This window comes from Paramisgurnus dabryanus, chromosome 18, assembly GCF_030506205.2.
Source record: "Paramisgurnus dabryanus chromosome 18, PD_genome_1.1, whole genome shotgun sequence".
Taxonomy (NCBI): domain Eukaryota; kingdom Metazoa; phylum Chordata; class Actinopteri; order Cypriniformes; family Cobitidae; genus Paramisgurnus; species Paramisgurnus dabryanus.
In genome coordinates, this window is record NC_133354.1 from 12044164 (window position 1) to 12116252 (window position 72089).

At 38.1% G+C, this 72089-nt stretch overlaps 3 protein-coding genes across 5 annotated transcripts in view; 2 read left to right on the top strand and 1 right to left on the bottom strand.

Annotated features, from left to right (window-relative positions):
* Window positions 1–3045, top strand: part of bcr (BCR activator of RhoGEF and GTPase) — a 75931-nt gene extending 72886 nt beyond the window's left edge. Inside the window, exon 23 of the mRNA XM_065244182.1 lies at window positions 612–3045. Within this exon, the coding sequence (XP_065100254.1) occupies window positions 612–701 (90 nt within the window). The 3' untranslated portion in view covers window positions 702–3045. The remainder of the gene's footprint in view (window positions 1–611) is intronic.
* A 13336-nt stretch (window positions 3046–16381) lies between these two features.
* Window positions 16382–21033, bottom strand: gfi1b (growth factor independent 1B transcription repressor). Of its 2 annotated transcripts, none has more exons than XM_065244289.2 (7): window positions 20904–21033; window positions 20344–20465; window positions 19454–19621; window positions 19139–19368; window positions 18697–18834; window positions 18420–18585; window positions 16382–17956 (listed from the first exon to the last, which is right to left on the bottom strand). In XM_065244289.2, the coding sequence occupies exons 2-7, from the start codon at window positions 20456–20458 to the stop codon at window positions 17778–17780; spliced, it is 996 nt and encodes a 331-aa protein (XP_065100361.1). In that variant the 5' UTR covers window positions 20459–20465; window positions 20904–21033; the 3' UTR covers window positions 16382–17777. The 2 variants fall into 2 exon arrangements, with proteins under 2 accessions (XP_065100361.1, XP_065100360.1); XM_065244288.2 differs by having other exon boundaries at window positions 16384–17956; window positions 19454–19633.
* Window positions 21034–23673: 2640 nt separating this feature from the next.
* Window positions 23674–48025, top strand: tsc1b (TSC complex subunit 1b). 2 transcript variants are annotated; one of them, XM_073812508.1, is made up of 23 exons: window positions 23674–23756; window positions 25399–25677; window positions 25831–25934; window positions 26242–26394; window positions 26508–26652; window positions 26812–26966; window positions 27145–27218; window positions 27314–27492; window positions 28536–28654; window positions 33161–33326; window positions 34358–34476; window positions 34620–34701; window positions 34797–34892; window positions 35058–35664; window positions 36817–36860; window positions 38618–38784; window positions 39064–39246; window positions 42218–42328; window positions 42432–42554; window positions 42642–42829; window positions 45359–45532; window positions 45741–46798; window positions 46829–48025. In XM_073812508.1, exons 2-22 carry the CDS (start codon window positions 25569–25571, stop codon window positions 46315–46317), a joined length of 3675 nt encoding a protein of 1224 aa, XP_073668609.1. In that variant the 5' UTR covers window positions 23674–23756; window positions 25399–25568; the 3' UTR covers window positions 46318–46798; window positions 46829–48025. The 2 variants fall into 2 exon arrangements, with proteins under 2 accessions (XP_073668609.1, XP_073668610.1); XM_073812509.1 differs by having other exon boundaries at window positions 23685–23756; window positions 25432–25677.
* The last annotated feature ends 24064 nt before the right edge of the window (window positions 48026–72089 follow it).

Below are 72089 nucleotides of genomic sequence, written 5' to 3' on the forward strand. Positions count from 1 at the left end.
TAAAAATACAAATAGTGCCCATTGTCTTATTCAAAAGAATAAAGAATCATTATCTGTCAAAAACATAAAGGTCTTGGTTTTACCGCAGTGGTTTCCAAACTTTTTCCAAAAGGCCTCCCTTTTGTACAGAAATATATTTTTAAGCCTATCTCAGATATATCCTTTGCTGGCAAATTCCTTATAGGATGTATTTAAAATGATGTAATTAATACAGTACTGCAACTTTGTGTGTGATCTTAAAAAAATAAATAAGAAAAAAGCGGAATGCTTACCACGCAGACTTTTTATAACTCTGCAATCATTAAATAAAAAATCATTAAACAAGTTAACCGCTTGTGGACAGTAGGGGCCCCCCCAAGCCCGTGGGGCCCCAAGCAATTGCGTGGTTTGCGTGGTGGGTAAACACGCCACTGTTCCCACAACACCACCTGCTATATAGGAATCAGTTGGTTCTTTGAAATCGGTTGTACATATGAGTAGTTTGTTATTGATGATGTATACCTTCAATCAAATAAAACAAAACCTGGAAACAATAAATGGACGTACCCTTAAAATGATTTTTTTTTTTTTTAAACGTATTGTCTCCTGACTGTTTGTTTTTGGTGCTGCAGGTGCAAGTTTTGCTGTATTTCCTCCAGCTAGAGACCATCCCTACACCAGACAGTAAGAGACAGAGCATCCTGTTTTCCACAGAGGTGTAAAGATACATCCCCATTTTAAGTCTCACACTTGTGGGAAAGAAAAGAAGGATGCCCATAAATTGGGTATAATGCACACTGGAATGCACAACAGCGACCGCTTCTGGGTACACGCGGGAGCACGTCGTCTTTCGCTCATTTTCAGCTGTCGACACTAGAGGGCGCCACTGCCCTTTTAAATGACGAGGAACTTGAAATACTCTGAGCACATCTTGAATATTACCGAACCCTAAATGTACCTTAAAGCAGCTTGTTCTTCTTTTTTGTCAGCATCAGTGTCAGTTCAGCACCTTTACTCTTCATCGTGATCAGACTGTGATTGATTATGAATCCCTGAGCATGCATGTGTGTCCTGTCATATCAGCCGGTGACGGTGAATACTCTCAGATCTGTTCCACTGTCTCCTCTGGGTTTTGTTGTGTCATGTCATCAGTCCCCATTGGTCACTTATCAGACACATTTGCTTTTTCTGTGCTGCTACGATTCAGTATTCAGCTCCAAACTGTTTTACAGTTCGTGTCATGCTACAGGATATAATAATAGATAATTACAACAATGTTTGTTCAGAGATGAATGGATGTTTGTCAATCATTTAAAGGACTTGATTTAATAGGATTTGTGTGTAGAAGATGGTGTTTGGTTCAGTTATTGTCAGTGTTGATGTGATACTAATTTAAATAAGGTAACATTGAGAAACAATCCAGTAATAATTGAGTTAAATCTCATTTTTTTCATTATTTTTTTTTTACCTTTTTGCTCATACCTCTCTATCAAGCAATAGACATGTAAAACATTTTTTTTTTTTTGGAAAATTAGATTTTGTGTTTATATTATTTTTTATGTAATACATTTAAAATAATTATGGTTATTTATTTGGGGGCCGATATCAACATCAGTGTCTGCAATACGTCTGCATTTAACAATAATTGAACTCGATCACTGTTATGAAGTACTGTAGATTATACATATCCAATTTAGTTGTTTCATCCAAATCAGCACAGCTAAATGTGTGAAAATGTCATTAATAATTCATTGGTGCTAAATATAGCACACAAACATTACTGTTTTTCCTGCCGTATATCTAGCATTAAGAGACGACCAAATGGAGAGGTGTCGACTTGAAAAATCTTTCCTCTCCTTCATGTAACACACGTCATTAAGAAATGAAACGCCGATGTATATAGCACAAACCAAGCAGGCGGCACTAATGTTTCTGTAACACTTGAGTCCTGTCAGATATTTGGGAAGGATGAAGGATGGGTTATTTTTAGTAACCAGGCAGTACTACAATTTCCTGTTTGCAACAATACCAGCCCCTACTTAACTTATTAACACTTGTTAAAGTTAATGCTCTTAAGTTGTTACTATTTTATAGTTAAAGAGGTGCTTTACTTTTTGTTTTGTTTTAACATGCAGGCATGTTCTTTTTTTTAATCATTTTGATGTTTATTTTTGTTTTATAAGTATTGTTTGTGCGTTTAATGCAATGGTAACATGGAACCAAATTTAATCTAAAATTTGTGCTGAAAATTGTCAGAATATATCCCCCAGGTGTCACTGCGGCTGTACCCTTTCAAAAAATACAGCTCGTATTAGTATCTTAAATATATACATATTAGTACCAATGTATACATATTTGTACCTAATGATGGTACATATTAAAAGGTTACTGGCCAAGTGATAGCTTGGGTACATATTTTTAACAGTGTAAGGTGCGTTCCCATTATTGCCATAATGACTGTTTTGTCTGGCTGAGTTTGTCTTAAACCTTTATTGTCTGCACTAATGTAAATGTCCTGTATTTTGTACCCATCTCAACATTAATGTAAGATGTTAATTTTCATTTTATAGCATCTCAGAGTTTATTTCAAACATGTGATTTGCTGTTTAAAGTGACACTCCACTTTTTTGAACATATGCAAATTTTTCAGCTCCCCTAGAGTTAAACATTTGATTCTTACCGTTTTGGAATCCATTCAGCCGATCTCCGGTTCTGGCGCTAGCACTTTTATCATAGCTTAGCACAATCCATGGAAACTGATTAGACCATTAGCATCACGCTAAAAAATAACCAAAGAGTTTCAATATTTTTCCTATTTAAAACTTGACTCTTCTGTAGTTACATTGTGTACTAAGACCAACAGAAAATTAAAAGTTGGGATTTTCTAGGCAGATATGGCTAGGAACTATACTCTCATCCTGGCGTAATAATCAAGGACTTTGCTTCCGTAACATGGCTGCAGTAGGCGTAGTGATATTAAGCACTACCCGATAAAAGTCCCATGCCATTGAAAGTAACCAAGGGACTCTTTGGTTATTTTTAAGCGCGATGCTAATGGTCTAATCAGATTCAATGGATTGTGCTAAGCTATGCTAAAAGTGGTTGCGCCAGACCCGGAGATCAGCTGAATGGATTTCAAAACGGTAAAAATCAAATGTTTAACTCTAGGGGAGCTGGAAAATTAGCGTATTTTCAAAAAAAGTGGAGTGTCCCTTTAAGCACGTTAGGAAATTTGAAGGCCCCTGTTTTTCTCGTCCACTGTGGAACTGACAGAGCGCTTTTCTCTCTGCAGTATAAACTCATAAATCAAAGAAGGAAGAATAACTGTGATCCATTGCTTTTAGAAGGCAGGTAAGCGTAGACGATACAATTAAGCATTCCCATTGTGTTTGTTATATTATTTAATATGCCGATGTAGATTGTTGAATGTTACTTGGTTAAGAAAATATAACCATGTTCCAGTTATATGGGAGTGATACAGCGCATTATATTTCTTTGAACTACACAAAACTGTTTTATGAAAAGTGAAGATCTGTGAGAAAGCGAATGATCTCGCATGAACACATTTTTGAAGTGTTTTGGCTTACAGTAAATGATTTGAATGTTTCACTCTGTCCACCTAAACCTGAAGTGTTGGAATTGTATAGAGACATGATTTGCAAAGATCAGTGTGTTCTGGATTATCCACAAGTATAACTGGTTTAAAATGACTAGTATTAAAGACAGGACGAGTTCATCTGTATCATCTATTGTAGTGTTACAATTGTTTATGTTGAAATTTTGCCTTTAACACATTAAGATATGCTGGACAGCCACTGGGACAGGCTATGGATTCTCTCCTTTTTTCCTTCAATTTTTTTGTCACTATTTATTCTTGCTAATATCTTAATGTTCTGGTTATAGGACTGTACAAATAGATACTGATTTCTGCAGACTGAAACGTTTGGAAGGCATTTGCAGCCTCTGTTTATACACAAATGTTGAATAAAACCTGAATATGAATATTTGCTTTTTATGTTGTGTTTTTGCTAATGCCGATGTTATTGTATGATCATCCATACTGAGACTTATTATTTCTTAATTCACAGTTAAAAGATGTTTATAAGAGGTGTAGTTTATATATGTGTCCAGGTGGGGGCAGCAATGTGTTATTTTGCTCTCTACTATGAGCATTAAAGGGACACTCCACTTTTTTAAAAAATATGCTCATTTTCCAACTCCACTGGAGATAAACATTTGATTTTTACCGTTTTGAAATCCGTTCAGCCAATCTCCGGGTTTCGATATTTTTCCTATTTAAAACTTGACTCTTCTGTAGTTACATTGTATTCTAAGACCCACGCAATGATATTATGCAGTGCCCGAAAATAGTCACCTGCTACCTCTTAACAATGGCTGCGTCTGAAAGCTTAACTTGGTGCCTCGCTGCCTCATGAGTCAATGACTTGAATGGCATGAAGGCAGCTCTGGGAAAAACGCTTTCGGACAGCCTTCATAGGCAGCGTAATGAAATTCCGCTTAAAATATAAATAGCGAGTGTCTTTGTGATCATAGATATGTATAAAGGCTAGATGTCTCGCCCGCGCTGCTGGCCAATTGAGTGAAACATCCGCATTTGGCGGCTCACTCGTAGCATTGAGTTTTAATGTTGCGTGTACTTTTAACTCATTCACCGCCTGCCTTTTTGAGAAAAGTTGCCCAACTGCATTTTTGTGATTTTAACAAAAGTTTCACAAAATTCCTTGCAGGAAAAATTATCTTCTATAAATATATAAACATACAAATTATATCAAATTAAAGAACACACCTTCTGCTTTCAAACAAACAAAAAACAAACAAACAAACAAAACAAAATGGGGAAAAAACGTTTCATTATATATTTACTTTTTCCACTTAATTTAACCACTGAAATATGGATATTTCATTACATTTTGAGCAAAAAGCTTAAAAAAATGCGTTTTTGTAAAGGAATTTATGTTAGAGATCAGACTCAGAATGACTATCAAACATAAAGGCAGTTAAAATAAATCATTAAATCTTTTTAACTTCCGTTTTTGATAAATTCGGTTTGGCAGTGGATAAAAGCGGTATTACACTTTCACTTTGAAATTCGTCCAGAAAGGCATATTTATTAGTTAAATATTAACTAATAATTGACGAGATAACTCGTCAATGGCGGTGAATGAGTTAAATGACCATAACTTGCTTAATTTTTTACGGAGTTTCAAACCGTTTGATTTGTTGAAAATGTCAAAGATGTACCTATGACAATGCATACTTATACTAAAAAAACAAAAAACTAAATTTCATGAAACATGTTAAAGCATCCAGAATTATAGCCACATTAATAACGTTTGTAAGAAACCAAACCGTTTGAAAATTGGTAGAAAATTGAGAAAGTTATAGTCATCTAAAAGTACCTGCACCATTAAAACTCAATGCTACGAGTGATCGAGCTGCCTGTGGTAAGATTGCGGAAAGACTCCGCCGTAACACATCTAGCCTTTATTATACATATCTATGTGTGTGATAACTAATACTATATTTGAAAACTACAATCGTAATTTCTTGCAAAAAATGCATTTCAAAGATGTAAAAAGTGAAAATATAACTTAATTACACTAAATTTGTGCTCCAGCCGCTTGCTTGGTCGCCATTTAATTTTTTCAAACTCCACCAGGCTCAACCAATCACATTCTTTGCGCACACCCATGCATAATTGTGGAACAGGACAATGAAGATATCTCAGGAGATAGAAAGTAAACCTAACATTGCATTCGAACATGACTTGTTAACTTCCTGCCTTGGAATCCTGCCTCCGAAGGCAGCATTTAAGAACTTTTAGACGCAGCATAAATCTTTCGACATGCAAGTAACTACTTAAACAGAATCTGGCCAATAAAAACACAGGCAGTTACCAGTGTTAAATTTGAAGTGCAATCACATTTTGTAAATTAGACACAGTGATTTAAAAAAATCAAATAATCTTTTTTTAAATTAATCTTTTTACATGTTCATTATGGGAAGTTCTTTTTTTACTTTTTTTCAAGTGTTTTTGTGACCCCCTTGCATTTATTGTAAATTCTAGTAACATTTATTTTTAAAGACCCCATGAATGCCTTGAAATGTGCGGGACATATTAGGTGGCCCCTCCCTTTTTAAGATCGATAATAGTATTTCGTTTACCTCAGCCTGGAATCTGATGAAAATATAAAGATTTTGCAGATCGATGTCAAAAAATCATTGATCTTTATTAGCAGAAATAAGAGATTGTAAATTTTGAATGCCTTTATCTTCTAAATGCGAATTTTGTCGATGTTTTGGAGCACACTAAGGCTATATCCACACGAAGCCGGTGCATTCCCTATCCGATCATTTTTTTCCTTGCTCTAAAATAATAATCCGTAAACACGAAACCACTGAAACTGACTGAAAGTGGTGTAGTATATATGCTGGACCAGTATGGGGCGCTGTAATTCTGCCACAGATATACACTATACACGGAGAAGAAGACTTTGAGCATGCGCATAGCCAACGTATGGTGTTGTCCATTATCGCTTGTTGGCCACCACAATTGCATAGAAGCAATAGATTTTGCTGTAATAAAGCTAGTAGGCTTCTGTAGCACGAACACAATCACGTAGTCCGCCGTTATTGTTGTTGCTGTTACGTGTGACGCTTCCGACACGTGATGTGATGACGTTTTCGCTTCACAAAATATACGGATTGGCTGTACAGACGAAACCGCAAGGGTGTCGGTTTCAGATTTATCCACTTTAGGACCCGGTTTCAAAAAATAGCGGATTCAGTCTCCCAAAACGCCGGATCCGTGTGGATGAAACGCCAATACGATAACAAATTTATACGTATACAGTGATACGCGTCTCCGTGTGGACAGCCCCTAATTTATAGATATCCTTAAACCAACATGATCTCATGACAAGTCGTGTTATAGTCATGCAAAATTTCATAAATTTATTTGTGTCCATGGCACGAAGTTCAGCTTTTTTACGTGTCTTGAGTACGAATGTCTTTTTCATGACACTCGCACAAATTTCTTTAAATAGTTTTTCGTGTCCGTGGCACGACTTTCTTTTTCGTGTCATTTTATGTATTGTTTTCTCATTTTTTTCCCAATATTTTTAAATCATTGTCGCTTGAGGTTGGGGTAAGATTTGGGGTTTGGTTAGGATGTACTTTTATGTATTGGTTTCTACATGTTTTTCTTCTGCTTTAAAAACGATTCTTGCCTGGAGTTGGGGTTAGGATGTCTAAAAATATAACAGAAAGTGATTCTAACTCCAACCCCAAGGGACAATGGTAAGAAAATAGGAAAAAACTATAAGAAAATATTACATAAAATTAATCAAAAAATAAAGGTGTGCATTGCACACAAAAACTATTTATAGAAAAAGACATTTGTGCTCAAGGCACGAACAAAGCTGAATTCGTGCCATGGACACAAATAAATTGATCAAATTTTGTGTGACTATAATACGACTTTCCGTGAGATCAGTCTGCCTAAAAGTTAGCATATTCATCCAAATAACTCCAGTTACTAAAATTTTAGTATTTAAAGTTTTTGTGCATTATATTGTCATTTTTCTTATTTAGACATCATGATATCACATGTGTAACAATGACAAAGCTTGCAGATGACAACAGCTTGGATTTATTTTGGTGCATTCAGTGCATTTGCAGAGGCCACACATTTCTCTAGAAGTCAGATAAGATGCTCTGTTTATCGTTGATGTTAGGAGACAAAGTCTGTGTCAAAAATCGCATACAGTGGAACTACATACTGAATTAAATGAAGTTTGGACATACTGCATCCACCATGTTTTTAGTGTTGTTAAACAATTGCAATTTAATCACGGGGAATACATTTCTTGATACTAATATAATTTACAAAGACGATCTTGACTCAACTGTGTTGTTTTTACAGTACAATTTATTCACTTTTTTAAATATGCTCCAGTGGCATCATGGGATAGAAAAGTGTCCATCTGATGCACACATTCTCTGTCAAAGCAGTAAACCATCTAGTGCATGCTGTATTTTGCATACTAACATTTTGGTCATACTACTCATTTTGCATACAGATTTTTGCATAAAGTAGGTGATTTCGGATGCAGGGCTGAGCTTTGTGGAAGAGCAGTGCTGATGGACTGAGTTAAACTGTAGAGTGACACACTGTCATAGATCTGTTATGAAAGAAAGTCAAAATAAAGTGATGTGACTTCTGTTTCTCCCCGATTGCTCCCGCAACACTATTATCTCAGCTCTCCGGCTGTCACTCCTCCCGGCTCAGGGTTCGAAAGCTCTGACCGTTAAAGCATGGCTGTAGTCTGATAAGACCAACCCTCTGCCATCAAGACCTCTGCCTGCCCCGGGAGATCTGCTTCTTTCAGATTTCCAGTATACTTGTTTTATATCCTTTTCAATTCATTCTCACTTAAAGTATTTGCTTTTGTAACTTGTTCATAGGCAGATTTTAGCTGTGCTTGCTGTGCCTGAGCAGGTTTATCCATGATGTACGTGTTTCGGTTTGTCTTAAACACCACCCTACCAACACCCCTCATGTCTGGTATCTGTCAATCACTCAGTATCACTAGCAAACCATGGCAGTATGTGACCTGACATATGTTTCCTGTGTCCACAAATCAACTCCTTTTGATCTTGAAAAGCAACATTCAGTTTCAACTGTGCATTATAACACTAAACCTAACAGTTTTCAGATTTTAATGTACATGTGTAGTGATTTACACTATTTATATCTGTGGTATGGCTGGTTTAAAAGGTCACTTGTATTATGTTATTTATTTTTTTGTATTTAATGATATTTAAAAAATATTTCTTATGTTTCAATAAAAGCTGTTTTGTTTTAATACACTCTTAAAGAAATTGGTTGTTTTAAAGGTGCAGCCTGTAAAATTTAAAGAAGTATTTTTTGACTGCAATGCAATATAAAATAGATAACTATGTTTTCAGTTGTGTATAAAGACCTTACAAAATGAACTGTATTGTTTTATTTACCTCAGAATGAGCGGTTTTATCTACATACACCACGGGTCCCCTTACATGGAAGCCGCCATTTTGCAGCATCATGTTTCTACAGTAAACCTAAACGGACAAACTGCTACAGAGGCGTTTGTCACTACGATGAGCTTCGAAAGAGAGGGTTCAAAACACAACCTTACTACTAGATGCCGCCAAAATCTACACACTGCACCTTTAACCTATGTATAGGTAAAATATGGACAAACACAACAGTTGGGCTATTTCTAACCTAAACGCTACACTGTAAAAAAGTTGGTTTAACTTAAAAAAGTAAGTTGGTGATTGTCTTAAAATATTAGTAGACACAACATATTTTACATAAAATAATTTTATAAAAATATTAAAAAATAAAACTATTTTATTTTTTACATAAAATATTTTAAAAACATAAAACACATTTTTTAAAAGTTAATTTAACTCAAAATTTTAAGGCAACTGTAGTTTGGACATACTGCATCCATCATGTTTTTACTGCCATGTGACCAGTATGTTTGTCCACCTATGACGCGTTAACAACAGCCAAGAAAATAAATCACTTAAGTGTTGTTAAACAATTACAATACATTTTTTAATACTTATATAATTTACACTTATAAACATCCTCCAGACTCCAGTGTCTGGTATTTACAAAAAACAACTTACTTTTTTAAGTAAATATTTTTTTACAGGGATGTTTTTCAACCAATTGTTGTTGAAAGTAACCCAGCATTTTTTAGATTGTACATATCTTATATATTGTATTTTTTGCTAAAATTTACAAATAATAAGGTTGTATTTGTTAACATTAAATAAAAGCTAAATGCATTAGCCTACATAAAACAACGGGTAATATAGTTTTACACACTCTAAAAGTGTTAAAAGGGTTATTTTTGACCCATTTTGGGTAAATATTGGACAAAACACATGCTGGGTTAAAAATGACCCAATGTTGGGTTGTTGTTATGCAACATAATATAATAACCCAGCAGTTGGGTTAAAAGAACCCAGCATTTGGTCAATTTTAACCCAGCGGTGTGTTCTGTCCAATTTTTACTCAAAATGGATCGAAAATAACCAATTTCATCTTTGTTAAATGGATAGTTTGCCCAAAAATGAAAATTCTGTAATCATTTACTCATCCTCATGTTGTTCTAAACCTGTATGAATTTATTTTTTCTGAAGATATTTTGAGAAATGATGGTAAACACACAGCATATAGTGTCCGTCGACTTCCATAGTAGGAAAAAATATTCTGGAAGTATTGTGATAAATGATGGAAAGCACACAGTTGACGGAACCCATTAAATTCATATTTTTAAATTCCTACTATTAAAAAAAGTATGGTCACTATCTGCTGTTTGTTGATCATAATTTCTCAAAATATCTTCTTTTGTGTTCATCAGAAGAAAAAAAATTTCATACAGGTTTAAAACAACATGAGGATGATGAGTAAATGATGACAGAATTTTCATTTTTGGGTGAACTATCCCTTTTTTCATTTTTAGTGTAACCAAATTTTTTTACTTTATGGACACATGCATAATTCTTATAGTGGATTTAAATAATGATTGCCTGTTATCTGGTCTGTGTGTTCGGGCCTTGCTGTGTCATTCAGTGACGCTTCACTTGTCTATCTAATGGGCTCTGTTCATCTCCAAACCCATAAAACTCTCTGACAGGCACTTTGTTTAACACACATTTAAATATGTGAGTCAGATCTCATAAGGCTTAAACTGTTCACGTTCATACACATCAGCAAACCAACAGGTCTATGTGCATGAGTGCATGTGTAAGCAAAAAATGTGACATGTAAATACACTCTTATACATGTGATTTCCATATAAGACTCAGTCAAGCATGTTTTAAAGTAAATATGTTTCTTCTTTTGTTTGTTGATGGTCTTTTCCAGTTTTCAAATCATTCACAGTTAAACTTGTTTTTTTTTACATATATTTGATAGTATATATATATATATATATATATATATATATATATATATATATATATATATATTTGTATAATATAATAATTTATTTAAAAAAATAGAAATTGGTTACAAAGTTACAAACCTAAAAAGTCAAGTAAAAATGTATTGCTTTTCCTAAAATCTGTGTTTCTTTAGTGCCATTTTTTCCCATTACAGTATGTAAGATTATTAGAAAGTTCAAGTCTTTATTATCCAAGGTGATCATTTCCATTTTTAATAGTCCCCTCTGTGATAAGGTCTTGCTTTTGCTCTCGTCGTCGCATGCTACTTTGCCTCAGGCAAGCACTGAGTGTTTTGCATAAGACTTATTTGCTAACCAAATCTCCCTCCCTTTATCTTTTTCCCTCCCTTCTTTCTCCCGTTCTCTCTACCGCTCTGTCTGTATAATCTTTAAAGATGTTTTGACCTCTCAAGAACGTTCATACTTGACCAAGTAAATGAACTGGAGCGGTTTGGTGTCATTTTGTGGTGCTTGTGTGTTGATTCAGTGAGCGTGTGTTAATGTTGTTTAGATATGCAGACCGATGAACAACAGGTCGAATTTCTCTTCTTGCCTGCAGGCATTAACAGTTTTTGGCACCAGATCCGTTTAGGGGGTTTTATGATGTTGGCCTTGTCCAGAATATCTGAAATTTCACCTGTGCATGATTCTCTAGTGTTATTTCCAGATAAACTGTGCCGACAAGTTGAGATCAAATGCATATCCCACTGAAATACTGCAGGGCAGATTTGTTTAATAAATTAAATGCATGCTAATAATCACACATTTAGACACACTTAAAGGGATAGTTCACCCAAAAATGAAAATTCTGCTCACTCTCATGTTGTTACAAACCTGTATACATTTCTTTCTTCTGATGAACACAAAGGAAGATATTTTGAGAAATGTTTCTAACCAAACTGTTCGTGGACACCATTGACTTCCATAGTAGGAAAAAGAATACTAAGGAAGAAAATAATGTCCACAAACGGTTCTCAAAATATCTTTCTTTTTGTTAATCAGTTTAACGAAATGTATACAGGTTTTTAACAACATGAGAGTGAGTAAATGATGACAGATTTTTCATTTTTGGGTGAACTATCCCATAATTTAAACTGAATGTGTGTGTGTGTGTGTCTGTGTGTGTGTGTATACAGGACTGGGTCAACCCCTTTGTAATTTAACCTACTGGGTTGTTTAAACCCATTTTTGGGTCAAATATAACCTTTTTGGGTTAATTTAACCCAATAGATGCCTTCGTCTCTTTTCTTCCAGTGCTGGGTTGAAAGTAACCCAGCGTATATAAAGTGTAAATATAGGCCTACATCCATTTGTGTTATTTACATTTCCAATGCAACTTTCAGTGCATTCAAGGTATACATTTTTATCAGTAAACACTATCAGAAATAAAGGTACAAAAGTTGTCATTGGGACACCTTTGTACCCAAAAAGTGCATATTAGTACTTCAAAGGTACATATTAGCAGTTCAAAGATACATATTTGTTCCTAAATCGTACATATTAGGACCTTTTTAAAGGGCACTGCCCCAATGACAGCTTTGTACCTTTATTTTTGTTTTGACAGTGCAGGTATGTGTTCCCTGAGACTGAAACCCACAACGTTTGCTTTGCTAACACAATGCTCTACCAATTGACCTACAGGATCATATATTTTTCTGTGTGTTATTTCATACTTTCATATAAACTAATGTAAGGTTACATTGGTAAAAAATAAAGGATTATGTATAGGCAGCCAGTTTTATCGCAGAAATAAGTTATTAGGTGACTGTGATCAGGGCACAATGCGGAGGGTCTTGATCACACTGAACCGGCTGCCTGTACATTTTCTCACTTATTACACGACTATTTACCTCATAATTAAGGTAAGGAACATTAAATATTCATTTGAGATATTTTATTAGCTAATTTTTTAATGAATGCAAACCTTCCGCCAGGAAAACCCGTTAGTTTTCGGTTTTATGATAAGACAAGACGTTAAAATGTCACAAACACATTATTTGGTTGACTCAATTGTGAATATAAAGTCATATATGTTATTAAAAGACATATTTATATTTCACAAGTTCGCATTAACATGTAATCGATAAGTACAATGAGATGAGCATATTTGGCGTGCTGTCCGAGGAGAGGGCTCCGAGCTCGGATTTTAGCCCGAACCCAGAATACTCCCCCCTCTTTAACTGGGATAAATGCAACTAGGTGAGAGTGAGGAGATGGGGTGGAGGAGGGATGCTGTGAAACTGTTACGGGACATACGAGAGGGACTGCTATTTATAGGCACCTCTTCCCGCTAATTGGATGACCATGCTCCTCCCGAATTTTGTTAAATAAACTTCATTAAATTTTTGTGTAATATTAAACTTCAGCACCTAAAACTACCTTTTTTTAGCTACACATCTGAAACTTTTAGGCAAAGTACCCACATTTGTCTACAACAAATGGCTACAATTTAAATTTCTCCTATAACTATATCACAGACTTTTTGAGATGATGACAAATACAAGGTGGTCCTTTGTTATAACCTACCTCACTACTGGGGTAGGTTGTAACACATACTGGGGTAAGTTGTAACAGGTAGACAAAATGCACAGAAACTGTTATGTCACAACAACAGTTTTATTTTAAATAAATAGCTGCAACAATAAAATATGTGTGTATATGGGGAGTGTATGTGCATATTGTGTGTGTTTGTGCATGAATTGTCTTGAATTTCTAAATAGTTCCATGCAGACAACACAGAAATCTTCCTCTTCTAAAGAGGAGTCATCAGCCTTCACCCTTTTCCCAGCATTTTTTTTTACCTTCTTGTTTTGGCTTTTCACACGATGTTAAATCACAAAATGTTTTTATTTGTATGTAAGGGGATGGTTTCCAAACACGTGTTACAACCTACCCCATCACTGTCACCCTTTGTTTAGCTAGCTGGATTAGCATGGAACTTTAAAATTAGCAGGAGGTTGATTCACCATTCTTTACTAGAGAAACTGAACATTATCTACAACAGTAGAAGTACTAAACAAAATATTATCTTGTTATTTTTTTACTTTCTTAAGTAATTAGATTTTCTGCTGTAACTTTAGGAGAGATGGCAACACAGACGGCAACACCTCCATGCAGGATCTTAAAGGAAGTCTGAAAAAACTGTAACCGTCACTTGACTTTATTTTTATTCCTGATTCGTGGAATAAGTAGTGTTACGACTCTCCCCGTGTTACAACTATACCCGGTCTCCCCTACCTGTCAAAATGATTTGCAGCATCCGAGTTACCGTGTGTTATTAGTTTTGAGCAGTTGATATCTGTGAATAATAAACCTGCAAATGTTGTGACTGGTCAGTCAGAATCAAGCAATTCAATGAGCTGTGTAATAATAAGTAAGGAATAATTGACGTTGGGCCGTTGAATTATAAGAAAATAATGCACACCAAGGTGGTAATGCGGCATGATGTGAAGCGGAGTACTATTACACCGTGGGTGTGCAATATTTTCGAATAATTCAAAGGGCCAGAGCCAATTATTCCCCTTAAACCACGGTTACCAAAAACATTGCTCTGATGTCTATTTTGAAGACATTTAAAATTTGCTGTAATTATGCAGCTGGTTGACAGTAACTTACTGTAGAAGATAAAGACTGAAAATGTTTCATGTTCATTTAACTTTGAACAAACTGTCACCAGTAAATAACATAAATGTAAAATCTACAGTAAGTTACTGGCAGCTAGTCGCCAGATACCCAGTAATACTGTAATTTCTACAGAATTTTTTTTTACAGTAAGCTTATGTGTGCGCTTTACAGAAAAATAATCAACACCCATTGAACATTTCTCAGCCAATCAGACTAAAACTATTCAAAAGCCCTTTGGTATAACAATAATAATAAAAAAAAATGAGTAGGTGTGTCCAAATATTTGATTTGTATATGTACTTGCATTAGATAATTATGCAGTGAAACCCCTGGGGGTTATTTAATTTTCCTATTTTTTCTTTTTCAGAAATGATCATTAATGCACAGCTGCATAAGTGGTGAACAAACCACTTTCAGATTTACAAAATCATGTGTGACTGCAGTGATCTATAAACACACACGCATTCAGTAAAAAGAGGAAGTTGAAGTCAATGTTTTTTACCTGCCCTTGTCCCTCCATTTCCCCTTTTTTCCATTTGTGACTCAATTGACCCCACCTACTCATCTTAATCCTGAAATCCTGTTTGCTCAGACAATGCCAGTCATCTAAACCTAATGCCAATTGGCTCAGGGAGCAAGATTGTGATTCTAACTGTCCTGATTCAGACACTGTTGCCCAGGTAATAAATACAGTATACACATTCATTTGCATGGATGCCACAGATTTGTTTACCAGCTGTACCCAAAATGCACCGTCTGTTTCCACCACCTTGATGCGGACACTGATTTCTGTATATCCAACTTCTTTCGCACATGATTTCTTTTGTTGCAGGTGTGCGAGGGGATGGATGGGGAACAGGTCGGGGGTGGAAGTGATGAGATTTTTGTCCAACTGTCTTCAGCTTTTTATAAATCAGTTCCTCTTGCTGTAATGGTTGAATTACAGCACTTAATCATCCTGAACACGTTTTTTCTTGTTTTGGCTTTTGTGACCGATCAACGCCGAAGGTTGAATATTCTGAGGGACCACATGAGAGTTGTGTAATGTGGGTTTTATTACGGTGTAGACTGATTGGATTTTCCTAACTGTCTCTTTTGTTTGAGATGGGCGGTGAGCATAGGGCCGTGTCGGTAAGAATTTGTTTGGCAAAGCAGCTGGAACTCTACTGATGGGAGTGACCCGAGAAGGAGGCGTCACTAAATCTCTGTGTTTTTCTCAAAGGTGATGTAGTCGAAATGTTTGCACAACTAAGACTGAGACTAGGTCACACTTCAAATCAAAAAAATTCTCGCATTCATTAACATATTATTTTTCTTTCCTCTCCATGGTCATGCTGGCGTCTGGCCCATCATGTCCGTTCATTTTGCCACGTGAAGTTTACAAACCTGCTAGGCAGGTGATTTGCATTTAGAGTTCCAGGTACCCATTTGAATGAAGCTTTATCTCCTGTCACACCAGAGATTTCACACAGCCTCTGGCGGTGTGCAGAACCATCAGCAGGACCAACGGAACTGTGTATCCGGATCCTCGACAGGGCGGAGACACCAGAAGACAAACACAGCAAAGCCTTGTTTGCTGACTTGTCTCGTTTTTCACTGTGTGTGCGAGGACTGATTTTTAACACGTTTACTGTATGTATCCCTTACCCTTGATGTGAACACTTTTAAGAATTATTGATCAACTGAAATTGCAAACAGAAGTATTTATTTCACATTTTCTATAAATAGTACAAGAATTAAGATAGTTAAGTCAAAACAATAACATATAATATTTTCAAAAGCATTCATATAAAAAGTGTCTGATTTTACAGGCAATAAAGGCAGTTGGGTATAAGCTTGGTAGGTACAAATGTGTTTATATTGAAAAAATGTATCAAATCCTTTATACACTGTCGGAACAAAATAGTTGTCACTGTCTCATTTATAAGGGTCCGAATATTTACGTACAGATGGGTGATTCTCACAAAATTAGACTTATGAGGTGTCATGAAATATTTTGATAAAAAAAAGTAAATGCAAAGTAAGAGTATCAAAATAAGAAGCATACAGTTACAAACATCTCTTCATGTACTATTTTGCACATGATTTCAAATGACATCATACAAACCAATTTGGTTTTTTTTTTTTTTTTCACATTTAAGGGGAAAATTCCCATTTTCGCAACGTGTCCATGACTGGATTTGGGTTCTTTGACATGGAAATATTTATAATTAAAAAATCAAAAAAAATAAAAAGCTTCAGTGCATGTTATACTATAAACATTTACAATAAAGAAACATGTGGTATTTGGTGATCATTGGTAAATGTAGAGACAATAATAAGGAATATAAATGTGTCCAAGACCAATTTTCTCATCCTCCGCAACAATTTTCAATCATTCTTTAAGCCCTCAATGAACTAACATTTAAAAAAAATAGGAAGGGACATAATTGACTGTGACACTCAAAATGGCTACCAGGTAAGCAGTTCTTATTTTTTTCTCTCCAGATAAAAGTTGAAATTTTGTTTGTCATAGTATCTAGACAACTTTTTAGTTCTCATTACCAAAACATGAGTTTGTAAATGCATATATTTAATGTAATATCATGTAGCGGTAATGATAATTTTTGATGATGATAATCTAAAAAATGTAAAAAATTCTATAGGAAATATTTTTAAAATCCTCTAAAAATAATGGTTATAGTAAGTTCAGACCTTAATATAAAAAAAGGCTTTAAGGACTTTTTAAAAATTCTGATGCCGGACACCTTCTAAATCTGGATTTCGTGAGAATCACCCAGATATGTATATATTTAGTACCAATATGTATACCTATGAGCAATTAATATAAACTCTTTATATCCAAAAGTGTACTTTTTGAAAGGGTACTGCCCCGGTGACACCTCAAGACCATTTTTCTGACATTGTTGCACTATTCAGACACTTTTGCTCACATAATAGATGAATTATGGCTTACTACAAAAAGTGCATTTGTACATTGGAAACAAAAATCATTGAGTTCGCCATCGATTTTCCAGGCTTATTGCTTTATCTTGTCATTTTGATGAATTTTGAAGAGTAAGTTATGTTAAAGGATGTTAACATGAACGTTCTACATTCTTCAGGTGTCTTTTTGGTGCCATGGATCGTCTATTCATCACACCTCCATCATTTAAGGCTGTGCTGGCTTTCGTGATGTCTGCGAAGATCCACTTTCCTCTGGAAGCCCTTGGAGCAGATCTCGCATCCGAACGGCTTGAATCCGGTGTGTTTGCGGCTGTGTGTGATAAGGTTGGAGCTCTGGCTGAAGGCCTTACCGCACACCTGACATTTGTGAGGTTTCTCACCTGTAAGCAAACATAACAGATGACTTTTAAAACAATGTCGGGAACAGAAAGCCTTTTTAATCCGGGGTAAAACAGTGGAAGCCTTTGCTTTAATAAACTGGATTTGCGTGCCACTCAGATTTGTTCTGTTTTCCAATATAGGAGTGGCTGTTTGCTACAGCACTCATGCAAAGGGAACTTTCCAAGAGGTGTATCGGCGAAGCAGGAAGACCAGGTATGCAAATCGAGACAACATTTGTTTAATCTTTTTCTTGATTTATCTGTAGCTGTGCCGCTCTTGGGAACACACCCTGGAAAGCAAGCCAACTTAAGCATCTATGTGTTGATTTTTCGGCAGACGTGAATGATCTGTGATTTACATAGAATCGGCGCTTTGCACGCATTTCCCAAAAGATATTAAAGGATTTATTCAACCTTAAAAAGCATGATCTTCTTTATCACAAGCATGGCAATGGCGTGTCACCTGTGTGTATGTAGGTGTGTTTCTTCATATCAGATTTCTGATGAAATCTCTTGCCGCAGTACTGGCAGGGGTACGGCCGAGTATCCGAGTGAATCAGAAGATGGGTGGACAACGTCGAGGAGCGTTTGAAAGTCTTCCCGCACATCTTGCACTCAAAACTTCTTTCCTTTATGCAAAATAAAAAAAAATGATATATACATTTCTGCCATTATACTCCAGTATGCATTAAATCATGTTCATTACCCATAATTCAGCAGCTAAACTCATCTATTCTTACCTGAGAGTGGACGTTCATGTGTTGCTCTAAGCTAACCGCATGACCAAAGCTTTTTCTGCAGATACTACAGCCGAATGGACGCGTGCCACTGTGAGAACGTCTGACGTGAACCTCTAGTCCATGAGGGGTGGAAAAGACCTGGAAAGGAGGACCGAAACCAGTATTGAGACCAAACGCAGTACAGATGGACAGCATTCCTCATACAATCTGCATTAACACACACTGTGTGTATGTTTTTAAAAAGTATCCCATAATGCACCTCATAAAGAATTTTGAGAAAATCTATGCATTGGGGTACACCCACCTTGAGCAATCTAACTTAGGTTTTAAAGTTTTGGCCTATTTCTTTGCCCTAAAACAATTCATTTATATGAAAACGAGGAGTCAAATTTTGTCATAATTAAGTTTGTCCTCAAAATGAAAGCCATTCGTGTTTGAATACCTTGTCACAGGTAATGCAGTGATAGGTGTTGGATGTCGGTGAGTAGTGTGTGCTGCAGTCCAGCGGCTGTGGAAGCTCTGAGCTTTGCTTTAGGTGAGCTCCATACAAACTACTGGCGTGCTGAAGGAGCGACGGGGGAAAGCTCATCTGTCTGAAGTCATATGGAGAGGGAACATGATCCCAAGCGTAAGAGCTCTTATAATAGGGTGGGAATTCTGCCAGTTTAGGCTCTGTTGAGGTGGAGACATGTCTATTAGAACTTTATTTTGAGAAATCTGCTTAATTCAGGATGTCACCCGAATGCTGGGCACTCACCAGATATGAAATAAGGGCGACGGATTGTGACCTCAGGGTGAGATGGTATCGGGCAGTCGGGTTCTTGCTCACTCTTGATGAAGTCATATGGGTCTTTGCGTGACAGCTGGGTGACGGGCTCTAACTTGGGCTGCTCTGGGGATTTACGCTCCTTTGCTTCTGAAGGGACTAATGCTGGGACTAAGATAAGAAAATCACAAAATTGAAAATATATGTGACAAATTACAGGTTGTTTGAAATCACAACAACAATCAAATGATCACAACTTGATCACAATAAGATGAAAAATACTTATAAAGGGAGAAACATAATTTGATTTCAGTTAAATAAAGGTGTGTACAAAGCAGAAGAATGATTTGTTTCCCCTAGAAGAACCTCTTTTTTATTATATGTATTTCAAATGAACCCTGGAATGGCCTGTGAGCAGTTATGATGTGAGAATGTTGGTCTCTTGTTTGAATGGCTCTAGTTTGCATATCCGTGACATCCACCCTAACCGTTTGACAAGCTTACGGAGCTGCGGCGCAAGGGCGCGTGAGCGGCTGTGTCTCAAACACTATTGAGCTGCTGAGTGAGCCTCGAGGCTGAACCCTCATCAGTAAACATCAATCTGACAGGTGCTCTGCACATCCGCCAAGCACTCAATTTAAACAAATCATTTCCCTACTAATTACATTTAGAGATTTGTATAGTCATGGATTTTAATTATTGTAGATTAAATATACGCCAATATGTTTATTGTAGGTTTCTGTGGATTTTTTTAAATCATAGAACCATGTGAAATTTAACTTTCGTTTTGAATACATCTAGATGAATTGTAGTTGAAGTGTTATATAATAAAACAATAATAATAAATGTTTACAAAAAGTTATTACAAAAGAGGCACTTACTTGTTTTGGGTCCTGTGTCCGAAAGTTTTTTTTGTTCGATTTGCTCGGTGTCGATTGGTCGATGGACATTGTAGGAAGAACACTTTTTACTTTTCACCAAAAACGATCGTGGCATGATTATTCTGTACAGAAACAGTACAACGTTTTTGCAGGTTCTTTAATGGTTTTGTTTTAATCTAACTTACGAATAAAAGTGTGCACATAGCCAACGACAAAACTTAATTAAACGTAATAAAAATAAAACAAATGGCTCCAATTCAGAAATTTTACGTTATCCACAAATAAGTTTAAGCTGTTTTTAGCTACTGTAACATTGTCATTTCTGTTCAAATAATTACAAACTATTCATCATTTCATCAAATTACATTTGTCTCAACATTAATCCTCTGTATGTTTCACGATGTTTTAGCCTATAATTTCGTTACAAGTTTGCTCTAATATATAGTATATAGGCTAATAACAACACATAATAATATTAATAATTAAAATATAATCTATATCAACAATAATAATATGTACTTTAAAAATTTTTTTAGTTTATATTAAAGTTATAGTTTTACCTGAATTTGAAATATCCTTGTTTAAATGTATTCTTGTGTAGAAGGCAAACTTCGTGATGTGTAAAATCCGTTGTTTAGAAACATAAGCACTGCATCGCTGTGAGTTTGTTGCGTTGCGTTTTTAACTCCCCTCCCTGATTTTCAATCCGATAATTCTGCGGTGGAATCTGACTGCGCTTTCAACCAATGAGAGACTGCGCACAGGTGCAACGTTTGTCTACAAACACCTTTAAGATACACTATTTACCATAGGCTTAACGAAATTGCTAATTTTCAAACAAATACTTATCATTTTAAATAATAATGTGCTAAAATTTAAAATATATGTGGTATACCAAATTATAGTTAACTTCCTACTATAGTGTTTTTAAACCTTACTAAATATTTTATTTACGTAGGCTATTTACTGATATCAATTTACTAAACTAAATTCTACAGAATACTGTATTATAGGCTGCTAGTAAATTAGCCTATCAATACTACACTAAAGTATATTACTACAGTATACTTACGTTATAATACAGTTTCCTACAATGTAGGATACTTTAGTAAATAAATAGTGCAAGCACTAGTGGAGACTGTGTTAGGCAACTGTAACAGCGCAACCAGATATATGTTTTTTATGAAATCTTATGACGAATATGAGTATTTCATCAACTCATCTTTATTATTATTCATAATTTGACTAATAACACAACTGATGAACTGGAGACAAACTACACGCTTAAAAGTAACCCCCAGAAGTACACACCAAACCTGTAATGTTAGTACCTCAGAATGTTTACTTAGTTTTATTTGCACTGTTGTATTTTAGATGCAGCCTCGGGCTTTTAAAATAAGATATATAATTATGAAAAGCTTAGGGTACTACCTTTATCTGAGTAACGAAAACATTGAAAAAGTCCTACATGTTCATGTAAGCTAATAGCGTCAATATGATGCTGTATATTTGTTTTATAAGATGTTGTAACCTTGCACAATTTTATTTTAATTTTTGAACTGGGATCACAAGGTATTTTGCGTTTGCGAAAGCATTGATGCATCAAATAATGTGTTTACGCCCCCATGTGGCTTTCTAGTGAACTGCAACGCACACATCGTGTGACTGTTTCATTACACAAGCTGCGTTATTATTATCAAGTTCTTTACTTGTTTTACTTTTTCAAAGATAGAATTAAACTTTGTTCAACTGACCATGTATTTCAGGGGTCAAACATGTTTTAGACATATTCTATTATCTATTAATTATCTGTTTTTGACTACAGTCCACAATAACAAATAATATACTGTAAGGTTACAATATTTTTATCTGCGACTCCGTGTTAGCAGAGTGGCGCAGCGGAAGCGTGCTGGGCCCATAACCCAGAGGTCGATGGGTCGAAACCATCCTCTGCTAATTTAATTTAATTTCAGTTAAGGTTTTGCTTGGTCATTGACGTGAACTATTAAAGTAAAAGTAACCGGTTCAGACCATATATTCTGTTTGTTTGTTTGTTTGTTTGTTTGTTAACAATATACTTCATTAGCTGTAGAGTTAGATTGATGCTACAAATGCCATGAACAAAATCGTAGCCAGACACAACCGAAATTGTGCAGTGCAATGTATTAGATAGGACTTTAATGTTTAATTGTCGCCAGCAATTTTCCGTGAAATTTAATGTTGCGAAATGTACATGTCGTATTTTGGACAAAATAGAAAATTCAAAGGCGCATAGATGTATTACCATAATTAACCACTAGAGGGAGGTCTTTACAGCAAAACAGTCTCTTAGAAATAACTCAAAATGAATTGTACCAGTAGTGCTCTTGATATTCTGCATCTCTAACAGGAACAAATGGCGAAGTAGGGTTCATGTTCATTGTTACTGTATGACCAGTGCACATCACACATATACCCCTGTTAACTGATAAGTGCAAGTGAAGAAGAAGCAATAACAACTATAAACCTACACTAATAGATAAAGTGTGTTCTATCCAGCAAAAATTGATTTACTTTATTTACATATCTTATTTAAAACTTTTACTTGAGTCTTAAAACAGAGAAAATAATTTTTAACAATCAAATCCTGAACTGTCTTTTGAGGAAAAATTAGGTCCCAAAAATACATATATATTAAAATAATATTTTATAATATTGTAATATGTAGTATATTACAGCAATTGCTAGACTTTGTAATGTATATCGTATTCTATAGTTTTTACTATAATTAATTGATAAACTGTAGTAGTATGTTTAAAATTTGCAATGGTAAGGTTAAAAAGCACTATAGTATCTATGCATTTTCTACAGTTTACTATGGAAAATACAAAGTACACTACCTTATTTTTCATGTGGGGTATGGGATATTACAATTATTTACCATGTATAACTTTCTAGAATATGTTTCTTTAACTTTATAGTTTATTTTTAATATATAGGCTTGACATTTACTTAGTATCCACTATCCAGTTTTAACTGAATTTGATTTGTAAAATTTTCTTTATCTGCTTTTGCTGGTGAGATACAGATTCAGCGTTTGCGCTTACCACCTGAGTCACGCGAAAACCGCATAACAGCGCACTGCATCCCTCCACCATACAGAAAAACAATTCAGGGCCTAACTGCAGAATTCATTAAGAACTTTCATGCTTAATCATGAATCACGTTGCAATTCATTATATTTGCGAAGTATGATTGTAAATCATTTTTGATGCTATTCATATCTTTTGTCAGTGTTCTGTAAAATGACACAAGCTTGTTTTTGAGCGCTCGGGGATTATTTCTCTTGCACAGTTGCGGATGGTGACCACGCTGAGAGGGGTTGTGAGGTGTTCAAGATGGCGGCGCCCTGTGGAGTGCAGTTGCTCTAACAGGTAAACAGGTTTATTAAACGCTGCATTTTAAAGTGATATGTTTACATTATGTGCAGTGACAGTCGAAACAATAGATCTGATCGCTTCTCAGTGTTTAACGTGTCTGTCAGGCGTCATTTTTAATTTGCTCTGAGCATGTCGGTGAGGCTCTGGGACTGTCAGTGAAATAATAGTCTTCATTGATTCATACAGTTTCGAAATAAATCTCATAAAATCTTAACATGCATTTGAGTGAGCTAAAGGAGAAAGGTTAAATGCACGGTTTTATATTAAATTTGACTTGCGCATTTTTTCGAGAGGCATCCGTAGATTCTGGCCATTGTTCTCGCGAGCTGTTTACGACAGTGGTCATTTCAACACAGAGAGCTGCTGTCAGTTCACGCTGCCTAAACCACAAGACAAACACGCTAAGAACAAACATCTACACAAATATGCTCGCGCTACCATTTCGGAAAGTGCATGGCCTGCATATGTATATTTTGCATTACGCTTATTTTTGCATTTGACAGACGCTTTTATCAAAACGACTTGCAGTTCATTTAAAGTATGCATTTCTGTTCCGGGGATCGAACTTATTATCTTTGGGTTCCAAACGCAATGGTTTGCAAATAAAGCTACAGGAGCAAATATTTGGCGTGCTCTTCTGTGTTATTGTATTTTTTATTTTTGCATGCAAATTGCTAATGATTTATGGTAGAAACGCTTATGAAGCATTGAACAGTATTTACCTTAACAGTTAGTAAGTCTAATTCACATTTTTGTCTGACTGATTAATCATTTGATGGGTTTAATCTCTATAATTAATGTTTAGATTTCATGCCAGAATGAGAGAGAGAGAGAGAGAGAGAAAGGGCTAAGACCCAGGAGGCACTGGTAGTCCTGCTTTGCAGCTCCAAAATATATATATATACACGGTATTGTTAAAAGCTCATCTTATGCCAGGCACAGCCCTAGTTTATTGTGATGATGTAATCCAGCACTTGATGATGATATTGTTTTCTCCTGAGAGTAATGCAGTCTCTTAGGTTGTGGGTTATGATAATGATCATGAAGTTAATCAATGAAGTTCTTTGTTTCCGCCGTGCACAGTAACTTGACATCACGTCACCCTTCCCTAGATGCTTCTCATGTTCCACAAAGTTATGCTTGTGCTTAGTGTTTTATAACATCTGTTTCTTTGGTTAATATCTGGAACGGTCTTCAGCAAGGACACAGGGTCCCCACCAGCTGTTCATCTGCATGCCTGTGTGTCCACATGAGATGTTAGTGACTCGCGTTACTCGAAGGCGTGAGCTGGTTAGGATGTACAGTAGGTTAAGACTGAAATCTTAGAAAGTTAGAAAGTGCCAAGTCAATTTTGTCCTTTGTATGATCATGCATAAAGATGTCAATGCTAAAGAGTTGTGTCTGTTACTTGCCTTAATAGTGAACATGAGAATGGACTGTTATGGGGAAATGTACCACTGTTAGCTTGCTACTTGCGCTATTGCAATAACTGCAACCCGCATGATTACTGCTGATGTGATTATAATGGTGTCATCATTCTGTAAATATTTCCAAGCGTTCTTCTCGCTCCACATTGGAAGGTTTACTTAGGAAAGGCAGGAACCACATGATGTACTCATAAACATTTCATCAACAGAGGCGTTTCCAGATGAGTGAATGTCTTTTGCAGTGGTGCCTGGAGACGGGATCGACGGCCGCCCAGGGACACCTCCAGGCTGGATGCCGTGAGAGTGACGTCTGAGAGCCGCACCCTAGTCCGTTTTAGAGACACCCGCCACCAGTCTCTCCCCTGCTGTCCAGACCATCATGTCCAGGGAGCAGCTGAACGTGGGGGATCTCCTCCCACTACTGGAGACCTCGGACCTCCGCCAGCTGGATGAGATCAAAGGCCTTATCAATGAACACCTCAACACAGGTCTGATTGAAATGTCCTATGCTATAAACAACATTAAATGGAGGCAGCCTCAGTAATGTTTGGATTTTGGGTTTAATTGACCAATTATTACATTTTATTGACTAGCTCCCGGCATTTTCTTATCATGTGTTGACGTTGGTTCATGTTTTGCAGATCGAGGGTCTGTGCTACTGAATGGTTTGGTGGATTATTTCCTGGAGACTAACTCCGCACAGGCAGTGCACATCCTGTCCTCAGTAAGAGAGCCACACGATAAGGTGACTGACTAGCCTTATGCTACCTATGCTAAAAGAAATATATATATATATATATATATATATATATATATGGATAATTTGGATCAAAACTGTTGAAAGAAGAGAAAGAAATAGACTTTCATTTAAACAGGATCATTTCAATTCACAAATCAGGATAAATGATCTGAGCATGTCAATGCATCTTTAAGCATTTCCATTTTCATTCATTAATATTTAATAAACCTATATGAGAGCGAAACACTTCGTCAACAGTTATTTGTCTGGTTTATTTAAATATGACTTTACTGTTGTTTTTTCCTCCTCTCAGCACCTTTTTGATAAAATGAATGAATGCATGGGTAAAGCCCAGTGTCGCTTGCCCACTCTCACTCTACTGGGGCACGTCGTCCGTAAGCAGCCATCTTGGATCCACAAGATCGCTCGCTATCCGCTGCTGCTATCTCTTCTCAAATGCCTCAAGGTAAATTGATAAAATGTTATCCTGTGATGGATCTCTCACATATGTGTCTTTGATGTTTAATGCTATGCGTCAAGTGTTGTAGTATAAACGTGTTGATTTTCTTTGTTTTACAGACAGACACAGATGTTGTGGTTTTGATTACTGGGGTCTTGGTGCTTATCACTCTTTTACCCATGATTCCCCAAGCTGGCAAGCAGCACCTTTATGAGTTCTTCGATGTGTTTGGCCGTCTGGCCTCATGGAACCTGAGAAGCCCGGGTGAGAGGTTTGAACAGAAATGCTCCTCCCAGTTGCCTACCGTTTAATGTGATCGTGTGCTGGCTCAGATTTATAATTCATTTAAATCCCCAATATCAGTTGTATGTCTATAAAGCTCTAACAAAACTCTAGACAATAACTAGTGTTGTTGTTCATCAGGACACATGCCAGAGGTTTATCTCATCCACTTGCACGCCAGCGTGTACGCACTCTTCCATCGGCTGTATGGGATGTACCCCTGCAATTTTGTGTCCTACCTTCGTTCTCATTACAGCATGAAGGAGAACATGGACACCTTTGAAGAGGTTGTCAAGGTAAGCTGTCTTTAAACTGTAAAATATGGTCGCAAACCACATAAAAAACAATAAAATCCGTTTGTTCTACTAATGCGATAATGTTGGTAATGTTTTATTGTTGACATCATTTATTTACCTCCACTATTGCAGATAAAAAAAGTTAATCGTGTTTTTGTATATAATGTATTTGTTTTAGCCAATGCTGGAGCATGTAAGAATACACCCAGAGCTAGTAACAGGAACCAAGGACCATGAGTTGGATCCCAGCAGGTGAGACTTTCTGAACCATGTCAGGAAATGACAACCATAAATGAATATTAGCACTAAACATCCCCTTTTACTTTTGCTTTTTTTTCTGTTAACAGGTGGAAGAAGTTCGAGACCCATGACATTGTCATTGAGTGCGCCAAAGTCTCTCTGGACCCAAAAGAGGCGTCCTGTGAAGAGGGCTATGCCACCATGCCAGAGCATTTCTGTGCCCATTTACAGCAACGTCCGGGTGAAAGCACTGCCAGTCCGTACGCTGACTTTCACAGTAGCTATGGTAAACCACATCAAACTTTGAAAATGTGTTGGGTTGGGTGATGTTGCCCAGTGGTTAAAGATCTGGGGTCTCATTTATAAAGCGTGCGTACACACAAAACGGGGCTGGAAACGTGCGTACGCCAGTTCCTCTCAAAGGTTGTGCTCTATAAAAAACAAACTTGATTAGAGAATGGGCTTGCAGCGTGGGATCTGAGGAAGATTCATCTACGCACACTTGCAGGTGATCTGTGATTTATAAAGGAAACATTGCTTTGTTTGTCTTAATATTTTTTGGCGTTTGCCATTTTTGGCTTTTCTGCATACATAGACTTTTAGTAAGGATCCTATGTTTTAAAAATGAGACCCCTGAACAGGTAACCAAAACATTGCGTTGCTCGCTCTACATTACTCACGGGATTTAACTTTTTTTTTAGCTTGAATTGAATATTTTCAATTTGTGCGAAAGCGCGTTTGAGGCAAATAGCCGTGTTTTCGCGGCAATCGCGCCGGCCAATTTGCACCATTTGCATCACCCCGGGCGAGGACACGTCTGATCGCGTCTTTCCATTGACTTTGTATGTTATCTACTCCTGAAAATTATTAAACTCTCGTTTGGTGTGTATGCCCCATTAGAGGTTGTTTATATAATAAATTAATTTTGGATATGTTTAAAAATAACGTTTTATAATAGTTACAGCAGTAAGTTTTGATTTAATATATCATGTTTACATCAAGTTACATCATTGCTTGGCAATCATAAATAATTTGATCCATTCTTTTTATCAAACAATAGCATCCTTTTCATTTGAAATCTTCCAATTACAAATCAGCAAATATCAAGGCAACAATAAAAAATTAATGTACAGCTATGAACTACGTAGGATTAAAGGTTAAACTGCTTAAAAACAAGTTAACTTATAAAAACAGTGCATAAACAGCAGGCTTACTTTTTAATACAAAGACATTTAGTCTGTTTTCAGTCAGTGTAATAGTTAAAAGTTTGCCTCTGTTTTTCAGTGAAAGTGGCAGGATGTTTATTTTGGACCTTTTTTACCCTTGCAGGAAGTTCTTCCTCGACTCATTTCTCCACCCCTCGTCAGCCTGCCGTCCCTCCTCTGCCCCTGTCTACTTTCTCAGGGACTCAGCCCCCCTATCGCAGTCCTACTGGGACCCGTCGGCAGGTAAGACTCTCATCAAAAAGACTTCTGGTTTGTTTGAACATTGGAAAATGTATGTATAAGGTGAATCCACTAAATCAAACTGATCTGGGTTGGCACGCTCACTTACACAGCAGCACCAGTGAAGGAACCAGAGTCTGCTTCCCTCCTCCCCCTTGTTGTTTGTCAGTTAGTCAGCTGTTGTCTGTAAATCACCCATCCCCTTTCCTTTCCACACCAGAGCCCCCCTTATCCCCCATGAATCATGTCGTTGTTCTCCAGGCAGGCTGAGGAGCCGTGAGGAAGGAGGGGAGAGGTGTTGAGTCATTCCGGTGGGTGTACAGGGCTTGAAAAAGAGAAAAACATGCCATCTTTTAGCTGACGCAGAAACGGTCGCCTTGGCAACAGGAATGACGCTTTGACATTTTTTCCCTGGACTGTTGCTTCATACAGTCAGGACCTTTTCTCCACCCCAGGCTGAAAACACGCAGTCAGTCGTGCGTTTGTGTTTTAGTGAGGCACATATCTATGCAAATCAGATGTTAATATTAGGGTGCCTGGTTTAGATTTATCAAGCAGTTTAGTAAATACTGTGCTGCTGTTGGGGGTGCACCTGCTTGAAATTTGAGGATAACCGATATTTGTGATTGGCTTCTCGCAATCTGAAAACCAATATTTATTTTTAGAGATCCCTTATACGAGTATTATTTTACATGCTGCACCAAGATGCACTGCACATTAACATTAAAGATAGGCAGATATTTTGTGAAATATATACATTAAATGGCAGATATTATCCAAAATACACTTTTATAATGTGTTTGGACATTAATGTGTGCTGGCATTGCGTGAACAGAACAACCCTACAAATGAAAAAAAATGCACCCTCTTTTTTTAATCTCCATTAAACCAAAGCAGTCTCATTAGACATGCTGTTTTGAATCTCTTGTTAACTCTTTCCCTGTCAGGGTGTTTTTTTTTGCCAGCCAGCAAAAGCATTTTTATGATTTTTTACAAAAGTTGAATATATCAAATGAAAGAACTAGAGATGCTCCGATCAGCATTTTTGGGGCCGATCACCGATTACTGATCACCAAGATCATGATCTGCCGATCGCCGATCAGTGCCGATCACAGAATGGCAGTGGAATGGGAATCTTTTATCTATAATCTAGCAGAGTTTGCACCATTTGTATAAATGAAACTAACTGTAAATTAGGTATGTTATTGTTTTAATAGAGAATCAAATTAATAAGCACAACAAATATTTCTTCTTGCAAAGAGAAATGTAATATGCCCTTAAAAAGGTTTATGTCTGTTAAAAGTAATTAAAATAAAACACTTCACAGTCTTTACTGTATGAATTAAATATACACGCATTCGTATGAAGTACAACAGTTTTCACTGATGAGCAGAGAGTAATTTTATTGAGAGATGAATTAGGATACTGTAGCTTTAAGACGTGGGAGAGATCGTTCTCTTCACGTGCACTGATGACCGGCTGCTGTGTATGCGTGCGGCGGGTGTCCGCAAACAAGAGCAGCTATGAGGAAAATGGAAGTTTAAACCTTCATAACTTTAAAACGAATGCAAGTATTAAACTTTCGTCATGAGGATGCAATTGTCAGTGATAGATATGTGTTGTATACGCTGTTTGATAGGGATGTGAAGACGCATCGCGCTGAGGACCGGCGCGCGTCCTCATAGAAAATACGCATATCTCTGGCAGAGAGAGATCCAAATCTGCACGTCACACATGAGCAACGGGTTACAAAATGCTCTCAATGTGTAAAATGGTCTCTAATTGCAGCCGCATCAGGAACGCTATGATGACAAAAGTAAACAGAAAGATCGGCTCTTGAGATCGGCTAATTTGGCGAGTGCCGATCGCGTCATTTAATGCCGTTATCGGCCGATCACGATCGGCGGCCGATCGATCGGAGCATCCCTAGAAAGAACAGACCCTCTGCTTTAAACAAACAAACAAAAAAAACCCCTTTTCATTCTATCTTTATCTGTTCTCTTTTTATCACCTCTTAAATATGGGTAGGTTTCTTCAAAAATACCAGATTTTGCATTTTTAATTGCATTTTTGTAAAGGACTTTTGTTAAAGAATGATGATCAAAGCAAAACATACACAGAGTTTTTACTGTTTCTGGCATCGGTGGATGCTTTAGTGTTTTATAAGTTGAGTAAGAGCGCCACCTGGTGGATAATAGCGGAAATAAGGATTTTCCTCAAAACTCGGAGCGTTTTCCCTTAATTGACGAGATGCTGTAACTCGTCAATGGCGGGGAAAGATTTAATGTGACGTCACATAAACGAAGCCCCGCACACGGCCACTGACTGACTGGTTAATTATACCCAAAAAAAATTCTAAATGTATTTGTTAGCACGCTGTAGCGCTAATGTGGCTAAAGTTACTATTGTCTCAGACTGTATTCACAAGAATCAGAGCTATTTTTAACTGAAAGCGCTCACTGTCTGTTGGTAAGAGAGTGGGGGCAGTAGCTCATTTGCATCTGAAGGTACAATACTGTGCAAAAGTCTTAGGCCACCATGCCAGAATTAGATTTGTTGTTTTTGCAATGTTATAGTGATCGTATTTAATTGTTTCTCAGTCTCCTTAATAGAATGCATCCAGAAAATACAGCAAATGTGTATATAGTAGGGGTGGGCGATAAACCGGTAGACAAAATTAACCGGTAGAAATTTGTCAACCGGTAGAGATTTTGGACTATCGTTTCTATCGAGGTTACGTGCCCACGTCACGCTCCTGTGCGTGTGGTCGCGAAAACGTAACGTTTGTACACGTATTTAAGCACTGCAGTTTTAAAACAAGTTATTTTAAGCCATTGAAACACAGACAACAGATCTGTATGCGTGCGTTCTTTCTGTGTGTCAGGAGCGGACAAGTCGCGCAACCGCTGCTCTTTCTGTCTGTGAGGAGCGCGCAAGTCGCGCGACCTCTGCTTATTAAGCTCGTGAGCATTTTTCCCGCTTTATTGGCCTTAAATACACATATGCGTCAAAATTCCCGTCTTTGCAAGCATCATCATAAACACGACCAGTAAGGTCTTAAGAGAAAGTAAACAGCTAAAAGAGAAAGCGCATGTGTAACAGTGTATTGGATCCGGACTTTGGTCTTAAAGGGGAAGTTACCTAATTTTGCTCCTGTCTGTCACTCGTGTTAATCAAACAGCATTGAGAAAAAAATCTCTCACTGCTCCTGATTAAATCACTTTTCTACCTTAAATAAAAATATATATAGGCCTATACATACATGCATAATTATTTATTATCATTCTTATTGACTGTGTATCTTCAGAGAGCTTGAGTTTTGTTTGTTTTTATCTTCTTTCTATGCTTGTATATGTTTTTTGTGAGAATTATGAACATTTCTATGGTATTAAAGATTTAAACCTTATTAAAACATAAAAAACTCTACCGTGATACATATCGTTATCATGATATAAAATTAATCCTATCGTGATAGAAGATTTTGGTCATATCGCCCACCCCTAGTTATAGTATTAAAAAAAAACTGTATAAAAATGTAAACTGATGTGTCAAGTTTTTAAGGTAAACTCCCCTTCCACTTAAGCAATAGGAGGAAACTGCAGGATCTCTTAAACCAAAATAATATTAAATCCTAAATCCTAAAAAATTCTAATTTTAAAGAAATTTGTCTTTTTGTCTTCATTCTGCTCAAGACGCTCAAAATGTGTTTAGTGCCAAGAGAGGTCACACTAAACACCGACGATGCCTAAAGAAGAGGTTTAGTCCTGAAACTTTTATTTTTTTGTACATATTTCCTGTATTTTCTGTTTGTATCTTAATAAAATAGATTGAAAAATAAATATGGATGGACATTAAAACTTAATAAGTCTGGTGGTGATGGCCTAAGACTTCTGCACAGTACTGTACACACATGAAAACGGCGCTTTTGCTCCAACCCAAATAGGGGCATTTTGGACATGCTTTAACAAATGATCATTGGGGTATTTTGAGCTGAGACATCACAGACACATTCTAGGCACATCTGAGACTTATATTACTTTTTGTAAAAATGGGCATAATATGTGCCCTTTAATCGAAATGTTTAGAAACGGGTATATAAGCTGTTTTCATGTCACATACTGTTAAAAGCAAACACTAGAGAGTAATGTTTGGATATTAAGAAATAAAACAATGTATTTTTTTTTCAATGTAGTGTAGGTCAACCCCCACTAGATAGAGAAAATGGATCATAATGTCATGTGTATTGTGTCATGTCACATCACATCACATTTTTATAATTTAATCATTATTCTAGCATTCAACTTTCATTTCATCTGCACTTATCTTCTGTGTATATGAACTATAATGTCTGTGGGAAAACCAAACAAATACATATTGAATATTAAATATCTGGGATGAAGAGAATGTTTATTTGTTTACCCATGTCTCAGTACATGGTGCTAAAGAGAAATGTAAAAATCGCTTCTTTGCATAAGCAGTTGAGGAACTCATGTGTTTGTTTATTTTTAGAACTCCAGCTGTGAATTTAATGCTGCATATGGCGGTAAAGATTCCCTCTGGAGCCCCTCCTCCCAGTGTGGCATGGCCACGCCTCCTTCCTCTCGTGGGATGTCGCCGAACCCGGAACTGTCCCAGAGTGCCTCTCACCTACCCAGCCGCCTCTACAGTACACCTGGTGACTATATTACATTGTAGTTTACTACACATTTTTTACGTTTGAAGAATTTAAAGAGTTAGTCCATTTTCTTAAAAAAAATCCAGATAATTTACTCAACACCATGTCATCCAAAATGTAGATGTCTTTCTTTGTTCAGTTAAGAAGAAATAGATTTTTGAGGAAAACATTCCAGGATTTTTCTCATTTTAATGGACTTTAATGGACCCCAACCGTTTTAATGCAGTTTAAAATTGCAGTTTCAAAGGACTCTAAACGATCCCAAATGAGGCATAAGGGTCTTATCTAGCGAAACCATTGTAATTTTTGTCAAGAATAATAAAAAATATGCACTACAACTTCTCGTCTTCCTCCGGCTCTGGAAAACCATTAAGTGTTGGGGTCCATAAAATTCCATTAAAATGAGAAAAATCCTGAAATGTTTTCCTCAAAAAACATAATTTATTCTCGACTGAACAAAGAAAGACATCAACATTTTGGAGTGGTGGTGAGTAAATTATATGTATTTTTTTTTTTTTTTAAGAAAATTGACTAATCCTTTAATAAACCACAAGGCAGGGATGGCACAAGTACAGCAGTGGATGCATTTGTGACTGTGAACTGCATTGTCTGTCATAATTTTCTCACTCTCATGTTGTTACAAACCTGTATAAATGTATTTGTACTAATGAAAATGAAGGAAGATATTTTAAAGGAATGTTTGTAAGCAAATCGATCATGAACCCCCTATCACTTGCATAGCAGGAGAAAGAATACTATAGAAGTGAAGGGGGCTCATGAACAAATATTCCTTAAAATATCTTCCTTTGTGTTCATCAGAACACAAAGACATTTATACAGGTGTGTATCAACATTTTTGGGTGAACTGTCTCTTTAATATACATCTATAAAAGTATATAGTTGATACATAGAGACTTTAATGCAATAATTTGACATATTGTGCCTTTAACAGTGCAGCACAGATAGGCCTAACGTCAAGCACTAGCATAAATGTTGTCATGGCTAATGACGTCTCACTATCTTCCCTGCAGCAGGTGGAAAAGGCACTCCATCCTCCAGCACACCCGCGACCGCCTCGCCTCCTCCCAGCCTCTCAGACGAGTTTCCCCCCATGTTGCCGCATCGCAGCACTGCCAGCCCGTCATGCAAGGTAATCGAGTGGAGGTTGCCCTCCTGTGCTGAGCTATAACCTTCTCTTAAGTCTTTTAAGTTCAAACTGCCAATCTGTTCTGAGATCAATGCGATCTTGTATAGTTTGACTCTAGGCTGTTTTAACTGATGTGTGCCCTTTAGGATGCTAGACCTTTAGACCACAACAAACCTGCCCTGGTCAGGCAGGAACCAATCAGAGAGTCTGAAGTGATCAATCACAAAGGTAAGTCGCTTCAGTCAGTGTTATGATTCACAGCAGGAGATGGGAAATGATATGGACCGTTATTAGGACTAAATCTTTTGTCCTGTCTGACACAGAGGGCAGAAGTGAGAAAATGCCCATGACGCTGACCGAGCTCTCAGTCTACATGAAGGAACAGGAGCAGATGAGGATCGAAAAGGAGCGGGAGGATGGTAAGATCAAGATCGGCTTTCTGCTTGCTTTGTTGCTCTTTGTAGAATCTGGATTAGTCGCAGATACAAGCATGCAGGCTAAAAGATTAAAACGAATGGTTACTGGAGATTAACAAGAACATATGGGAGTGACTTTATACATTTTTATCCGTAATTGTTTTTCAGCTGCCATCACAGAGGAGCTTCAGAAACTCACTGAGGACAAGCGTGATGTAGCTGCTCTTCGTGGCTTTGACTCTCCCTTCTTCAGCACCACAGAGACCCTGACCGGAGCCCAGGAAAAACCTGCACACTATTCAGTCCTGGGCGGCTCGATCAGAGACCCTCATAATGCCATCTCCACACCCGATAAATCCGAGACCAGAGACAAGGGCAGGGTCAGCAGAGGCACATCCCAGGAGCATCCTTGGTCCTTCCAACCAGTGTTCACGCCTATCGAGCACCCAGCGCACAGCCATCTCCATCGGAGTCCCTCTGCGTTAGAGGACGAAGCCCTAAAATTTGGCTTGTGCTCCCCGAGTCCGTGCAAACCTCCGCCGGTGCCGTACGAGGCCCTGTTTGACATGGCCCTGCCCCGGACGGCCTTTTTGTTTGTGGAGAGAAAGACCTCAGAGATTGTGCAACAAGTAGCTTTAGAGAGGTGCCAGAGAGGTGATGTGTTAAAGCATGGGGAGGAGGACGGTATGGAGGGGGTCATGTCTCCTTCTCCTTTGGAGGTGCTGGACCGCCTTGTGCAGCAGGGTGCAGACTCCCATGATAAAGTGCTAAAGAGGTAAGGTTTTTCCTTTTTGAATAAAATGTTAAAGAAATTGCAGCTCTGAACATGCCTCGTTGTAAAAGAGCTTGTAGGTTTGAACACTGCAGATATGTAGACATTCAGGAAGACTTTTTTTGACACCCAAAACACCCACGAAACCACATTGCGACATGCTAACAACCACTCCAAACACCCTAAAAATGTACTAGAGTTTTGCATGGTGAATTAATTATGCTCAACTGGTAAAACAATACATTAGCAGTGCATTAGCAGTCATGGGTTCGATTCTAGGGAAAATATAACCTTAAAGGATTAGTCAATTTTCTAAAAAAAAAATCCAGATAATTTACTCACCACCATGTCATCCAAAATGTTGATGTCTTTCTTTGTTCAGTCGAGAAGAAATTATGTTTTTTGTGGAAAGCATTCCAGGATTTTTCTAATTTTAATGGACCCCAACAAGTAACAGTTTTAATGCAGTTTAAAATTGCAGTTTCAAAGGACTCTAAACGATCCCAAATGAGGCATAAGGGTCTTATCTAGCAAAACGATTGTCATTTTTGACAAGAAAAATTAAAAATATAAACTTTTAAACCACAACTTCTCGTCTATGTCCGGTCCTGTGACGCACCAGTGCGACCTCCCGTAAAACGTCGTCGCGTCAAGAGGTCACAGATGACGAATGCGAAACTACGGCCCAGTGTTTACAAGTGTGGAGAAAGAGGACCGTTCTGATGTTGTTGTATGTCGAATGATACTAATTAATGTCTTTGTGTCAGTTTATTGTTTAAAATGGTCCACAAATGTGCGTTTCATATATGTTACACGTGACCTTTCGACGTCATTACGCAATTACGTGAGGTCGCGCTGGCTCTTCAAAGGACTTCAAATCAGTCAATAGGAAAACAGGAGAGCCAGTGTTAAACGAATACAATCAGAGCTCTCTCTGTTTCGCTCTCTCACTCCTCCCTACCCTACGGCATACACAGGCCTTATGAGAAGACACATAATTGAGTGGAGTTACTGGGTTCAAATGCATTTAGGTGGGCTTAAGCTCTCGTTTCTGTCTTCTGCCAGAAAAGCACTGTGTCCAAAATTATTGTCACATAGTCACTGACCTTTGTTCCTCATCACTGTTTTTCCCTTTTCTGTAACAATCGCTCTCAGATTACCCCTGCCAAGCAAGTCAGCTGATTGGACACACTTTGGAGGTAAACAGCATTGCACAGACACACGTTTGCTACTTCTGAAATAGCGGTGCTTTCAAATGCAAAGGTGCACTAAGTTTTAATGGGTAAAATGCAGCGACACTTCAGACAAATATGTTTACAGTGATGTGCACTCCAATCACAGCAGTGGTTTTGAAAAAGCTATTTTAATCTGCATAAGGGAGGCCCTTCTGCCTTGAAATCACATGACCAGCCAAATGCTATTCACTTTATTTTAGTTTCTCATATGGCGCTTTTACATTGCGTAGTACCTAACGGGTTGGGTCGGGTCAGCTTACTTTTGGGGGCTTTTTAACTGGGTACGGTACGTGGGCGATCATGAATGTGCCGCCACAAACTGCAAGTCTGGAAAAATTTAACAGGTCACCTGGGGATGTTTTTCATCGCTAAAAGGGAGTTTGGCAACTTCCAGCAAAGCACAGATGACAACAGGTTTACTCAAGACATGATGGTAAAGCTAATCTTTACATTATAGTGATGACGCTGATAGTGACGATTCTCTCAGACCAATCAGTGATCTAGTGTTTACGTCACATTTTGGTATCAGCATGGCTCGCTTGGAACCGCGACCGAGGTAATACTGACAAAAAGTATTGGGTACTACGTACTGCACCCAGCCCCCAAAAGTAAGCTGACCCAAACCAAACCGTGGGGTACTATGCAATGGAAAAGCGCCCCAATACCTTTTTAGTACCGCCTCGAGCTGAGCTGATACTAAAACGTGACGTAAAAACACTGTAGATCACTGATTGATCTGAGAGAATCGTCACTACCAGCGTCATTGCTAACGCAAGATAAGCTTTACCTTCGTGTTTACGCTTTCTCGATAAGACCCGTTGTCATCTGTGCTTTGTTGTAATGCTGCCTTCACATGCTATGAAAAAGATGATATTTTCCATTTGTAAACTGGTATTTACCAGTGTTTGTGTTCAAGTGCTTTTGTTGTGGTACTGTAGGGAAAATACATTGTATAAGCTACAAAAACTTTGCGCTAACAGCAGCAAAAAACATTAAGTCGTGTACAATGCTTATCATTTTCACGACTCTTCTGTTGCTCTCCAGCATTTTGAGAAGGTCAAAGTTTATCTCATCTTGGCAACTCGTGCATCAAAATAGTTTACGAGTTGCCCAGTGGAAAATACCATATGAGGGGGTGTTCATGTGCATTTTCCATGTCGGCTTTTGGTATTTACTATTGCAAGTGTCGACAGCTTATAAAAACTTATTTCTGTTTTTTTTTGGCTTGTTAGCTGTACAACTTGTCACACAGCAGCTTTTAGGTATTATTCTGTTTTTAAGTTTAATCTGTACATAAGTTTTTATAAGCTGTCGACCCCAAAAAACGAGTGTTTAAAGACACAAAAGTGGCAACTTTTCATAGTACTCCTATTAGTAAAACTGCGTCCACTAGGGGGAAACGTAGTCGGCGATCCACTTTTTTCTCCTTAAAGGCTGAGTTTTACGGCTCGACAGCTTATAAAAACTTATTTCTGGGGTTTTTGGCTTGTTAGCTGTACATAATTGTCACACAGCAGCTTTTAGGCATTATTCAGTTTTTGTTATAAGCCAGAAATGACAAGGAGGCAGCCTCTCGCAATACAAAGTCAATGGAGACGGTTGGATTGTTTTCCCCCCGGTGGGCGTGGTTTTCAGGTTATGACACGCTGCGCTCTGTCTCTATCATTCTCTCTGTCCTTGATTTCCCGTGGTCTTCATCATCTGCTCTTGATCCTCTACAGGTTCTGTTCCTCTGGATGAGTTGCATACACTGCGTAGTCAGCTGCTGCTCTTACACAACCAGCTGCTGTACGAGCGATATAAGCGAGAGCAGCACGCCGTACGTAACCGGCGTTTGCTCCGCCGCATCATCAACGCCACCACACTCGAAGAGCAGAACAATGCTATGGTACATAGTAACAACCACTCAATTAAACATTTGTACCGAACACAAGTACTAGTAACCAGCACTGGCCATCTAAAATTAGACAATGATGGTATTTAAAGGAGTAGTTAACACGCATATGAAAAAAATTCTCAGAATTTACTAAGCCATCCCAGGTTTATGACTTTCATCATTTTCATATTTGGGTGAACTGTTCTGTAAATCTGGCCCAACCTATTTATTTTGTTGACCACTAGAAGGCATCAGAGAGTTGATTTCATTTCTGTATATTTGTTTCTACAGAAGGACCAGCTGAACCTGCAAAGTGTGGACATCATGTCCCTGAGGGAGAGCTTGCAGGTGGAGCAACAGAGATACAGGCAGCTGTGGGATGACAGAGAAACGGTAGTGACGCGCCTGCACGGCCAGATACGCCAACTACAGCAGGCCAGAGATGATTACTACACCAAAAACCAAGAGTTACAGGTACTTCACACACCTATTAAGGTAGATACAAGTAAGCGATAATGTATAACAGCCGGCTGTCTCTACATTATGCAGCTTTATTCAGGGTTCCCGCGGGGTCTTAAAAAGCCTTAAAAGCATTGAATTTATGAATTTGGAAATAATACCTTAAAAAGACTTAAAAAAGTCTTAAATTTTGATGTCTGGGTCTTAAAAATTGTGCTGTATGTAACTTCTCCATATTGTATTTTTCCTTAAAAGTTTCTTTGTCAACCACATTTTGATTAAATCAGGGATGCAAACTCATCGCTTTTCGGCGCCTGCGGCTTTTCATTATTAATGGCATTTTGGTTGCGAGCACATCGTGTCTCTACCGATGAGTCTGCTGTACGTTCACATGCTCTCTGTTTCTCGATGAATTGGGTGCGACATGAAGCGAGTTCAGCGTCACATGTTTCTGAACTTGAGCAGAGTTGTATGCATAGAGGTTTTCACGGAGGACCGGGTCCGATTAACATTATGTGTAAAACCCGAGTCGATAGGAAAACGGCCGTGATCAGAGTCAGTCAGCGCTAATGTTCACGTGCAGTTTCAAGCTGCGTGCCTCCGTTTCTATTGCGATAACAACTGGCTTGGTTTGAAAGTCACGACCACGCGCTGCACTTTCTTTCTCCGTCCCTTTGTTTAATAATGTAATTATTAATTAACCATCTTTTTATATCTAAAAAGTTTGCTCAAAGATCACAAAGATGTTAGCAAAAAAGCAATGTGAATGTTAATTAAGCCCATTGCACGAGCAAAGCTCAAGCTGACTCTAGATATAAAAAACGCAAAGCTATAATATAAAGTCACCAGTCACTGGGACAGCAAGTAGACTTTTGAATCTAAAATAATAAGTGGATTAAGCTCTTTTAATCTGCAAGAGAGGAATTAAAAGAGGCACTTTTACTGCTTCTGCTCTATCTAAAAAAGGAAAGAAAACTACATAAACCATAACACACCAATTACATTTATAATCTCTAGACCTGCACTTTCTATCATTAATATACTATACATATTATTGTATTCAAAAGAGTTTGATAAAAGGGGTCATCTACACAAGTATTGCTTCATATGTCAGTGCAAAAACAGTAAAGTGTTTTGTGATGCTTTGACAAACATTGTCAGCTTTGTTCATTTATGGTTGGATTTATGAAATATAATGTGAAATTAATATAAATGAATGCAGCCAGATGGAAGGCCCTGGATACGTTGCAGGAGGTGGCCAGGAAGAAGAGGAAGAAGGAGTAAAGCAAGAAGAAGTGCTAGATAGTTCAATAAGAGTTTTGGTTTAACATAAAAAATGAAATTGAATATTCCAAATTAATGTCGGCGTCTTTTGATTTTCGAATTTCATTTTTCTCTACAGTATATACCTAGGTTGGTAGGGATGGCAGGGGTCTGTGGCAATGTAGCCTAAGTATCTGGATATTTGCCTGGGTGCGAGGGCTTAGATTACCTTTCTCTTTTTTGAACATACATGTGTTTGCATCTCTGTTTGTTTAATAAAGTAGTATAAATAAAGAGTGGCGGATCCAATAATTGAGAACGCAACACAGTCCCGGGTCACAGTACAAAATACTGCGAACACGTGATACCTTCAGTAAATGAAGATCACCACAATCATAGACTGCAACACAACACAGCAACAGGCAAAGGAGAAGCGGGAAAAATCAAAGAAAATCTCAGAAATTCCTTAACAACTTAACATTGTTTGGCAAACTTTCTTGTGGCCTACTGAAAAAAATTTTTCACACTTGCTTGGCTTATCATCTTTTTACCCATTTCACATCGGAAAAATAAATGAACACAAGTTTAAGTATTTTAGTTTTTCTTTGCTGGTAGGGACGTGAAATGGGTATTAATTTTTTATATAAATGGTCTTAAAAAGGTCTTAAAAAGACTTGAATTTAACTTGAAGAAACCTGTAGGAACCCTGTTTATTACACAGCTATTTGCCTCATAAGTAAGGGAAGGAACATGAAATATTGTTTTGAAATATTTTGTTAGATAGTTTTTAACGAATACAGACCTTCTGCGAGTTAAACCTGGTTACTTTCGGTTTAAAGGGACACTCCACTATTTTTGAAAATATACTCATTTTCCAGCTCCCCTAGAGTTTAACAGGAGCAATGATATTACACAGTCCCTTGCCATTGAAAGTTACTAAGGGGACTATTTTCGGCTGCTGCGTAATATCATTGCACCGGCTGCAGCCATGTTACGGCAGCAAAGTCCTTGATTACTACGCCAGAATGAGAGTATAGTTCCTAGCCACATCTGCCTAGAAAATCGCAACTTTTAATTTTCCGTCGGTCTTAGTACACGATATAACCACAGAAGAGTCAAGTTTTAAATAGGACAAATATTGCAACTCTTTGGTTATTTTTGAGCGTGATGCTAATGGTCTAATCAGATTCAATGGATTGTGCTAAGCTATGCTAAAAGTGGTACAGCCAGACCCGGAGATCAGCTGAATGGATTCCACAACGGTAAAAATCAAATATTTAACTAGGAGAGCTTGAAATGAGAATATTTTCTATAAAAAAGTGTAGTGTCCCTTTAAATATAAGACGCTCAAATGTCACAAACACACTATTTGGTTTAGTCATTTGTAAATATAATGTTAAATACTGTGGCAAGAAAAAGTATGTCTATGGTTTGCAGCATCCGGGTTACAGTTTTGAGCGGTTGTTATCTTGGAATAACAAACTGGCCAATCAGAATAAAGCATTCCAATGAGTTGTGTAATAATAATGTGTATCTACTAGATTATGTATGAAAATGTAACAAAAATGGTAACTTACTGTGTGTAGACTCCACCAGCACAGGTTCTGGTGAAAACAAATAATTTTAATGTAAAGCTTAATTCAACCGTACATTTTTTACCATGGTATACAGACTTTAGAAATGAAAAAAATATTTTAACACGCATCTGCGGCACTCCATTCAGAGTAAGCTACAAGAAAGCCAGAAGCGAATAGGCGATATGGAGGCGGAGCTTCAGAGGGCAAACAATGAGGTGTGCCAAACAGGGCACCAGCTGAACCAGCTCACTGCTAAGGTAAAGAAAAATCACCTGCCGAGTTGAACAAATTTTTTTTACAAATGACAATATAAAATGTTAAGCATTGATTATGTGGCACGATTTTTCTCCTTGTTTTCAGTTGTCAACGAGTGAAAGTGTTCAGCAGCAGCTCAGCTTTCTGAACAAGCAGCTGTTGCTTTTGGGTGAAGCTCATAAACTGTGTGTCCAGGAGCTGCAGCAGGCTGGACCAGACAACAGCAAGGTAGATGTCACATCAGGAGTACAAACAGCCTAGAGTCTTGTTTTTCTCAAGTAAGCTCAGTGTTCTTCTCTGACATCTCTTTTGCAGGAGGTGCAGATGCTCCAAACATCATGGGGAAAGGACACAGAGCGTCTAAAGCAGAATCTGTTATTCCAGAACCAAAAGCTGGACGCTGCTCAGCAGAGAGTGGCCGAGCTGGAGACGCTACTCTCGAAGAAAGAGCATCTGGTTGCAGAGCAAAAGAAGTTTCTAGAGGATGTAAAGGTTCAGGCCAGGTATAAGAACTTGCAGTGTTTTCAATACATTGATTTACTTGTGGCGCACCGCCACGGAATCAACACTGGCCGCCAAGAATAGATTTTTCATGATTCCCATTTACATTTATATTTTACTGTTTAAAAACGTCTTAATTCATTGTTGCAAACGCCCAGCGCGCCCCCTCCCTTTCTCTAATGTTGCGTGCAGCGCATGCGCCTCTCTCTCACATAACAGTGAAAAGGTGGCGGTGTTTTCAATGCCGTTCCTCCGTATACTTTCTTTTTCGCCGAAACATCAACCAGATTTTATTGACAGTTTTTTACTGACGGTTGATCGAGTTTATCACGAAAGGTTAGCAAGCATTAGTGTTTCCCACACACACACCCGTTCTCTCCCTCTCTATAATGCGGTATGCCTGCGCACGTGTTTTGTAGTAACTTTGTGTAATCGTTACTGTGCATTCTGTCATATTTCGGAATTTGCACCGAATTGTCTGCGCTATGCGCGACAATAAAACTTACATTTAAAATAAAAAAGGGCTCATACAAGACATTTATGAGAAGAGCAACAGCAGTAATGCTTCAATGTAAATGTATGGTGAATTTGACAATATCATTCGAATGGTTTCTAGAAACCTTAAACTTCCATTCTGTTTATTATTTATGTTATGATTTAACTACATTTTATTTTAAGGACTCCCTGTCCTTGTTTAAAGACAATGACATTATAAATTCATGTACAGGGTAATATTAAAGGAAAACACCACAGTTTTTTTATATTTTACTATGTTCTTACCTCAACTTAGACTAATTAATACATGCCTATTTTTTCAATGCATGCACTTAATCTTTGTACAGCTTGTTGTGAATGTGTTAGCATTTAGCCTAGCCCCATTCATTCCTTAGGATCCAAACAGGGATGAATTTAGAAGCCACCAAACACTTCCATGTTTTCCCTATTTAAAGACTGTTAACATGAGTAGTAGGGTTGTTGCGGTGACAGAATTTTCCCACCGGTTAATCAGTGCGTGACAAACCCGGTTATACCGGTTTCACCGGGTGGGAGGGGCTTATAAATGCACAGAAGTGGGCATTTTACTTTCACTTTTGAATTAGATGCAACTGTTGTTTAAATCCAGCGCTTGCGTACGCTGCGTTAAATCGCGTATGAATTTGCGTGCAAATGTGAGTGCAACAGCTGGTTTAAGTGCTTGAGTCAATGTGCGCAGTTACTTCTGACAGAAACCCGCCAGTCCCAAGCAGAGCAACCGGCTATTCCTCCATAAAGCGCTGCTTGAATGATGGGTTTATTATTCTTCTTAATGAAAAACACAACAACAAAACGATCTCGCCTATATTAAACATCATATATGTATCTTATAACAAAAACGAGTAAGCACGCGGCTTCTGCCATCGTCTGCTCGCCGCAGTCTGACAGGAATGAAATCTGACACCCGCAGCTCTGTGATGACGCGCGTTCAGCTCCGCTGGATTCAGCCAGCAGACACATACAGTTGTAAGTGTTTGCTCTCTCTAACCAAACTAAATGATTTAATTACAAGAAAATATCAAAACGCCAGTGAAAGACGGTGTCGCGGTGGGCAAGTGATCTAACCGGTGAGAGGCTGAAGCACCGGTAATCACCGTTTCACCGACTATCGCAACAAGCCTAATGAGTAGTTACACGAGTAAGTGTGGTGGAACAAAATAAAACGTGGCGATTTTTTTTTAATCCGATAAAAAATGAGAACTATATTGTATGGAGTAAGAGCACTTAGTTTGCAACACTTCGACATCGGGCGAACTCATTTAAAAATTGCCACGTTTTATTTTGTGCCACCATACGTACTTGTTTAAATCACTCATGTAACTGTCTTTAAATGGGGAAAACATGGAAGTGTTTTGTAGCTTATAAATTCATCCCTATTTGGATCCCAAGGAATGAATGGGGCTAGGCTAAATGCTAACACATTCACGACCCACAGTACAAAGATTAAGTGCATGCATTGAATTAAGATAGCTATGTATTCATTTCTCTAAGTTGAGCTAAGAACATAGTAAAATATTGAAAAACCTTTTTATTTAATTCTGATGTTTAATAACACTAATTACAAGTTGGTTATAAATAGTGTATAGTGCTATTTTGTTGTGTTGAACACCAAAAACATTTTGTTAAAGTATTCACATTGATCTTTACAAAGAATGGCAGTTTATAAGTATCCATGGGCTGTTAAGCACCAATTATTAACACAATCAAACAATTAAAGGTGGGGTGCATGATTTTTGAAAAACATTTTGGAAAAGGGAGTCTGGCCGAGTACCAAACATACTTGTAGCCAGTAAGTAAGGGGCATGTCTACTAACCGACATTGGTGCTTGGGTTTTTCTGATGTGTGGGGCGGGTCTATCAGAAGAAGGTCCAAATTCTATTGGGGTAGGGGCGTGTTTGTTTAGGTGATTTCAAATGTCAACATTGGCTTTCAGAGATCATGCACCCCATTTTTAAAGAATCAATTTTTTTATCCAATCTCCCTGTTTTCTTGTCAGAGGTGAGCTGCAGGCATCTGAGAGCAGGTACCAGACCCAAAGACGGATAGCACTGGCCCTACAGGCTGAACTTTTGCAGCTGTACAGCAGGCTGGAGACTGAGAAATCTTCTAGCACTGCTTCAGTCTTAACAGCAGAGGGCGCCGCTGATCCTCGCAGTTCTACAGAGCCTAAGTATGACCTAATACTATTGTATCACTCAAAAATTATAACTTTTAAGTTTTTTATGTTCATATTTATACCATATGTGCCATGTATTTGTTTGTGTGTTGCTAAATGTGTGCTTTTTGTGGCAAATAGGGACCGCCCATTTTCCCCCAAATCTCATTTTTTACATAAACAAATACTTCTGCACTTCTAATAGTGTTCTGTTTTTTTTCAGTGTCATAGTGGTGGACCGGCCAGTGAAAACAGCCATCAAGGAGGAGGGAAAATCTTCACACGGCAACGGCAGCACTTTATCGCCAGGTCAGCCCAAATCCAGTCCGACTGCAGCCAACTCTTTAAATGGGAGTCGAGACACTCCCCCACCTGTCCTTGTGGAACCACCCCCTCACCGTCCTCATTCTCCACTGGGGCCTCCAGGACCCCTGGTCCATGCCGGGGCACCGGTCACTGTAGGCTCCTACCCCAGTGCCAAAAGCTTCCTGGGCATGCGGGCAAGGGAGCTGTTTCGCAACAAAAGCGAGAGCCAGTGCGATGAGGACGAAGCTCCTCCTCCCCGTCTCACTGGCCTATCGCAGGGCCTGAAGACTGAGCTTTGCGTGGAACCGACAGCGAAGACCACGCCAAGCGCTCCTGGGTCCGCCTCTGCACAGAGCTTCACTCTCATCACATCTGCTAAAGAACCCAACCCTGGTTCGCAGCGAGACACATTCGACTCAAGGTGCCCGGAGCGGCCCAGGCAGCAGCCGTTAAGGATCATGGACTATAATGAAGGTCACCAGGGGAGCAGCTAAATGGTTGGATAGGCTGGATGGTGCAAATTTAGATATTAGAGTGTAAGGCAAGACTCTTTCAATTTTCAGTGTTATTTGTCCTATTTCCTCAAGTTGACAACAGGATTTGGAGTTGGGAAATCCTTCCTAAAAATGGAAGCGTGGTGAATGTGGTTTCAGAGATGGTCACACAATGGTCCTACTTAATTTTACCCTATAAATGTTGCAATTACATCTATTATTTTTGCTAATTTATCAGCGTTCTCACCATTGCAAGTGAAGCTGTAAGTTTATGGTAATAGAAGCAATATAATTTAAGTTGTAGTGATTGTACCGTCCTTACACCCTTATAGGTCAACAGGAGTCAGTGTTTCTTTTTTATACCGTCAGGTTTTAACCTAGACATTTTCAAGCGCTAATACAGTATCATGTTTATCTTTATCATTTTTTTGGATGTAATGTGTGTGTGTGTGTGTGTGTGTGTGTGTGTGTGTGTGTGTGTGTGTGTGTGTGTGTGTGTGTGTGTGTGTAGCCTACCATTGGCATATAAGGAAGGCCTGTATCCCAGATTTAAGGCTAAGACTAATCCTGGGTTAAATTGCACTGTTGTTTAATTAAACATCCCTTTGGGCCTAATCTGGGTGTAAAAATTGGATTATAGATGTTACAGCCAAAACAAAAAGAAGGTCCGGAATGTTTAGAGAAGTTTCTTATATGAATAGAATTTTTATAATTATTTATTTTTGTCATCTCTTCCCATTTGGGATTTGCAGCTTTGGAAAGAGAATCGCGTTACTCACCACTGCTTTTAAAAGTTCAATTATTATTTAGACATTGCCATCAAAGTGTTTTCCAAACCTCTCTCCATAATCTCTTCTGAAGTAATATAAGTCTCTATTATAATGTTGTTATAATTATTATTATATGAAATCTAGATAGTGGCCATTATCAAGCTTTACCCTAATAGTCAGATTGATAAAATTTCAATACTCACCTTACATCTTAAGGCAAGTTATCATCATTAACTTTTTAGTAGTTAATAATTCAGTACAATAAAACTAAAACAGATTGAAAAATATATAATGCATTTCTTTACTGTGCTAAATGGTACCACATTTTGGCAGAATGATGACTTGCCAGCTTTGGTGACCTTTGTATTTTACCCTCTCACTTTAGTGTACTACATTCATTTGAATGTCATTACTAATTTGCCTTTTGTGTGCCAAATACCTAAGACGTTGTTATGTAGAGTTTATCTGTACTGTAAAATGTAAAGTTCTTTATCAATTAGCTTATTTTTTTGGAAAGTGAGGACATTATTTGTTAAAGTTTTGCTCCACTGGAAGCGAGTAGATTGTAGCAATGGCAACTTTTTAACGTAATTTCCACAAGACGGCAAAGTCTGCAGTAATAATTAATGAAGAAGAAATTGTTACCAAATCCTGTTGTCCCCTTGAAATCTATGCTGTTCCTTCTGCCTTGCTATCTAGAGCATGTGTAACAATCCTCTTTTAATGCCAACAACAAGAACTATGACTTAACAAGACACAAGGTACAATCAGTATGAAATGAAAGGAACGTATGAATTGATGCTCCTTTGATGGAGATGAAAGTTCTGGGGTTTGTTGGGGAGGGAAGGCGGGGACGCTTTGGATAAGGGTCTTAAAGCAGTTGCTTCTGTTAACTGTGAATGACAAAAATAAAATCATCTTCAATGTTTTGCACTACAGATTTGGGTTGTCTTGATTATTTTTCTCATTGATTATTTTCGCTTTGATGTCATTCGCAATTTGAGGCCTGCAAGCAATGCTGCCAGGAAAACATCATTTTCTTGGTTGTTACTGTACCTGCACTGATGTGCTGCTAATTTAGGTGAGTGATGCTTGTTCACATATTATGTTAACTACATTGTTGTGCATTTATATCACACTTAAAACGTATGACTCTTATTACATTAGGTGCTAATCCCATTCTCAAAGCAAACTTTCTTTGCTTTTTGGTTCTTTGCTTCAGGTTTGTGGAATGCTTGTTTCATGTGAAAGTTTTAAAACGGCACTGTATTTTAACATTTCATATTGTCACCTGGTGGTGGACATTTATACCAAACTGTTAATTTTTCCAAAAAAGCACTGATAAAGCATATTTTGGCATCACATCTTGATAGGTTTCTAATGTCGATCCTATCAGCGGCCACTAGAGGGCAATGTTGCACCGGATCATTGCGTATCAATAACCAAGCGCAGCGAAACTCAATTAGATGTGTTCGAATTCATGCGACGCTGCTCAGTCGGATCAACGTATGACGTCAGGTGTCGCGAGAGCCATTCTAAAGAACAGATTTCAAATCGCTCTCGCGATACCTAATAATCACACGCCAATCGGTTTACGCAGTGCCTACGTAAAGAAGTCTCTGCTGTTTATCACATCTCAAATCTAAAGGTTAGTACGTATCTTTGTACGGGTCAAACGACACTTTACAGAAAAAAAACATTAAAACGTACATTGCTGTAGCGTTCAGCCTATGTAACGTTACTATATGACGTTGTATTTATTTTTACACATAACGTTGTTATTTACCTCAGATATTCTATTATTTTCGCATAATTTTGGTCTCTAAAGACCGTCGTCCAACTGTTATACTGCTTAAGTTGATAAACCGACCAAATACTTTATATTTTATTTAGAGATATAAACACACAGCGCAATGATTCACCGCGCGCCTCGTTTAAATTCAGCGGCGGGGAGAAACACGACGCGGCTGAGAAAGTAAGATTAGTTTATCAAACGCGTGCATATGTAGGACTATTTCACGAAGGAGTAAAAAAAATCTTATGTTTAATTTAGCAGTACTCTAAGGGGTCAGGAAAACTGATGCAGAATAATTGGACGCAGAGGGAATCCGCACCAATTTGTGATTTCAGAATCTACTTGAGAAATTAGATGTCAGTGCAAATATGAAATTGCTCCTCAATGTTTTCAAAGATTGTATGAAATTTTAAATATAAATCTTAAGTATTCACAGCAAAGGGAGTTCTCCCATCTCTCCTTTGCCAACTTGAAATGCAACTCAGTGAAATTGTCAGGACGCACGAGGAGGCGAGACGTGAAGTTAAAGCAGTGCAATGCACTCATGATTGGGCTATAAAGAGTCTTATTTTTATTTCATTATTTTTCCGTTTTCTCTTGAACATATTGTAGATTTCTGGTATCAAGGGCCCATCTTTATTTTTTCATTCATTTAAAAGTTATAATTAAAGAATGATTGTATCCAAGTGTGAAAATAGGTTAGCGGTACCAGTTCAGACTTGGGCCCAAGTCAAGCAATACCAGTTGCAATTAAAATAATTTTTATTTGGGTTTTTTTTGTAGCCAAGCCATGACAACTGCAAAAAACCTATCCATAAAATGAAATACTCAGAAAAACATGAATGTTTATCATGTTTTTATTTAATAATTTTCAATTCTGTAATATGCTATGATTATTATTTTTTACGTTTTTGTTATCCCAAAAGCCTGGTTATATTTTTACTTATTCCACATAGACACATGTTTACGAAAAATGCAAAACAAGATCATTTTTGGTAAGCATATTTCATACTGACACTCCTGAAACCCACTTCATTTGTCCTCATTAATAGCTTAAAAGTCTATGAATAAATAATCACACTTTTTGAGGAAAGTCTCTGCTTTATGTTTAGCTTGATGCAAAGTGCACGGAAATAGAATTAATATAAGCGTTTATCCCCGAGCCCACCCATGCTATCGGATTTAGACAGCTGACACATACACACGCACACCTCCGCACCTGACTGTACATTCTCTGCTTTTCACCAGAGGGGAAAAAAGCTTGGAGATGAGAGTAAATTCAATTAGCTGAGGGTGGTTTGTGCTTTCCCCTTTATGAATGTGTTAAAGTAGATGCAAAACTTAAAAAGGAGAGAAGAAAGGAAAAGAGAGCAAAAGGGGAGAGAAAGAGAACAAGAGATGTAAGCACCAATCCCAGTGGTTTAATTATTTTAATTATCATCCTCTTTCAGCATTTCTAAAAAAAGGGCCCATTAAAGGCTGCCCATTTGGGTTAATCTGATTAAAAACGGCAAGATAGAGGAGAGATGAAAGACTGCGCATGTCACAACTAATCAGGGGAGTTAAAGCTGCTATTTGTGATCTGGGACGGGTGTAAAAATGGGCAGAGTGTGCCTTTTCACATCTGCTCTGTTTCAAAACAGCTTCTCTGCTTCACACCCCAGCAATTTAACAAAGACTTTGGTCCGTCAACGTCCACCAGCACAGTTTCTTATGTCAAATACCGCCAGAATCTAATACATATACATATAATGATAAGTGTTTATTTTAAATTAAAGATATATTTGGGCATTTTGAGTTCATGTCAGTCACCGCTACCTCTTTCTGTGATTGGCACTGGTCATCAGAAACCTATTTAATGACTACTGACCTGTTTGCAACTCTTAATTATATTTAGATTATCATATTTTGCTTAGAACTAGATTGTATACAAAATTTCCACAAAACACTCTTAATATTTGATTTACCTTTAAAGCCTACCCAGTCTCACAAAATTATAACCCTAAACTGAAGCGACAATGGTTTGAAAATAGCAAAAAGAGTAACCAATGCTTGACAATGAAATTTGTGATACGATCACGAAAAACGCGGAAATTTGTGACAGTATCCCGAAAAAAAATTACGTCACTATTATAGGTAGATAATTTCGTGTTACTGGGCTGTTAAAGCATATTTTGTTGGAACAGCGGCTGTGGATCTAAACATTACTCTCACTTCAACTAACTTAACTACCCCTTGACGGACCCCTGACATCTTTTCACGGAAACTTACAGATGCACCGCGCTCAAATGCAGAAGAGCGGCTAAAACCTGCATGCGCAGGTGTTGAACCACAGCATGAAAAGAAGGAGAGAAAGATCCACTTTCTGAATAAATCAAGCAGGAGCAATATCCTGCATGTGTAGAGAGATGGACGGAAGCCCATGTAATATTAAAAGAGCCGTGTCTGGCAACGCAAGCGGTGCCACTCCTTTCATGGCTCCCGCTCCCTCCACTACCCGGCCACTGGCTCTTCTCTCAAGGTGACACTTCAAAGCACCAACGCAGACGTAGAAGGCCTGGTTGCCAGCATGGAGCCAGCCCAACCCTCCTCTGCCCGCTCTCTCAAACAGGCGCCTGCTACCCCCAGTGGGCCAGGTCAACGGAAAGAATCCACACCGCTTGCCACTCGGGAACCCTTGTCAAAATCTGCTTCGTATCCTTAATTAATAACACTCCTTTCTTATTGCAAATATGAGGGGGAGAGAGCGCCCGTCTGGAGTCCCTCAGCACTGGTTGTTACTACGCGACATACAGTACACACAGGTTAAAAAACATGGTGGCAATGCTGTATGGTGGACGAATGTATGTATTGCATTTGTGTTTTTTAATACAGTTTTTCTGTTTTTTTTTTTTTTTACAGGATATCCTTATGAAGCAGAAGGGCAGTGGGGGTACTCGAGATGAGAAAGGTTGGAAAATATTGATCTAAAGGGTAAGAGGAGTTCACAAATGAGGAGAGTGTGCTATATTTGGATTTGAAGTTTGATCACAAAATACCACACACACAACTCCAGACAGTCAGACAGCATCAGCTGGGTCCAACCCTAATCACCCCTTAAATCTGAAGGGAGAGTTTTACGAACACCGCCATGATCGATATTTGCCAATCCGTCATCCGCTATCAGCCCAAATAAAAGGCATGGGCGTCAGACAGGGCTGGTAAGGCAGGTCGTGAGGAGGTCCTCTCTACCTGTTTGATGTTTGTGCAGCGCTCATCAGTGTGTTGAGGCTTGTTCACCTCTGCTGTTGTGGAATCAGCGGGTCATCGCTGTTTCAACCCCGCACGGCACACCGCTGATTGCCTAGCAGTTGCTGCGAGATTGGTTTTCCGCGGTTAGGGTTTGTGTATCCTAGCGGTAAGCCGGGCTCTGTTTTAATAGGGCCTCAACACCAGACACAAAGGTCGCTGTACTACTTGCTGCTAACACAAGCTTGTTTATCGTGTTGGTTTACTATAGTTTTCTGCCTATTACCAGTGTAAAAACAGCGGCTAATTTAGTCTCACAGCAGATTTTCTGCAGAGTTTCACTGTGTTACATTTATAAACAATATTAATCAAAATAAACAACTTTTCCAGCAAGCAAAACCCAAGTAATACAATTTATTAGATTAATTGTACACTGTCAGAAAAAAATGGGTCCAAGCGGTCACTGTTGCAGAACCCTTAAAAAAGGTCCTAATAGATACAGGTACACATATGTATACATTTGGTACCAATATGTACCTCTGATGTACTAATATGTTTTCTTTAGGTGCATCGGTGTACTTTTGGAAAGGGTACCATCCCAGTGACAGCTAGGGACCATTTTATCTTAGTAGCCTCTTTGCGATTGCATAGAAGATGTGGTCTCTGTAGTAAAATGACTTTTTATGATTTTTATTATCCAATCAGAATTTATAGCCAAAACTTATTAATAACATACTACAGTAGCCAGCTTGTTTTTTTTTTGCATATTTCCTAGTCGATCCTTCAGGCCAAAAGAAATCTAGCAAAGCTAATTCACAGGGGAAACATTATTGCCCTACTTCCATTAGCTGCCAATGGGGCCGGTTTCTTGTCCCTGATGAGCTTTTGCCTAAACTGAATGCCAATGTGTGCCATTGAAGACTAGCATAGGAGGTCACAGACCCACCTGTCTGTAATTAAGGGGTGCAGTGCACAGCAAGCATTGGTAAAAAAGAGAAAATGGTGCTCTATTTTTTCCTCAAGATAAATGAGGCTTTTAGTTCGGGGCAACTTTTTTAGTTAGGCAGTTTTTTTAGGACAAGGTTTGTTACATCCTGGATGCAACCTTAGGTTACACTTTTGCCTATAATATTTTTTCATTTATATTTATGCATATGCATTATATTTATATTTATTCATATGCATTATATTTATATTTATGCATACACTCAAAAAAGGTCACCTATAAAGCACCCTCCAGGGGTGATATAGCATCACTATAGCACCAGATATGGTTCTATATAGCACAATATGGTTCAGGTGCTACATACTACATAGGTGCTATATGGCACTTAAAATGGTTCCCCTATGATTACGAGCCAATTAACCACTTTTTGTGCTATTTAGCACAGTTTGTTTTTAGAGTGTATGGCAGACAATTTTATTAAAAGTGCATACATTTTGTAAACATTTTATATAAGTATGTGTACACAGTTCCCTGGGTTTGAAACCATAAGCTTTGCATTGCTAACGCAATGCTTTAGCAATTCAACAACAGGAACACATGTGCTAGTTTATACTTTTCATTTTTGCATGATTAGATCATTAGCACGCTTCAGTATATTCTTGCACTGCAGACAAAGAGCTCCCGTCCCTTATGGAGACGGTGGGGATGTGAGGTGAGCTGATTGATTCATGGCCTTCGGTTGATCAGAGGGAAGCTATAGATTTATTAGCAGTCTTGACGACAAAGGGAAGAAGAGAGTCTGCATATGTTAATCCGGTGGCTGAACGATGATCAAAGCTGAAACATGCCGGGCTTCACTGAACGCCCCAGGGCAAATCATGCTCTCCAGCAGCATACTCAGGAGTGCAGGAGACGAGTAAACAGATTATAAAAATCAATACACCATGTTTGGGGTTTGGCTAGATGTATGGTGCAGAGGGAGCTGGCCTTTAAATGCATACTGTACAGCTGCATCAGGAAAGCAAAGTTTGACTGAGGTAGATGAGTTTCACTGTTTGTCCACTGTTGGTTGTTTTGGCTGGTTTCATATAGTTTTATTTACAGTGTTGCTGAATAAAGCGTATCAGACTTTCAGCAACATTTAATAACCTATATTTATCAAGTTTTTTTTTTTAACAAGTCAGAAGGATGCTGAATGATGTGAAATGTGGCATTTTTTTAATTAGGACATGGGGGTCCATGGTGGTATTACTGTGGGTACTCCAAAAAGTATTCGAATTTGAAATAAATCTTTGGGAAAAATTAATTGGGCATCAAACAAATAACATTAGGGATGCATAACGATTAATCGCGATTAATCTGTAGCAGAATAAAAGTTTTTGTTTACATCATATATTTGTATGAACTATGTATAATAATTATGTATATAAATATGCACACATGCATGTATAATTTTAAGAAAAAAAAATATATTTATATATTAAGTATTTATATTTATAAATTATACATAAATATACAAAGGTATATACACATGTAAACATTTCTTAAACATGCATGTTTGTGCATTTATCTATAAAAAGTTATTATACACAGTTCACACACATAAATGATGTAAACAAGAACTTTTATTCTGCTATAGATTAATCACGATTAATTGTTATGCATTCCTAAATAGCATTAATAGGTCAATAATTATCATTAGAACTTGATTGAAATGAAGAGCATAAAGTTCCCATATTTTAATATATTCAGTAAAATTAAAAAATATTACGTATGTATCAAAAAGTTTTATTTTAATTTCATTTTTTTAACAAATAACCACTATAACAAACATGTAAATCGAGTCATATAGCCCTCTACATGTCTTAATAGACTTGGCTCAAAATGCTTAATTTGATGTACTGGGGGGTCCCTGCTTCTCCTCTCTTGTCCATTTATGGGTGCTTGGCTTAAAAAAAGGTTGAAGACCTCTCCGAAGTAGGATGTTTTATAAAATATTAATTTTTGTATCTAGATAATGAAATTAAATGTAATGCCAAACTAAGAATTATGAATTAATAGACAATTATGGTTAGTTTAGTAGTAAAGTTTTTCCTTTTAAGACCTGACCTAGTATTATTTAATAAAATCATTATTGATGTTTTTTTATAAATGTTTTACATCTCGATGGTGCGATTCATCTGGACTGACCAAATTTGAAAAAATAATTGACATTTCTGCTACTTAGACAAACATTTTGTTTTAATTTTTCTTTTTTCCATATCCACATGGCCCAAAAATACAAAGAGGGCACGTGCTTGAACGGGTAAGACAGCGCTGACGGAAACAGATCGGACCACTGCAGGGCGCCTCGAGTTCTTCCTGTACCTACATTACTCATGAATGCGCAGTGAAAAAATCTTCAGCTCCTTTCCCGTTTCGTTCGTGCCGTGTGAAGCAGTGCTTTGATAGCAACTGGTCTGGATTTCAAAGGCAGAAGCGAATGCTGTGTCTTCTCACACTGAATCCGTTATCCGCTCCTCACCTCTTTGCTTCCGCTTTATGTTTCAGCCCGGTGTGCTCGTGTGCACACCTGCATTCTCCATGGCCCTCGATATCCACAGTTATTATGGCTCCCAAAGGATCACCTGTCACTTTGAGTTTCTACCTGCTTCCTATTTGAGGAATCTGCGGTACTGTAGGAATTCTTTAAAGTTCGTGTGTCTGGGCGTATTTCTATTAATTACTGTTGATTAAATGCACTCAGGGATGGTGAGCATCTCTCTTCAGTGTCACTTTATTTGCGAAAAAATTTGCTAAATAATGAAAACTATTTTTCTCTTTCATAAAGATTTCTGTAAAATGTCTGAAATGACTTGACTTTTCCCTCCTCAGCTTGGCGTCTTTTAACTTTTCGCTTTTTAAGATGAGTGACTTGTGGTTATTATTTTTGTTTAATCTGCTAATAGATGTTTATCCCCTCAGGCTAATGTCTGAAAGTAGCTATCAATTTTAGTTATTTATTATGCACTTAATCTACATAAACGGCACAGAACTCCACCAGGACTTTTACGCCTGCTCTCTCTATTTCTTTTCCAGCTGTGAGTTCAGAGCATAGTGGGTCCATATTTTAAATAGAGCGTTCCAGCAGGCACCTGTCAGGAACAAAAGCGTGTGATTGACAGATTGTTACTTTTCTGCAGCATGAATGGCAGATGACTTTAGAGCTGCTGAATGGAGATGATGTTTAATTAGTGGGCTATTAGCATGCCGTCGGATCACAGTGTGGTGGGTCTTTGTCGACACAACCTCCACCCACACAACCTTGCTAATTTCATGAGACTACAGGTTGTTTTGCTGGGTAAAAATATGAGCAAACCCAAATGTTGGGTTATACTGGGTTGTTTCAACCCATGGTTGGGTCAAAAACGATCATTTTCTAGGTTAATTCTACCCAGCGGTTGAGTTTGTCCATATTTTTCCCAACCACTGGTTTAGACAACCCAGCACTGGCTGTGTAGTTTTATAGTTTAATGTTTAAGCTGTTTAAATCTTTATACCTTATTGCCCAATGACAGTTTCTTGACTGAAGGAATCATTAAAGTCTTGAATTATGGATAAGAAGAGATACTGTGAGGTATTAATCTTAGCGTTAAAGTGTAAAAATCTATAAAACGATGAGCAATATCAACAGAACTGAGTTCTTGCACCTGATGAAAAATTAATGGGGTTTGCTAGGATTGCTATTACTGTATTGGAGTTATCCTTCATTACTGGCCTTTGATGAAAGTGAAATAGCATTTGTAGCTCATACCACTTGCACCCACAATGCTTTGATGTGATGAAGGTGAAGCCTATTACCCCTCCTAACACTCCCAACTTTGTTACGTTTATTTTTTTTTGCAATACGAGTGTAGAGAAACACCTCAACTTCAGCTTCAAGCGATAAGTTGGAAGGATCCATCACAGCTGAAAATAGCAAAAACCACTCTTATGCTCAGCGTTAGTATTCAAATCTGTTCTAAACATCCTGACTGAATAGTCAACAGCATAATGTGTTATCTGTTGCTTAGCTATTGAGTTTATATTAAGAATATTTTACGCGCTACAAAGCATCCGTGGTATCCTCTCTCCGTTTTTTCCGATGTTGACTGTTCAGAGCTCTGCTTTTTTACACCGTCTGTCTCTCTTCCCCTTTTCTCCTTCATGTCAGAACAAATGCTTATTTATACTGCCAGGGAAAACAGCTGTTTGGAGGCACCAGTCGACTGGGTGACAAAAACAGTCTGAATGTGTAATGAGAACACGGCAGCTTGTCTCTGCGCTCAGCGGGACGCTTCGCTCTGCAAAACAAATAAAAGCAACAAAACGAACGGAAACGATGTTGGAAAGTGGCGTGGCAAAGTTTAATGTGCTTTCTAATTACATTTAGCCAGAGTAGCAGAAATAGTGCGTAGACGTGGTGCGAGAGGGTAGGGGGTGAAGCAGCGGCCATCCGCCTGCCGTCACATTCGGCGTTGGAGGTCAGCGAAAGGTATTTGTTTCCAATCGAGGCCCACTGCAGCAGAAGATATCAGACAACAGCATGGGGAATCAGTTTAGTCGAGCGTATGCTGTGACTGATTGTTCTACGCAGGGTTTGCCGTATCAGCTGGTAATTGGGAGTGCAACCGGTCCGGTGCTGTAATTAGTGCAAGTATTGCCTGATTACACTGCTCGGATTTCCGAAAATCTGTCAGATGTGCTCTTCTTTGTAATGTCAACCTTGTTTAATTTGCTTTCCTGATTTACTTTGAACACTTTTAGTTAGTTTTTCTTTTTTAATATTGGTTGGCGTAGGCATAAATAAAGCTCTGCGCCTTGCCAATACAAGCTTTTGGCAAAACTACACAGTTGGCTCAGACTGATTCAGACTACATAATTTCGACACGATTCATTTGACTTAGGGTGTTGTGGTGAATTTATATAAAAATGGAATGCAAGAGTCGATTGTTTTATCTTGTACTGTATAGTGTGTCGTAATGGACAACAATCAATGCCACGTCTTCGATACTTCACAACGTCCCGACAGAATGTTTTTTAAAGGAATATTCCATTTTCTTAAAAGAAAAATCCAGATAATTTACTCACCACCATGTCATCCAAAATGTTGATTTCTTTATTTGTTCAGTCGAGAAGAAATTATGTTTTTTGAGGAAAACATTGCAGGATTTTCTCATTTTAATGGACTTTAATAGAGCCCAACATTTAATACTTAACTCAACACTTAACAGTTTTTTTCAACGGAGTTTCAAAAGACTATTAACGATCCCAAACGAGGCATAAGGGTCTTATCTAGCAAAACGATTGCCATTTTTGACAAGAAAAATAAAAAATATGCACTTTTAAACCACAACTTCTTGTCTAGGTCCTTTCCTGCGTGACCTAACGTAAATGCGTATTGACGTAGAGAGGTCACATCTTACATATATGAAACACACATTTGCGGACCATTATAAACAATAAACTGACACAAATACATTAATTAGTATCATTCGACATACAACAACGTCGGAACGGTCCTCTTTCAACACACTTGTAAAAACTGGGGCATGGTTTCACGTTCGTCCTCTGTGACCTCTTGACGTCATGACGTATTGCGTGGGGTCACGCTGGTGCATCACGACCGGATCTAGACGAGAAGTTGTGGTTTAAAAGTGCATATTTTTCTTGTCAAAAATGACAATGGTTCTGCTAGATAAGACCCTTATGCCTCGTTTGGGATCGTTTATAGTCCTTTGAAACTCCATTGAAAAAAACTGTTAAGTGTTGAGTTAAGTATTAAATGTTGGGCTCTATTAAAGTCCATTAAAATGAGAAAAATCCTGCAATGTTTTCCTCAAAAACATAATTTCTTCTCGACTGAACAAAGAAAGACATCAACATTTTGGATGACATGGTGGTGAGTAAATATCTGGATTTTTCTTTTAAGAAAATGGAATATTCCTTTAAGGCTTTCCAGGATAGCTCCGTCATATCTGCTATGTTGACCAGTAAAAGCACAGAACATCTTCTGTACACAGCTTTCAAATGTGGTGAAATTAAAGTAGTAGTGGTGTTTTTGTGAGGAATTGTGCCACATAGGAAAATTTGTGGAGCTATGGCAGCAATACTCCAGCCTACATGGTTTTTTTACATCCTATTGTCTGGACAGTAGTCGTAGTTCCACCTTCCCAATGACATCATGCACGGAAGCGACGATTGGCATAGTCTCAGTCTTAGACACTTTTATGGAAACATTTTGGATTTTGAAGTCGTCCTCTGATTGGTTGAATAAACAGGATTTCCAGATGTTGTTTCCAACCTGCCTGATCGAAGAAAAAAGATTTCATGTTAACATCGGTGACAATATGCTTCATTAAGATCTAATAAACACCACATGTTTAAAAGTATGCAAGGTATTTAAAAGTTTTTGCTATTGATGTATAAACTTTAGAGATGTTCGTGAATGATGGTTGCACACCGGTCTGTTATTGTGGCGACATCTTCAAGCCCCTAAACATGACGCGGTACAAAGCGAAACGTGATTGCTTTACATGTCAGTCATTTGGCCTCTTGAGCGGTCTTTGGGCATTTAAAGCTGCCACGGTTCCCAGACCTTCAGTGGGAAGGTCGCGAGACTATGATTGGCTGGGAAGCAGCGTGTAGTCTGACATCTGCTTCATAATGAAAGACTTAATTTACTACAAAAGTATATCAAAATATATTTACTTTGAAATTATATATCAGCCTACCAGGTCTTGTAACAAAGCAACTGTGGCAGCTTGATAAATCTGAGTCACAATTGAAACAGTGCTAAACGAATGTTAAGTGACGTTACTGACAGTTTGGTTCTCCCAGAAGAGGTCTATTTATTGTATTTAAGGGATCATTATGTGGTGTCTGGTTGTATATGCCAGAGGGAATGTTGAAACAAAGGCCTTGAGCATGTACTGTCCCAACCGTCCGAACTTAGCCCCTCACCCGTGTCCCCACCATCTCCTACATAGCACAAGCAGCCCCTTAGGGAGCACCCTGGGACGACATGAATTTAATAATGGAAAAACCACACCGACCATGATTTGCTTATTAGGGCGAGGGTAACTAATTACCTAATTTTATTGTCAAAGGGGCTGACAACAGGGAACAAGTTGAATCAGAGGGGCCGTGAAGCAAGCAGAACAGGGGGTCTTGCACACTCTTTCTCAACCTGTTGCCGTACGCCTCACGGCAGCCCTCCCCCATCCTGCTGTTCAGGTCCGTGTGACATCTGCTCCGAGACATGGCGTGTCCCCCGTGAGACACGCCTCCCCTCCTCACCGCTCATGCAGATGTTGTGGTCCCCTGGCCTGGCGCAGGCCCGTGGAGCACGCCAGGCCTGTTTGAAGTGTGATGAAACGGAATGGAGCGAGCCGCTCAGGGGCCCTGGGAGCTGGTTGAGGTGCATGTTGGGAGGGGGGGGGGATTGTTGAAGGGCCGGTGAATCTGGCTCATTACAATATCTCTCAGAACCGGGGGCCTTGGTTTGAGTTGTTCCCTCACCGTTGGTGCAAGTCCCAATGGGAAGGGATTGGAGAGTTGTCTGGTTCCAGCCACGAGTGCTGCTCCTTCTGCATGTCTTTTTCAATGTTGCGCTCATTGTTTTTTGTCTGGTGCCCCATTTTCTTTAGATTTATTTTGCTAGGCTTTGCATGGCTACAATAGGGTGTTATAGGCCCAGTCAAGGCCTGCATTGAGCACCTATTATGCCGAATAAGAGTCTGAGCTCATATTTTTGGGAGGGGTTGAAAATAACCCGGAGATGATACACTCTAAAAATTAATGGGTTGTTTTAACCCAACTGCTGGGTTATTGTTATTCATCCATGTTGAAACAACCCAGCAGTTGGGTTAAAACAACTCACTTTTGGGGTCATTTTAACCCAGCAATGTGTTCTGTCAAATAGTTACCCAGCCCTGGGTTAAAAACAACCCAGCATTTTTTGAGTGTAATAGCAAAGCATGGCCTTTTGGCCTCATTCTGTGCTGCATAATGGAATTAAAGGGACACTCCACTTTTTCTTTATATACTCATTTTCCAGCTCCCCTAGAGTTAAACATTTGATTTTTACAGTTTTGAAATCCATCCAGCTGATCTCTGGGTCTGGCGCTACTACTTTTAGCATAGCTTAGCACAATCCATTAAATCTGATTAGACCATTAGCATCGCACAAAAAAATCACCAGAGAGTTTTTATATTTTCCTATTTAAAACTTGACTCTTCTGTAGTTACATCGTGTACTAAGACACGACTAAAATTAAAAGTTGCGATTGTCTAGGCAGATATGGCTAGGAACTATACTCTCATTCTGGTGAAATAATCAAGGACTTTGCTGCTGTAACATGGCTGCAGCAGGCGTATTGATATTACGCACTGCCCCGAAAATAGTCCCCTGCCATTTAAAGGCCCTGTCCCAAATGGCGCACTTCATGTGGACTTTCGGTCTCGTGGCCTTAAATTGCGCGTTCTCGCTTAGTCTACGAGTCCGTAGGGTGTCCCATCTGTCATTTTTACGCTTTGAAGTGTGCTCATCAGCGCCTCCTTTGCCCCCTTGATGCGGTCTTCAGCGAAGCCTGCACTGCAGCAGGCTTCGCGCACTTTGCCAACCCAGAAGTCCTTGCGAAAGGGCAATCGGACCAATCAGACGACGGAAGGGAGGAGTTCACACTGACGGGCAACTTCTCTACCTATTTCCGGTGTGATGCTCGAGTCTGTCCCAAAATACGACTCCGGTGCACCCACGTGGACTCGCATCAAGGGTCCCTAAAGTCTGGACTACGTGATGTCATCAAAGTGTGGACTCTGAGGAGGACCACAAGTCCGGAGTGTGCCATTTGGGACAGGGCCAAAGTTACTAAGGGGACTATTTTCGGCTGCAGCGTAATATCTTTGCGCCTCCTGCAGCCATGTTACTGCAGAAAAGTCCTTGATTATTACGCCAGAATGAGAGTATAGTTCCTAGCCATATCTGCCTAGAAAATCGCAACTTTAAATTTTCTGTTGGTCTTAGTACACAATGTAAGAAGAGTCAAGATTTAAATAGGAAAAATATCCAAACTCTTTAGTTATTTTTTTAGTTTGATGCTAATGGTCTAATAAGATTCAATAGATTATGCTAAGGTATGCTAAAAGTGGTACCGCCAGACCCGGAGATCAGCTGAATCGATTCCAAAAAGGTAAAAATCAAATGTTTAACTCTAGGGGAGCTGGAAAATGAGCATATTTTCAAAAGAAGTGGAGTGTCGCTTTAATATTAATGATAATAATAACAAAAATGATTTTTTAAGTGATGTTATTCATAAATGATTGGTGTCCAAGCTTCTAAAGTTTGTAGTATAGTATAAGTTTTTGGAGGTGAGATGTACTGCTGCAGGAGAGGTAAACTCTAAGATCAAAGTGAAAAACAAAAGTCAATTTCAAACGTGCCTCTGGAGCTTAGCCTCAAAGTTTTCGCTCCTCTGATAATACTTAGATCTATAAATGCTTTCTCATTAATTTATTTATTTTTAAAATATTCATTGCAGTAATAATTTGGCCCTAACAAGCACTTGTGGGAGACTGCTTTCTATTATGTTGCTGCAGCATATCAGGAAGCTGTGGGATTTAGGGAACTATTAGAGAGTATTTTATATGTATATAATGAATGTTATGCATGCTATTTTTTCACTGTTTGTATATGTAGTTGAAGTAACTAGTGATCAGATTATTTTGCTATTATATTATATTATATTATATTATATTATATTATATTATATTATATTATAATTCTTAGGGGGTCAAACCTCACCAAATCTTCAATATTTCATTATTTAAAAATAGCAAAAACTATAATATACATGTTGTCTTTGATTTGGGAATGTGAAACAAGAACTTCCACTTGTTGAATGTGGTCAGTTTACAGTGTTTTACACACTGACCTCAGGTCGTCTAAACAGCCGGGTGTCCTCTTAGTGTTCTGTGCTCGTGGAAAAGTTGGGTGGTGACTTGAGTCCAAAACACGGCCAGACTGTTGTTTCAGCGTTAACTTTCAAATGTTGAAAAGACTCTTCTGTGAAGACGAATCTGTGAACGTAGACTGATAATGACCTCCCTGCTGAATCCAGAGCAGCGTTCCCTAGATGTCCCACTGAGCATCGCTCAGAGACTTTGATGTTTGCAACGATGCATCTCTCTTTGTAAATATGTACGTTATTGAGAAGCGTAGGGCTGCTGCTGTCTGCTGTACAGGCCTTGTGTGAGTTGAATGTTTTATTATTGTAGAGTGAACGGAAGATGTGTTTTTCTCACATTTTAGTTGTTGAGCCTGGTCAAGCACTGGATGTGTCTGCTCACCTATTGTGGACGTCCTTGGTAAGTTTGAAATCTGCATTGACAAGCAATGTCATCAAGCACAGATCCGTTTAATATTTTGTATGTTAACTGTTTAGCTTGGTTGCCATTTCGAAATCTTTATTACCAACTTAACAGACTTTCTAAGTGTCCAAATGTGGTCTAAATGTCCTCATACAGCATAACACTGTAGTCTGATTCTATTGTCTTCAAGACGCCTGTGTTTATTATCACAAACGACTGTTTCCCAGTGCCAAGCAGATTTTTTTAGACGCGTGATGTTACTTTGTGAACATTTCTGGAACCCCTCCCCTCAACCCCAAGTATTTGACAGCCCACCTGAGTGCTGTGCATGGCCTGCCCAAGGCAAGACCACAGGCGACGTATCTCTCCTGTGGGCCTCCTTCAGGATTCGCCATACCTCACCCAGCCCATTATATCACCCCTACAGCCGTCTCTCGGCCCCACTGCCTGCTTGTAGAAGGGATGGGGAAGATTTATTTGGGGGTGTCCTCAGGCATCCAAGTTTTTAAGATGCCACCTTGCGCTACATCCACAACGGTAAATGACTGTTTTCGGAGCGCAAAAATCAACTATGTGGCTTTCCGCTCACTGCACTAATGCACTATGACTGTTGCGCTTTCTATGGGATAGAACGGCATAGCTTTGGTAAACTGCAAGACATTGGCTTTACTATAGCCCCCTCCCCTTTCAATTTCTTGTTGTATTTTTCTCTTTGTCTTTGTGTCTGAGTCTTGGCTATCAACTTTAATGAGACATTCTTCAGCTGGCCAGATTCTCAAAGAAAAGGTGAGGAGGAAACGATGTGGTATTCTGGAAGCTCTCTGACTTTCCGCCTATTTGAGTCTTTTTGATATAAATGAAACCCAGAGAGCAGGACGGACCCTGCATATGAAGCAGGCTCCTGTATCGTACACCCAGTAGAAGTATCAGGAGAGAGCAAAATTGTGTATGAATCATGTTGTGCATGCACTTTGCTGATGCGAGGTTCGAGAGTTGGCGGAATTGCAGTAATGGTTCAATTCATAATTAATCGCATCTGATTTGCCTGATTGCCTTAAAGCAGTAAGGGATTAACAAGAGATTTTTTTTAACTGTTAAGTATTTATGATTCTCGATAGAACTATAAACGGCAAAAGCCATCTCTTTGAATATTGATTATCGCTAATTAAAAATTCATTTTGAAAAGGAAGTCATCAGTCTCTTAAGCTTCTCAAATATATTTTTGCATGCTTAAAGTTGCCTCATTGACTGGTTCGCACTAGCAATTAGCAGCAGAGAGCTTAACAAGGGACTCAAGAGTTCTTATTAGCCTGCAGTTAATGAAGGAGCATTAAAGCAAAGAACTTCACATTTAAGAAAAGCCCTGCAGTGCAGCCGCTTGAAAACAGCTGTTGACTTTCTCCCAGACTGCCGGTGCGAATAAATAATATATGTGACAATAACCATAACACTTAAAGTTTACATGTGCTAGCATGAAACTGCTGTGATATTAATACTTACCAAGCTTGGCTTTTTTACTGCACACTGTAAACATGGTTTAATTTTTTTTTACTACACTGTGAAAGAAATTCAGCATTTTTGTCAAATCAACATATATTTGTTTGCTACTTTAAAGGGGACCTATCATAAAAATCAGACTTTTCCATGTTTAAGTGCTATAATTGGGTCCCCAGGGCTTCTATCAACCTAGATAAAAAGGGTTAGACAATTAGCATCGCGCTAAAAAATAACCAAAGAGTTTCAATATTTTTCCTATTACGCACTGCCCGAAAATAGTCCCCTGCTTTTGAAAGTAACCAAGGGGACTATTTTCGGGCAGTGTGTAATATCACTACGCCTGCGGCAGCCATGTTACATCAGCAAGTCACTGATTATTACGCCAGTTTGAGAGTATAGTTCCTAGCCATATCTGCCTAGAAAATCGCAGATTTTAATTTTCTGTCGGTCTTAGTACAGAATTGAGTTTTAAATAGGAAAAATATTGAAACTCTTTGGTTATTTTTAGCACGATGCTAATGGTCTAATCAGATTCAATGGATTGTGCTAAGCTATGCTAAAAGTGCTAGAGTCAGACCCGGAGATCAGCTGAATGGATTTCAAAACGTAAGAATAAAATGTTTAACTCTAGGGGAGCTGGAAAATGAGCTTTTTTTTTCAAAAAAAAAGTGGAATGTCCCTTTAATCTGCACCATCTAACCACGGCACTGCCATTTAGTGCAGAGATCAGCTTATTTGCATATAAAAGGACAAACCCAAAATGGCACATTTTTACTCACACCTACAAAGTGGCAATTTTGAGTTAAACTACTTCAACTAAGTTATGTTAACAATTCACAGGTCAAAACTTAAAATAGTATGTTGTAATGACTTGCAAAGCCAAGTTTTTTACCTTCATGCCTTTTTTACAGTGTAACTGTGGGATGAGTCAAGACAACCTGATTTCACGAATTTCCGTAGCCTGACGTTGTCATACTCAATTCTAGTCAGAATTTGAGTCTGATACCGCTCCATTGAGCTATAATTATGAGGCGTGTCTCAACCGAAAAATGCCTCTGCACTCAATTGGATAGACCTACGACCAATCAGAGCAACGGGGTGTGAGACGTATGTTGAAATGACGTATTTGCAGCTTGACCGAACTGCTAGTTATTTCGTTACAATGACACACACTACAAGTCTGAGTTAGCGAACGTACATCAACACCTACTATGTTTACAACATTTCATTAATATCACATTAAGTCATACAGTAAGACTATCTCTTACCATTTGTACATTAGTTGAACTTCATCCACGACGATACCCATTACGTTTGCTTGAAAAATATCCGAGCCTAGCATGTCCCTCCACGATTCCGGGCTTCCGAAAAGAAGCTGGCAACGACCGCTAATTATATCCATCTCGTCGTGCACACCGAGTTGCATCACCGTGATACCCATTTCAGTTGCTTCTTTAACTTGATCCTTCATAAATGCGACAACTTTTGCCGAATCCCGTAGGAAGGACGGCAAAAACATAAACAAATGCCTTGCTCGCGTTTCTCTGTTCTTCTTTTAAAATCAATGCTCTGTTGATATCTTTTAGAACAGACTCAATGTCAGAATCCACACATCTGATTTCTACCGCGGCAGCCATTTCGTTGTAAACTGATTCAACACACGTGCTCTTTGGTGAAGTGGTTGATACGTTACTGTTGATCATCTGTCCATCATCGTATAAAGCCCGCCCTCACAATTTGATTCGTCGGCCAGTTTTGGGACTCGCATTGTAGCTCCTCAACGGTTAAACCCCAGACCGATCTTCCCGTTTCTCAAAATGTTGTGGGCGGGGCTAAGATCGGCTGGCACCCAGGCAAGAATTTCCGTGGTATAGTCACGAAATATTTTGCTAATTTTTCCGTGGCATTACCAAGGACTTTCTTGCCCGTGTCATTGTCACGGATTGGTAACTCAACTGTTTTTTCTATTTTCTTACAATTGTCGCTTCGGTTTAGGGTTAGATTTAAATAAAATGACATCCTTACCCAAACCCAACTCTAACCCTAACGCCAGGCGACAATGGTTTAAATTAAGAAAATATAAAAGAATAAATCAGAAAAAAATAGTATAAACCAATACTTAAAGTGAAATCCTAACGCAAACACCAAATCTAACCCTAAACCAAATCGACAATGGTTTGAAAATAGGAAAAAGCAGTTGAGTTACCAATCTGTGACAATGACACAGAAAAAAAGTCTGTGGTACGGCCACGGAAAAATTCAGAGATCTGTGACAATGCCACGGAAAAATTAGCAAAAGATTATACCGCAGAACTTTATGAGATCATGTTGGTCAAGAGCATGAAGACAGCTGTTAATAGATCATCAATTGCATTAAATATTGAATTTCATTTCTATGATGGGTGCTCACATTTAAAGGAACAGTACACCCAAATATTAAAAATTCTCTTAATGCAAATCTCAAATTGTTTCTTGCATGTCTTGTTACGAAACATCCATATGACGCCTAGATATGAGACGCGAAAATCCAACTAGATTCAACGATATAGCAAATTTTCTTTCCTAGTCTGTATGTTGCCATGGATATGCAACTCTTAATTGCTAAATTAGCTCAACATATTATGTTTTCACAAAAAACAATTTAGAAGACATATGAGGAGCTCAGATGTAAAAGCCTTAAACGCCACCTCTGTCAAAAATTAAATAATGATACTGACCGAATGCTTTCGCTGTGTATTATACATTTATTAAATACTTTCAAATCCGTTTAATCCTGGCCTCAGGACATTCAGAAATACTGTTTTTTGGCAGAATCCCTTAAACAAATGATTTTTCAGCAAAGTTCTCTAAGTACAAATATATTTAGGATATTGACTGAATCAGAAAGGTCAGTGAAGTGTGACTTTTTGGGGTTTTGCAGCAAAGAATATCAATGAAATGACTAAAGTGAAAATAAAAGTGAGATTACTAAACCTAAACATAAGAGCTTGATAAAAATGCTAATTTTTATGTCAGATGTACTTAGAGGGTTTTGCATCATGATTATCGTTGGTTAGGCTATCCTTTAATATAAAAGGATAAAAATTTTAATTCAGGCTAGATAAGATGTGGCTTTGTGCTTAGCACACACACCCCAACATTGTCCCAATCAATAAAAGTGGCAAAAAGTATGCTAGTTTAAAAGTCAATGAAAAGACGCGGTAGCTGCTGTGTAAAGATGAAACTGTTAAACTGGAACAAAGAAGAACTTTCCTTCCAAGCTTTGCCCTTTAGCAGACAGAGATAAGTCACCACACTTCTCACATTTCTACATAAGTGAGCAAGTCAGCAAGCTTTATCGCAACAGAGTGCAAATTTATTTAAAATCAAGTTGTTTACATGCAGTTTATATTATAGATTTACTATACCTGTCGTAAAACAGGTGTTAGCTAGACCATTAGAGAAGATTCTGTTAGATTCATCTGTCCTTCTGGATAACACAGTGTCCTGACCAGACTGCACAAGTACTGTAGTGTCTTTTCATTCTGAACACAAAACTGCTGTGTGACATGACAATTACACCAGGTTAGGAGATGTTTGTTGATTAATGTGTTGCTATGTGGAGTGGAGTTTTGGACCAGTATTATTTAATGGTGGGCAGGGCTAGATGGCAAGATGCCATTAATACACCAAGCGTTCACATGTCCTGTTGCTCATCTTGGGTTATTAGAACAAAATTAGTATACATGAAAGTGATAGCTTCTATTGCGATTTGCATATGGCTTTGCCCAGATAACTCATTCCCCGCCAGCCTTTTTTTAAAGTTTACATTTGTTGGGATTTTTTACAAAACTTTCACAAAATGCCTTCCAGAAACATTTTCTTCTAAAAATATATAAATGTTTAATCTTATCTATTTTTTTTTCTCTGCCTATAAACACTCAAATGTGGGTATTTTTCTTCAAAAATATAATTTTTTTAGAAATAAGCTGAAATAATTGCATTTTTGTGAATGAATTTTGTTAGAGATTAGATTCAGAGCGATGATCAAAACATACATGGAGTGTAAAATTAATAAATATTTTTTACTTTAGTTTTTTTAATAAATTGGGTAAGTTTGCCATCTAGTGGATAATCTCAGTATTACAGATAACCATAAAATTTTATTAGGAACACGTTATTCATGCAAATGTTTTCTCTTAATTGACGAGATAACTTGTCAATGGCAGGGAAAGAGTTAAGAGAAAAACAAATCCTAATACAGATAAGACGTTTAATTGTTAATATATAAAGAATTTATATGATTAAAGTCCCAGTGAACTAAAGGCCGTGATCAACATAAATTCCATGTTGTGAGGTATTTCTGAGTGAAACGGAATATCAAGCGAGGAAAATAGTGAGCGTGGTTTGTGTTTTCCACTCTGCTTTGATTGGTTATAGAACAGTAGGTGTTTCATTCAGAAACTGAACTGGCTGCGGACTGACAGTTGGACGTGGCGGAGTTAACGGATGATCCCGTCCAAGCTGTCTAGCTAACATCATCAGAGAATGATCGCAAAGGGGGCAAAACATTGCGATGAGGGCACATTAATTAACAAATATAATGATTTATAATTGAAAAATAATTTATAATAAACACTGCAATATTACCAGTCTCTCCAGAAAAACGCGATTATGCGATTGCATGATTCAACGCATAATCGGCCAAAGTCTGCATATTTATTCGCATATTTATTTATTTTTTAAAATTGGCCGCACTTTCGCAGCATATATCGCAGATTTCTGTGCGCAAAACATGCGGGGCTTGCATCATTTCATAATCCTCGCATTTTCGTAGCAAAAATCACATATATCTTTTTTGCAAAATTTTGCATTTACGTCACACAAGCGGAGCCATGTCCCCTGTTGCTATGGGAACGTTATGGAGTGACGTGAATATTTGACATTAACATCACTGCAAAAACAGTTTTTGTAAGTTTCCGCAGTTTTTGCAAGTTCCCACAATTTCATTGCATAAATATCCCGCATATCCCAACACATTTTTTTAAGAAAACGTGCCACAAGATCAAGGCTTTTTTCCTGCAACAATCACATAAAAACTCTGAAAGGACGGTATTTATTTCAATGGGACTTTAAACAAAATACAAACAATGCTACTGTTTAAAGTAAATAGTAAGTAAGCAGTTCTTTTGTAAAAAAATTATTTAGTAAGAGTAACCTAGTAGATTCTGTGTAAAAATAATAACAAGTGTTTCCTGGATAGCATGTTAGATATTGTGGAACCTGAATTTTTTGCTTTTTCATTGCATGGCTCAACTTAAAAAAAAAATATTATATTGGCCTGTTCAGCAAATGATCAACTTTAGTGATGGTGCTGCAGTGTGCCGCACAGTTCTGTCAACTGGCCCGAGCATTGTTCACACAGGCCCCCAGCCATCCTTATTGTCAAGCCCTGCTTACCGAATTTGTCACATTTAAAAGTGTTTTTTGTCATATTGTCATTTGAGTTTTCAATTATGACTTCCTCCGGTTCGGGTCTTCCTTTTAAACACAGTCACTAAATGTATTTGGAAACACAGAGCTATAGCACATGCAGCTGTCATTTAATATTCTCATCGTGTGAGAAAATACATTAACTTTGGCGGAGTTAGAGTCAATCTGAATGCATGTATTCACTTTTATCAGGGCCTCTTTGTTTGGCTCATTGCTTTCACGTTCTGTATTAATGAGTGTGTTTTGCTCTGTGCATTTGCCGCTGCTTGGGTTTGTTTGTCTCAGTTTGTTAAGGGTTTAAAAAGCTTGAAATAGCTCTCCTCCACCCCCACTCAGTCAAATATGGACAAAAGTGCCAGCATCAACCAGAATACGTCCCATATTTAAAGATTTCTTACGTGTTGTTTTCACACCTTATAGCATTTGCCAAGGCCTGCTAATTGACTGTAATGCCTGATGTTGAGTTGAGAGTCAATTAGCCTTAAATCGGACAATGTACATGTAATTACCATGGCTAACAATTGTCACAACTGGTGTCTTGGCTTTTAATGAGTTGTTATTCTTCATAATAGGCCAACATGTAGCTCACTTAAAAACGTAGCTGCTATCTATTATCATCTTCACTAAGGGTAAACAAGCTGGTTGAGGGGTCCTTTAAGAAGCCACATTATATATGCTTCATAGGGACACAGAAAAATATACAGCAGAAACACCCGTAGAGGATGCTGATTAAATAATAATAATAGTGTGTCGGGTATGAACAATACATACAGTATTTGCACATGAAAATCTCCTGCACTGATGATGACGATTCTTGGAAAAAACTTTATGCAAATGCAAATAGACCCCCTCCTTCTTAGTTTCCATGTCTTTCCTTAGAGAATCTGAATTGTGTTATTGTTTATTTCTAAAACAATTAAAGTAGTTGATTATAAATTTCATAATTTGTCTTGCAGGAGAGTTTTGCTAATGTAGTCTGTTTGAGGCTCTGAGACGAGCTCCCCGGTGAAAGGAAGGTACACTTCACACTAAAGGGATAGTAGCAAATATTAGCACAGAGCAGTTCATCTACTGGAAATAGTTTCTGTGCGTGCCAGTATTTATTTTTTATTAACACCATTCAGTGCTACACTGCAACAGTGTATAAACATGTTATATGAATCATAATATTGCTTTCAAATCACACATGACTGTAGGTAATATTACATTGCAAGTCAATAAGCGAGAAAGATGTTAATTCAGTAACTGCTGTGTTGAATTCAGCTGCTTATAGTGATACAAACTGATTTATGATATTTAAAGAATCAGTAAACAGTAACTTGTCTAAATTGGACTGCAATTTGTTTTTATGTTTGGTTTACATGTGCAGCCAGTGTAGATTTCAGTGGCAGCCAGTGACTTCTTTTTTCAGGGGCGCACGATGCGAAGTTCGTCACAACATGTATGTCATGTGTGCAGTTCGTAACTTCAAAATATGTGTTGTGTTCGGTGCGTCGAGTGAACCTATGTGGATCACGTGTCTTGTCAAAATAAGTGCCTGCTGCAGACACGTCTAAAGGGTTTATGATAAAAGAGACGCTCGCGGTTGGCAGATACTCGCAAAATCTCATGCGTAATCAGAGTTTACTTTTAAGGGAGTTTCTTGCGTGTATTTTGTGAACGTGAGCGTCTCTTT

Bases quoted from the DNA above. Each gene is read 5' to 3' on its own strand.
- gfi1b (XM_065244288.2), bottom strand. From the start codon at position 20,458: ATGCCACGATCGTTTTTGGTGAAAAGTAAAAAGTGTTCTTCCTACAAT. The intron at 19,369-19,453 runs GTGAGTGCCCAG...CCACCTCAACAG, and splicing joins TCGCCCTTATTTCATATCTG to AGCCTAAACTGGCAGAATTC. The intron at 18,835-19,138 runs GTATTCAAACAC...CCTCCTTTCCAG, and splicing joins ACTGCATTACCTGTGACAAG to GTCTTTTCCACCCCTCATGG.
- tsc1b (XM_073812508.1), top strand. From the start codon at position 25,569: ATGTCCAGGGAGCAGCTGAACGTGGGGGATCTCCTCCCACTACTGGAG. The intron at 36,861-38,617 runs GTAAACAGCATT...GATCCTCTACAG, and splicing joins TGATTGGACACACTTTGGAG to GTTCTGTTCCTCTGGATGAG. The intron at 42,329-42,431 runs GTAAAGAAAAAT...CCTTGTTTTCAG, and splicing joins TGAACCAGCTCACTGCTAAG to TTGTCAACGAGTGAAAGTGT.